Source organism: Sciurus carolinensis, chromosome 12, assembly GCF_902686445.1.
Source record: "Sciurus carolinensis chromosome 12, mSciCar1.2, whole genome shotgun sequence".
NCBI lineage: Eukaryota > Metazoa > Chordata > Mammalia > Rodentia > Sciuridae > Sciurus > Sciurus carolinensis.
Genome location: NC_062224.1, coordinates 85,510,509 through 85,577,243, shown reverse-complemented (window position 1 = coordinate 85,577,243; position 66,735 = coordinate 85,510,509). Strand labels below are relative to the sequence as shown.

The window sequence follows — 66,735 nt, the reverse complement described above, 5'->3', positions numbered from 1 at the left end:
TAGACCACTTGGAAGACAGAACCTCAGACAATGAAGACAAAATATTTAATCTTGAAAATAAAGTTGCCCAAACAGAGAAGATGGTAAGAAATCATGAACAGAATCTCCAAGAACTTTGGGACATCATGAAAAGACCAAATTTAAGAATTATTGGGATTGAGGAAGGCACAGAGATACAAACCAAAGGAATGAAGTTTCAGTCAAAATACATGATGGGGGTTGGTAGCTCACTGGTAGAGCACTTGTCTAGCACATGTGAGGGCCTGAGTTCAAGCCCCAGGACTGCAAAAACTAACAAAGGGAAAAAATGTGGTGGAATGGAAGAGGGATAGTAAGGATCCAGAGTCAATTAACTAAGGCTTAGGTGGCTCTCAACAGGACTGGATTTCCCCAGGAACATCACATCTTCTGGAATACAGGGTGGTAGTATAGTAGAGCAGACAAGACCTCAGGCTCTGGAGTCAAATTACGTGGGTTCAAATCTGAGATGTGTAATGCTGAAGCTCAAGAAATGGAAAATGAGACTATTAAAAGTATTTACCTAATACTATCTCACAGAGTTACAGAGATATAATTAAATAAGATAATACATACAAAGTATTAAGAGTAACAGCATCAGGCACAAAGTAAGCACTCAACAATTTCTGCTATATAGTTCTTTTGTACATACACATATATTTATATATAAGGATCTAAGATACACAGATAGATAGATGTGTGCTGACGTAAATAGCTAACGCAGGGGCCAGAGTATGTGAGACCACAAAAGGGAAATTTTCACACTGGTTCTCTTTCTCTCTTTTTTTTTTTTTTTTTTTTTTGGTACTGGTGATTGAACCCAGCACATCCCCAGAATTTTTTATTCTTTGAGACAGGGTCTTACTAAGTTACTGAGGGCCTTGCTAAATTGCTGAGGCTGGCCTTGAACTTGTGATCTTCCTGCTTCAGCCTCCAGAGTTGCTGGGATTATAGGCATGTGCCACCACACCTGGGGACACTGGTTCTCTTTCGGGGGTTGTAAGAAGTTTCTTTAGAAGAAAGCAGCAGGCATTGTCTCTGGAAGCAAGCCACTGGCCTGGTCTAACACTTTGGATATGAGCAGAAATGGTCAGAGAAGAACTCTGAGATAACACAAGCCCAACTAAAGTCCTCCTGAAAGGAGAACCAGGAGAGGAAAAATGGCTGAAAAGAGACAAGAGATTGCTACTTCCCACTCTCACCTGGGCCGAGATAAAACCTCTCTGTTCACCAAATTGGCCCCAGTCACAAACTGGAACCCCAAACCCAAGAACTGGCTGAGTCTTAGGCCTCATTTATCTGTGCCAAGCTAGCTTCTTGGTGACTTGGACCAGGCAGGACTGGGGATGGGGCACATACATGGCCTATGATATAGATGGAACTCTTTAGGTCACAGTAGCTGCTGGCTCAATAGAACTCAACCTATTGATGTTCAGGAACCTCTAAGTCAACACAAGTTCTGAGTGGTCAGGAGGTACAGATTCTGAAAATGCATTCCCACCAGTGTCTGATCACAAAGAATTCCAGCAAGAGTCCTATACTGAGCTAGAAAACTAACTTTCAACAAAACATACCCTGGTGTTTGGAATCATCAGCTCCAACTGCCCCCACGTTCATGGTGGGTTTTCTCTCAAGTACCTCTACTGCTTTCTTCCATCATTCCTTCTTATCACTAGTCCTTCAGTGAGAGCCACTGAAGTCTCTCAGACTTCTTTAAGACTCACTAGGTGGCGATTAGAATACCAAGATCTTTTATTTCAAAAGAGTTTTTCATTTAGCACCCTGGAACCAAATGCAAATGGGTATCTTTGAGGGAGAGGTGATATGTTCTTCCAACAAAGGCTATGTCCCAGGTTTTCCCTGGCCAAAAATAATCCTGTTATCTGTTGCAGTTAAAAGAGAACAAACCTGGGCTGGGGTCACGCTCAGTGGTAGAGCACTTGCCTATCATACTGGTGGTCCTGGTTTCAATCCCCAATGCTAGAAGAAAAAAAAATAAAGAAAGCAGAGAGGGGAAAGTCTATGACTGTTTACTGGTCACCTGAGGAGGGTCTCCTGGAACAGTAAATTCTGTAGAGTCAGAATGAAGTCAGCTGGGGAACCACAAGCTAGAATCTGGACTTCAGCTTTGTAAACTCTGACACTCAGCACCAGCACTGTGATGGTTAATCTTATGCCACAGGGTGTCCAGATTAAACATTGTTTGGGGGTATGTCTGTGAGGGTGTTTCCAAATACAAACAGCATTTGAATTGGTGGACTCTCAGTAAAGTAGACCATTCTTCCCAGTGTGACTGGGAAACATCCACTAACAGCCTAAATAGAATGAAAGATGGAGGAGGAAATCTCCCTTCTTTTCGTGCCTTACTGCTGAACTGTGACACCCATCTCATCTTCTCCTGCCTTCAAATTTGGATTTATACAATTGTCGTTCCTGGTTCTTGGGCCTTTGGCCTTGGGTGGAATACACTGCCAGCTTTCTAGAGTCTCTAGCTTGCAGAGGCAGATTGAGACTTCTCATATGCCATCATCACATGAGTCAGTTCCTCATTCTTTTTATCTATCTATCTATCATTGATTCTGTATCTCTGGAGAACCTGGGCTATTCCTTGTGACTGAGTCAAAAGAACCAAGCTCAAAAGAGGCAGATGTATAAACCAATATTAACTACCAGATAGAAAAGAATAGTTATAAGCATAGGCCATGGCATTCACTGCTATATGGAAATATATTCAGAAACCAATTAAGAATTAGAAGATTGCATAATGAATATGGAGTAAGAGCTTGGAACAGCTTGGGCTATTGAGACCAAGGAAGAGCAAAAAGCTCTGTCAACTGTGAATTAACACTACCTAATTGGTTGTGAACTATGAAGCTCTCAGCAACTACACATGGTTCCTTTAGGAAGCAAAGAAAAGATACTAGAGCTAAAAGATATTTCATCTAGTCTCCCCCACCCTACCCCCCCGGGCTGTGAGACCAGAAAAAATATCTTTGCCCCATGAAAGTGCCAATCTGTAGTTATTGAAATATTTATGTCTGGAGTGTTGACTAAACACTGGCTCTCTATTCCTTCTAGGCTCCATGTTGTCCCTCTCCCATATTCTCTCCAGCCTGTACAATGAATTAGATTTAAGTATTCTTAATTACAGTCACACATTCCAAACAGACCTCCTTTGGAATGTATTCATCCAAATCAGATGGCTAGTTTGAACTGTTCTTTTCACATATAAAACACTGCTAATCTTTAGTTCTATTAAGAGTTCAATCCATCTGCTCACATTATTTCCAAGCCTTTGGAGGGAACCTCACTTTTCACTGAAGTCTTCTATTTATTACACTGACTTTTCCATAAAACAAAAACATATGCATTTTAAAGTCAAAGTGCAGAATGAAGAGGAACTCCTTCCATGGTCATCACATGATTGGTTTTTGCTGACTGTTAGTTAAAACAATCTAATGGGTTCCCAGCATTTTAGTCTCTTTTTCTCATGGATAAAAATCCCTCACACCTTCTGGTGATTGTTAGTGGGGAGACTCAGCAGAGGCTCTGGAGTCAAGTCCCTCAAATCAAGCGTCCAGTTAGTCAAGACTTTCCAGCTGGCTGGAATTTCAATTTCAGAAACATCTATTGAGCATCTGTTACATTTCAGGCACTGTGATTGATTATAAGGCAGTGAGACAGCATCTCCCCTAAAGGAGTTATGTGTAGTTGCCAAGAGAGTCACAGTTCACAGTGAATTAGATAGCATTAATTCACAGTTTATAGCAAAAAATACTTAAAAAAAAAAAAAAAAAAAAAAAAAAAAAAAAGCTGGGTCTGGTGGCTGGTGCCTAGAATCCCAGCAACGCAAATGGGGAGGCTGAGGCAGGAGGACCACAAATAGGAGGTCAGTCTGGGCAACTTAGTGACACCCTGTATGAAAATAATTTTTTTTAAAGAGCCTGGGATGCAGTTTAGTAGTAAAATGCTTACCTAGCAAGTGCAACGCCTGAGTTCCAACCCCAGTACCTCAAAAAAGAAAAAGAAAAAGAAAAAAAAAAAAAGAAAAGAAAAGAAAGGAAACGTACAGTATTTATGAAGCTTGATGAACCCTTGCGGAGTAATATCAGGTTTACCTCAGGCCACGGAACCTTCAGTAACTGAGTAATTTGAACTCTGTCACTTGCCAGGTCCTTGCCTACACAACTCAGACCCACTGCCTTCGAGGACCTGGGCGGGGCTAGTCCCACTGAGCCAGGGTTGGGTCCCGCCCACGCACCGCCCCCATGATCCCCGACTGCCATTGGCTGCTAGGGGAAGCGGTGAACCAATCCTCATAGACCGTAACGCCCCCCTCTCGGGATCACTTCCGCCGCTGGGGTCAGTTTCCGCCCAGCTTGCCCGGCGTCGCCCGCGCGGCTGGAGTCAAGATGGAGGAGTATGCGAGAGAGCCTTGGTGAGCTGCTTCTGCTGTCTTTGCTTTTCTATTCCCCTTCTGCCTTCGGCCCTCGGCCCTCGGCCCTCGGTCTCCCCTGTTCAGTCTCCCCCGAGGTGCCAGCCGAACTCAGGCGCAGGCTTGTGGACGTGGGCTTGGTAACCGTATGCAGTGCGGACGTGAGCAGCCAGTTGACTTCTCCGTCCTGTAGTCCCCCACCCCAACACTCTAGTGACCTTGCGGTGGATGGTGAGGAGGTCGGTACAGGCTTGGGCATGATGGAGCCTTGGAACCGCCTCCCGAGGCAGGAAGTGTGGACTTTGTGCGGGGTCAGCAGTAATCCTCTATGCCCGCTGACCCACTGAGGTGACCTTGGACGCTTCCCTACACCTCGTTTTGCTCAGTGCCTGCATGGAAGAAAGGGAAAATAGGCTTCTGAGTGAGTGCCATTCTTTTTTTTTTTTTTTTTTCCTTCCAATTTTGGTACTGAGGATTGAAAACAGGGCGCTTTACCATTGATCTACACTCCAGCCCTTTTTATTTTTTATTTTGAGACAGAGTCTCACTAAGTTGTCCAGGGGCTCACTAAGTTGCCCAAGGCTGGCCTCGAAATTGGTGATCCTCCTGCCTCAGCGTCCGGAATCGCTGGAATTACTGGCATGCGCTACCACGCCCGCTGGGAGTGCCATTCTTGAGTCCTTATTTGTATCGTGACGTATCCACATGGTGAAGCATATCAAATGAGTGGAACATAGATTTCACCCACGGGGTCCTACTTAGAATTCTTTCTTGAGGAAGAAGGAAAGCAAAAAAATATCTGGAAAGTACAGAGAAAGAGATGGATGTGTTTTCTGAAAAGCCGTGAACAGAAGTTCTTTCATTCATTAACCTTTTATTGAGTGAAGGCTCTGTGCTTAGTGATTGGTTATGTTAAAAAAAAAAATAAAACAATGAATAAGTCAGGCACATAAATAGATCATTGTAAAACTGTGTAGTCCCTGCTAGTAGACTCAGGTTAAAGAGCTTAAAGATTTCGAGGTCGTAAGTGAAAAATCATATCTTGATATTTGAGTTGTCTGTGTGTATATATAAGAACAAGAACCAAAATATCCTCCAGTTGTGTAAGTGCCCAGGACTTTAAAATATTACCTTACTAACAATAACCCTGTTACCTTCTTTGTGCCCACTCGGCCAAGACATACAGCATACATATTTAAGCTCTGCTGGGCTCCTCACTTATCTCTTCAAAGACTGTTATCCCCCTTTCTGTATTGTGTTTGTATATGCAGGGCTTAGCATATTGTAAATTACTGTTGGATATGGTTGAGGGGGTAAAGTAATTTCCTTGAGTTAATCATCTTATAAAAATAATGATTTTCCAGGACTGTGGGTGTGACTTTGTGGTAGAGCACTTTCCTACCATGTACTATAGACCTGAAGTAACCTCTCAAGTTATCCAGTCTCAAAACTATTAGCATCTTTTTCCTCCCTTCACTGCCCCCCTTCCACATGTGCTGTATGTATTCTTTAAAATTTCTGCCGTTCTTTCAATTTCTGTTGTCAAGAATTTACCTGGTACCCTTAATGCCTTTTACAATAACTTCCTAATTGCTTTCCTTATCTCCAGCACTGTCTAATACAACATTTGGGCTTCATCATCCTAAATACTTACTTTTATCATAGTTGTCTTTTCAAAAATCTCTTAGGCTGTTAGTTGTGGTGGTGTTTGCCTGTAATCCCAGTGACTGGGGAGGAGGGTAAGTTTAAGGACAGCCTCAGCAATTTTTCTCAAAATTTAGAAAAATAAAAAGGACTGGGGATGTGACTAGGTGGTAAAGCACCCAAAATCAAAACAAAACCCTTATGGTAGTGGAAAGATATGGGGACTTTAGAGTACTGGATTTTGTATTTTAATTGACTTTACTAATTACTGCTTATATGATCTTAGACAAGTTAATCTCTGTATGAACCTCTTTTTCTTTTAATCTTTGAGATGCAGAGGAGACAGGAATATTCCTTTGCAAAGTTAAAATTTATGGATTCTGAAGGAAAAAGGAACTTAACTTTTTTGGAATTCATTGATTATATTTGCATTAGAGGGTGCCTAAACTATAGTTGATACTTTTAATCTTATTGTTACAGGTTTTCTCTTTTTTAAAATATTTTTTTAGTTGTCAACGGACCTTTCTTTTATTTGTTTATTTATATGTGGTGCTGAGAATCAAGCCCAGTGCCTCACACATGCTTGGCAAGTGCTCTACCACTGAGCTAGGATCCCAGCCCAATTACTGGTTGGTTCTCTCTTATCTGCATATATCTGACATTTATATTTTTGTGGAGTCTGGCATTATCCTTCTCTGCAGCCCATCACTTCCCTGTAGGAACATTTTTTATTTAGCCAGACTTTGTTCACAAACTGTTTCCATCTTGCCTTTGTTTCAGGTATTCGCTGGTAATAGTGTAACTGCTCTTTGATCTGAAGCCTGCTGTTCTTTATCCTTTTTTTTTTGTTTGTTTGTTTGTTTTTGTTTTGAGTACTGGGGATTGAACTCAGCAGCACTTTACCACTGAGCTGTATCCTTGGTCCTTTTTCAATTTTTATTTTGATATAGGTCTTGCTGACTTGCTTAGGGCCTCACTAAATTGCTGAGGCTGATCTCAAAGTTGACATCTTCCTGTCTCAGCATCCCAAATTGCTGGGATTATAGGTGTGTGCCACCACGCCTGGCTTTATCCATTTTTGCGGGGAAGGGGTACCGGGGATTGAACTCAGGGGCACTCCACCACTGAGCCACATCCCCTAGCCTGTTTTGTATTTTATTTAGAGACAGGATCTTACAGAGTTGCTTAGTGCCTCACTGTTGCTGAGGCTTTGAACTCACTATCCTGCTGTCTTAAGTCCTCTGAGCTGCTGGGATTACAGGCATGCGCCACTGTGCCTGACTTTTTATCCATTTCTTAATGCTGATTTATTTCAGCTTCAACTAATTGTAATATCACTTAGGGTAAAAAACAAATCTTGGACTTAGAAAATTAATTTAACTACTCACAGACTTCTATAAATCAGATTCCTAGAATAATAGCGCTGTTCTACTTATCAACCTCCAACCCAACAAGAATTGTATGAATTATAAGTTTAAAAGCAGGTAGCTTATTGTAGTGCTTTTCCCTTGAGACTAGATAAAAGAAAATGAATTTAACTACTCAAAGAATTTTATAATCCAGGTACTTAGAATAATAGTTCTATTCTTATCAAATTACTCAGATTTCATATTACATAAATTTAACCTCATTATTGGATATTATTCCAGTGTGTTAAAAGGATATGATGCAAACTAAAGTTTCAAAAGCTTACTTGGACTCCATAAACCTGGGGAGAATTACACACTTTTAAATTTTTGTCTTTGTAGTTATTGAATCTTCACTGAGTCTCAGCTTTGAAATTTACTGCACCTGGAGAACTTACCCTGATCTCTAAGAGACTGAATCAACATTGTTTATTACAGCATAATTTCCTGAGTATTTGTTTGTTTTTACACAGTTCCTGATTTATGATAGATTCAGTAATTGTTAAGTAAATGAATAAATTCCAGTTAAAAATGAGGAGTTAATGTCAGTTCTGTTTTTTCTAGCTTAGATGATTTGGCGTTAAATAGATATGGATATGATCAGTGTTCTTTATCTTTGTGTGTCTCTCTCTCTACACACACGCACACACATTATTATTATTTGTACTGGGGTTTGAACCCAGAGTGCTATACGACTATATCCCCAGCCCTTTTCTTATTTTTATTTTGGGATAGAATTGCTAAATTGCCCAGGCTGACCTTGAATTCGTGATTCTCCTGCCTCAGCCTCCTGAGTAGCTGAGATTACAGGTGTGGGCACCATGCCTAACTATATCTATATTTTATAGGCCACATATTTACTGATTGCAGTGGATCCTGAATTGGAATAAGGGAATTGTTTCCCTTATTGTGTTAGGAAAGAAAGTTTTATGGTTTATGTATGAGAAATAAGGTCATTTTTTTCCTCCTCTGTTCTTAGCCCCTGGCGAATTGTGGATGACTGTGGTGGGGCCTTTACCATGGGTACCATAGGTGGTGGTATCTTTCAAGCAATCAAAGGTTTTCGAAATTCTCCAGTGGTAAGTAGGTGATTGGTCTTATATATCATCACTGGAAACTGGAGTTTGATAATATGTCCCCAGATGTGTCTTACACATCTAATGTATTGTAATTGGATTGCTTCTTTTTGTTTTGTGGTAGGGAGTAAACCACAGACTACGAGGGAGTTTGACAGCTATTAGAACCAGGGCTCCACAGTTGGGAGGTAAGCAGAATTTTTCCATTTGCACTCTAGTTGTTTTTTTTTTTTTTCCCCCCTATTAATTCGAAGATGAACTATGTAGTTTTTTGTTTAGATTATACCAGTTAGTGATTTTAGTTTAACATCTTATTACAAAGTAGAATATGTGTAAGTTCTTGATTTATGGTTGGGAAAGTTAATTGAATTGTTACATACATTTGGAAATCTTGTCTCTGTCCTTCAGATGTTGTGATTTTTTTTTTTTTTTTTTTCCCTTTCCCTGCTCCAGAAAAAAAGAGTTGTGTTTAAAGTTCAGGGTTGACAAGTCAGTGATGAGTTTCTGGGGATGTAAAGTTGAAGAGAATATAATCTGAAGGATAAGGATTTTATAAGAGAGAAACTGATCAAGCTGGTTATGCCAAACACATTTACTCATTGTGTAGAGATTGGTGCACAATTTTAAAAGATTGCATGCATTGCATTTATAAATCTTGGTTATTTAGAAGCTGAGGAAGAGAGATAACAAAAAAAATGTGGAAATATATAGTCAGGTGGAGACAACTGACTGTTTTCATAAGACATGAGAAAACTTTTTACTTGTCATTCCTTAGAAATGAAAATTGTAATGCAGGTCTGGTGGCACACACTTGTAATCTTAGCAACTTGGGAGGCTGAGGCAGGAGGATCTCAAGTTTGAGCCCAAACTCAGAAACTGAGTGAGACCCTCAGCAACTTAGTGAGACCTTGTCTCAAAAAGGGCTGACAATGTAGCTCAGTGGAAGAGCACCCCTGGTTTTAATCTCCAATATCAGGAAAAAGAAAAAAAAGAAAAATTTGGGGCTGAGGATGTAGCTTAGTGGTAGAGTGGCAAGTCATCCCTTTCCTAGTATGTATGAGGCCCTAGGTTCATAATCCACAGTACCACCAAGAAGAAAAGATAAGTATTCTGTTGTTCAGTGTCCGTACATATTTGAGTGTGAGATTTTTGGGAATATGGTAAATGTTATTTAAAATTAACAATTTAAGGTTTAAAAATAAATTTTTATTAGTATTTGTTTGTTTTGATGATGAAATAGGTAGCTTTGCAGTTTGGGGAGGCCTGTTTTCCATGATTGACTGTAGTATGGTTCAAGTCAGAGGAAAAGAAGATCCCTGGAACTCCATCACTAGTGGTGCCTTAACAGGAGCCATACTGGCAGCAAGAAGTAAGCAATTGTTAGAGATAGACTTTTGGGATGCTCTCTTCTGTCTTAATTTAGTGACATCTGTAAGATATAAAACTGAACATTGCTTAATTTGATGTAGCATGAATATATATGGTCATTTAAAAAAAAAAAAAGAAGAAGAAGTGTAAGGGTATGTATTTGGAATGTTTGAGGCAAGAACATGGAGTTCTAACCCATGTATGAGAGTGGTTAAGAGCACTACAGGTCCTGTTCAGGCCATTTATTACCTTTGTGACCAGGCAGTATGCCAAACTTTTTGTGCCATGATTTCATCATTACTCTAGAATTAATAATAGTACCTGCCACATTGAATTGTTAGGAATAAAGAGCTTAAAACCATCTCCTGTATCTTTGAGACAGAGAGCAAACCAGAATTCTTTTAGACTTAGTAGTTTAGACCAGGGGTTTATAGACTTTTTTTGTAAAAGGCCAGGTAATAATTATTTTAACTTTGTGGACTTTGTGATCCTTGCCATGATGAATTAGCTCTGCTCTCATAGTGTGAAAGCATCCACAGACAATAAATAATGAAAGAAGATGACTGTGTTCTAATACAACCTATTTTCAAAAGCATGCAGTGGCCTGGATTTGACCTGTGGGCCATAGTTTGCTTACTGTGGGTCATGGAAAATGAGAGTTTGGGAATGGGAAGAGCCAGCCACATGGATAGCACTTTCTTTTAAAGTAATGTCTTTGTATTAACATCTTCAGACGGACCAGTGGCCATGGTTGGGTCGGCTGCAATGGGTGGCATTCTCCTAGCTTTAATTGAAGGAGCTGGTATCTTGTTGACAAGATTTGCCTCAACGCAGTTTCCCAATGGTGAGTCTTCTTTCTACTTAATACCATAGCTTTTGGAATGGTTTCCTAATGTTAAGAAAGAATATTTTTGTCTACTAAAATGGATAGTTTGATTTCTGTGTTAGGTGTTAACATGCTGTAGTTCATGAAGACTATGATAATAGGCTCAATTTCTAGTTGAAAAAGTGAACATGAACATAATCCATGTTTAGTGATGCTTAGTTAACCACAGTAACAAAAATGCTTTGGTTACTTAATTTGCTGTTGCTCTTTCTTTGTGGCTCTAGATTTATCAGTGTTCATTTGCTTATTCTAAGAAATTTCTCGTTATTTTAACTGGGCCCAGTGGTTCATGCCTGTAATCCCAGCTATTTGGGAGGCTGAGGCAAGAGGATCACAAGTTCAAGGCCAGCCTCAGCAATTTATTGGGATCCTGTCTCAAAAAAGTAAAAAAAAAAAAAAAAGGTCTATCCCCAGTACTGCAAAAAACCCAAACAAACAAACAAATTTTAAAAGTGCTGGGAATATAGCTTAGTGGTAAAGTATCCCTGGGTTCAATCCCTAGTACCACACACAAAAAAAGGAAGTCAGTCCTTACCTACCTTCAAAGACATATTCTCATGGGGTAACACATTAACAACCAATGAGATTATTTCAAATAATATTGCTTGTTTTGAAGAAAATAAAATGTAAAGTGATAGAAGGTGGCTTATGTTTGGGAGGGTCACTTTAGGATCGTAAGGAAAGTCTCTTTGAGAAGTTGGTTGTGTAATTTGTTGCTAATTGTACATGGTCATGCAATATTAACTCAGCCATTAACTTATACAGTTTATTATAACTGTTCAAAACTTCAGTGTCAAAATGGAAATATTCTTTGATAGGAAGGAAGCAGAGATATGAAGATTATAGTAGTAAAAACTTGACCTGGCTTTTGGGGAAGAAAATAGGCAGAAGAGTGAGACATGGTGAAAATTATTTTTGGAGCTTGGAAAAGAATCAGCATAGAGTTAGGAATAAATCATACCTCCCAATTTGATTTGATTTCCCTGAAGCACTAAGGGAGAGATTTAATATCTTTTTGGCACAGTTTTTGAGAGCACAGCTCATTAGTTGCCAATGTGATGATCTAGATGACCCTCTCACTTTGTTTCTGTTTTTTGGTCATTAATTTTGAGTTAACAGTCTTTTTTTTTTTTTTTGAGTTAACAGTGTTATTATGATGGCATGTTCTAAGTTTGCTTTTTAGTTTGTTTTGTTCACTTTTGTGTAAATGATTTCACATGAAACATCAGAAGAATTTGATATTTTCAGAAATTCAGAAATGGATATAAAAAAAACTTCAATAGTTATGTTATCTTTTTTTTTTTTTTTTTTTTTTCCAGTGCTGGGGATTTGAACCCAGGGCCTTGTGCTTGCAAGGCAAACACTCTACCAACTGAGCTATATCCCCAGCCCATGTTATCGTATAGATAGAAATTAGCCTTGGTTACTTTGCTTTAAGCTTTTTTCCTTAGCGGGAATCTCCTTTTCAGTAATCAAAACTAAGCATTTATATAGAAGCAACCAAAAAGTGGCTCATTTTATTTTTAGACAAGAGATATGTTTTAAAAATGTTGTTTTTAGGGGGAAGCTTTGAAAAGTTAATCATGTTTTTCCAGTTAACTTACACATCTCAGTAACTTGGAAGGCTGAAGCAGGAAGATTGCAAGTTTAAGGCCAGCCTGGGCAACTTTGCAAGACCCTGTCTCAAAGTAAAATTTAAAAAGGTGGGGGACTGAGGTTGTAGCTCAGTGTAGAGCACTTGCCTAGCAGGTACAAAGCCCTAGGTGTTCAGTCCACAACACTGCAAAAAAACCAAAACAAAACAAAAACCGTACATAAAAAAGTTCTTAAAATAATGAAAAAAGATTAGCTATATTTATATCTAAATATCAGTGATTATTTTATGTTTGATTTGTCTTTTCCACCCAGTGTCTGCTCAGGTTTTCTGATATGAACAGATATTGCTTGTATAATGAAATAAAAATGTATCATTGAAGTTAGAAGTACTTAGAAAGCTTCAGGGAATTTTACTGCTGAATTTTACCATCTTACCTCTTTTCCCCGTCCCCGCTCCCCAGATATGTTCTTGCCTGCTTCAGTTTTCCTAAAGAAAAAAAGATTGTTTATTCCCCTACAAGTCTTTTAAGAATCACATTTTTCTTAGTTCCCAGGCCCCCTCATCCTTGGAAAACTAAAACTAAGACTTAGTTCTATAGCAAGCTACGGGGTATCTTACCATTTTACTCATTCCCTACTTATTTTGTTATATAAATTGGATTACTGAGTTATTTTAAAATATGGCTAAAGTACTTAAACTTGGTGAAAATAATTTTGAGTATATTTGTGCATGGTATTAGGGGTTGAACCTAGGGTTGCTTTACCACTGAGCTACATCTCTAGCCCTTTTTATTTTTTCTTTTGAGATAGGGTCTTGCTAAGTTGCCCAGATTGATATTGAACTTGTGATCTTCCTGCCTTGGCCTCCTGAATCTCTGAGGTTACAGGCATAGGTCACCACGCCCAGTTTGTAATAATAATTTTAAATAGCTACTAAAAAGTGTGTGAAGAGGTGGGAGGGATTTTTCCAATCTTGATATATGTCAGCTTGTTACAACATTTGCTTTAAAAACTGGAGTATTGCTTTTTGCTATAATGAATCCATCTGACTTTCCTGGCATAACATTTGAGAGCTGTTCCATTCTGGAAAACATGGAAGCCAGTCTGTTATGTTACAACAGATTTGAAGGTTTGCCAGATCTCTTGTGGGAAACAGGCAGATCTACAAAAAAATTCATATTATAGCTCTAGTGTAGCGCATAATTTTTTAGTTGATTGGTTTATTTTATACAGACTTATTCTTTTTAATTATATAATATCCAGATTACTTAAAAATCATTTTTATTTCTTAATTGCAGGTCCTCAGTTTGCTGAAGACCCCTCCCAGTTGCCTTCCACCCAGTTACCATCCTCACCTTTTGGAGACTATCGACAATATCAGTAGAACTTTTTTCCCAGGATTTCTTTAACAGAATGGGCTGTAGTTCAAGAAAGATTTCAGAAGATCAAGTTGCAGTCTGTTTTTACAACCATAGGTGAAACAACTGTGGCCAAATAGGCTATGAAGAGACATTTAGCACTTTTTTCTATTTAAAGGAACATGGAGGGGGGGAATAAAAGATGTATTCACACTTGGATTGCATTTGTGATCAAAATAAATGTCTAATACCTTAAAAGAAAATATAATAAGTGCTTAGAAGATGAAGGACCAAAGGGCAAATAACAGTGAAACGTGACCATCATTTCCTTGGGGACTTCTCTGCCCGGTTTTATGTGTTCTATTATTCAAACAATAAAAAAACTCCTGGAACTTACTCTTTCTTTTTAAGATAAGTTATAGAGTACTACCTTTTCATACTGAGCATTTCAAATAATGCATGTTTTATACTAGTCCCTCATCTCACTTGAAGTGAATAATGTATAAGAAGAATTATGCAGAGTCAACATGAATCATTTCACAGTGAAATGCTTTATGGATTTGAAGGATATGGTAACTATCTTTTACTTTGAAAGTAAACTATGCTGTCTTGTTTTTGAGGATGGTGGGTACAAGACTGTTAACTTTAGGGCTACTGCGTCTTGATTCCTGATCATCAGAAACCTCACCAGAAACAACTTGCTTTCAATATGCCCAATTCTGTATGAGAAGAATTCATGCAGGGAAAAGTTTGGTGTTGTGTGCTTGAAAATAAAATATATGCTGTTTTTAATGTGTTCCAAGTCCCCTGAAGCTGATCTCCATGTGAGGGGTGTGTTGTGGAGTCTGGTTGGGCCTGGAAATTGAATGAGGGTTTCATAACAGGCTATTTTGCTGTTTTTATTGGAAGTGGCATGTGGCTTTTAGAAGGCATGATGTTAGTAATTCCCCATCTGCCTATGTCAATATCTGCATGAAACAGAACAAATCCATGTGGGTACTGTGAACACACATTTCCTAGTAAGCTTTTAATTATGGTGTGATAATTTGGAGTTTTAAAAATTGTAAAATATACATAATATATTTATCAGGCTGGGGCTATATCTCAGTGGTAGAACAGTTACCTAAGTGCGCACAAGCCCCTGAGTTCAATTGCCAGCTTCTCAAAAAAAAAAAAAGCGGTAGACCTCTAACCTGTTAGGCACAAGGCCCTGGCTGGATTCTACACCTAGCACCAACATTTCCAAGTGTACAATTCAGTGGCATTTAAATATAGGCAGAGTGGTATTTAACCATCACTACTGTGTATACTCAAAGTGTTTTTATCACTAACAGACTGTAGCTATTATATAATAATTACCCATTCGCCCCTCTCTCCAGCCCTTAGTAACCATATTCTGCTTTGTCTGAATTTACCTTTTCAAGGTACCTTATTATAAGTGGAACCATAAAATATTTGTCCAGTGTCTTAGTTCACTTAGCATGTTTCAAAGTCTATTCATAATTGTAGCATATCAGAATTTTTATTGCTGAGTGCGGTGGTGCATACCTGTAATCCTAGTGACTTGGAAGACTGAGGCAGGAAAATCTCCAAGTACAAGGCCAGCCTCAGCGATTTAGCAAGATCCTGTCCCAAAATTAGAAAGGACTAGGGATGTAACTCAGTGGTGAAGCACCCCTGGGTTACATCCCCAGTACCAAAAAAAAAAAAAAAAATTAATTTTTATGAATGAAGGATATTCTATTGTATGCATGTACCACATGATGCTTATTCATTCATCTATGGATGATCACGAGCTGTTACCATCTTTTGGCTATGGTGAATTACACCACTATAAACGTTGGTGTACAGATGTCTTATTTGAGTCCCATATTTTCAGTTCTTTTGGATCTTTACCTAGGGAGTGAGATTGCTAGGTCATATGACAGTGCTATGTTTAACTTTGAGGAACTGCCAAACTGTTCTGCACAACGGCTGTACCATTTTATATTCCCAAGAGCGATGCATGAGGTTTCCAGTTTCTCTACATCCTTGCCAACACTTGTTCTTTTCTTTTGCGTGTGATGGTAGGGATCAAACCCAAGCTTCTTGTGTGCCAGGAAAGTGTATTACCACTGAGATACACCCCGGTCCCTCCCTCTTTCTTTCCTTTTTTAAAAATAGCCATCCTAGTGTATATGACATGGTATCTCATGGTTTTTATGCATTTCCCAAGAGACATGATACTGAGAACTGTCACGTGCTTATGGGCTTTTTTGTGCAATGCTAGGGATCAAATCTAAGGCCTCATGCCCCATCCCACGTATATCTTGTTTGGGGATAATTTGTTTTTAAGTGTATGCCTCTTCAACTTTTAGTCATAAATGTAAGGAGATGTAGTACCGGAAGAGCAGTTCAAACTGAGAACATTAAACTGCAGAGAAAACAAAAGTTTCCTAGATTCCTTATCTTTTAAATTGTGAAACAATTTGGAAAATTCCTTTCATATGAATTCTAATTCCTTGAGGCACGTTTATAAGTAATGCTGGTGTGATTTACTATTTTATTGGTTAACTGGTGTCTTCAGCCCAGCCTATCTAAGGCAATTCTTGATTACAGATGAATTTTCTTGAATTAGGGATGGGGTAGAAAGGAGGAAGATGGGAGAAGGTGGAAAGGACTTTACATTTTCTTTTACCACGTGCAGAACGGTCGGTGGGAACTCCTATGGAAATGTTTCCTGTTCTGTTTCCCAGGCTTCCTTTTTACCTACTGGGTGACCTCTCTCCTCTTTCTCCTGTGGTCAAGGAGAGGCTCCACATTAGAGCTCCCCAGAGGAAGTCAGGTGGCTTAGATTCTACTACATACCCCTTAAAAATACTGATGAAATATTTAGTAAATATTACAAAACTAAATGTGGTATAATAGAGTCTAGATAAGAGGTAAAATGTCAAAATTACGTTAAATGTTAAAGTAAATAATTGGAGAAACTAGTAGGTGGGAAGGAGGTTTTCCCTAGATCATTCCTCGCATACTGAAGATTTTCAATTTGGGGATTGTAATACTCATCAGAAAGATCTCATCTGTTTTTCCCTTTTTCTTAGTATCTGACTCATGTGAAATTAGCCTGTAATAGTGGATTTTTGAGCCAGAGTTTGGAAGAGTGGGTTCAACTGCACCTGTTTTTGGAAGTGCATCTGATTTCACATATGGAATATCCACCCATGATGAAAGTGTACTCATAGCTCCATCCTGTGGTGTGTTAGTTTTAGTTAAACCTCAGTGTCTAAATTCTATTAGGCCACAGGTCATCACACGACACACACTTGTTTTTGTAAATAACTTGTTGGAATACAGACACACCCACTCACATGCATACTGTCTTGCTGCTTTCTTACACCATAGCAGAGCCTTTGCCACAGAGATTCTATGCCCCCAACCAACACAGAAGTAGGATGGAATCTCAGTAGATAATGAAATTACATTTCCTGGTGTCAGGAACCACATTTTAAAATAGGCACTTGATAAATATTGACTGGATGAATAAATTATAGGCCCAAGTATCTACCCCATTCAGAAGTTTGAGGCTTTTTAAAGAAATGTATTGTGAGAGATTTTAGGCATTTAAGTGTAACAAAAACATACTAAATGTCTCATGTGCCTTCCACACTGCAGGGGAAGTAAACATTCCTCCTACAATTGAAGTTTCTTGTGCATAGCTCCCTGATTTTATTCACCTACCACCCATAAGAGTTAACTATTATACTGAGTTTAATGTTTATCATTCTCATATGTTGCTTTATAGTTTGATTTTTTCAATTTTTTTCCTCTCTCCCTTTTTTCTTTCTCCCTCCCCACCCCTCTCCTCATTCCTTTCTCTTCCCTTCCCTTCCCTTCATTTTCCTCTCTGTCTTTTCTTTCTTGTCCTGGGAATCCAACCCAGGGCCTCTCATGTGCTAGGTAACTGCACTACTACTGAGTTACACCCTCAGCCCAATTGTTTCATTTTGAGATAAATTTAGACTTGCAGAAAAATTATAAAAATGGAGTTCTAGTACACTTTTCACTCAGCTCCCATGCATGTTAATATTTTACATATCCATAAAATAATTATCAAACTGTTGGGCATGGAGGTGTGTGTTCATAATGCCAGCAACTTGGGAGGCTGAGGCAGGAAAATTGCAAGTTTGAGGCCAGCCTCAGCAATGTTGGGAGACCCTGTCTCAAAATAAAAAATAAAAAGGGCTGGGGATGTGGCTCAGTGATTATCCCAAAAAAAAAAAAAAGAAAAAAAAAATCAAATCTAAGACATTCATGGCGGATACATTAACTAAACTAAACTAAACTACAGAATTTATTTGGATCTCCAAGTTTTTCCCATAATATTCTTTTTCTGTTTTAGGATCAAATACAGGATTCCAAATTCCTTAGTTTCTAATCGGACAGTTTCTCAGGTTTTTTTTTTTTTTTTAATCTTTTATGACCTTGATACTTGTATGTGTGTGTTAGTGGGGTTGGAACCCAGGTCTCAAGGCAAGTGCTCAACCACTAAGTTACACCCCCAGCCCTACCTTGATGCTTTTTAAGAACAGTGGTCTGTTATTTTGAGGTACTCCTCAGTTTGAGTTTGCTTTGTTCTCATAATTGAGGTCATTCAAGAAGAGACTATATGTTCTTCTCAACACATCACAGCAAGGGATGGGGGGTATCTATATTTATATTTATTTTAACTTTGATCAATCAATTACAGTAGCATCTTCTGGCTTTTTCCAGTAATGGTACAATTACTACTTTCCCTATGTAATTAATAAGTAGTTTGGGTGAAATACTGCAAATATCCTTTGTTATTTTAGGGGGGAGGGGGTGCTGGGATACATCCCCAGTCATTTTTATTTTGAGACAGGGTCACTCTAAATTGCCCAGTCTGGCATCAAATTTGCAATCCTTCTGCCTCAGCCTCCTGAGTCACTGGGATTACAGCCGTGTGCCACAGTGTCTGACTCAAATATCCTGTTTTTGCTTAAATTTTGCCCATTAATTTTGGCATGTGGTGTTCTAATTGTGATTTTCTATTTATCTCATTCCTACTACATTTACTAATTGAAATTCAGCTACTGGAAAGAATTGTCTCTTCTAATTTATTTATTTCCTTATTTTTATCAGTATGGATTTATGGGTTTTCATTTAATTTGGAGGCTGTAATCTAATACTGTCATTATTTATTTGCTCAGGTTTTTCTAACTCCCATTGGGAGCTCCTTCTGGTTGACCCTTACCCTTTCAACATTGTTCATTGATTTTGGTTTTTAGATTTTAGCACTTCTAGACTTTCTAGATCACAAAATGTTGTAGGCCCAATTTGTATTTCCCTGTCCAAGTCTTGGAATCTGTCTCTGCAAGATTATTGAAGAATGGTACTTAGATAACCAAAATCTGGATGCTAGGTGGGTTCATTGCTACTGGGATGTCACTGCTTTACTTCCTTTCAGTACATAAAGCTAGGAAATACACATAGTATCTAACCCATGCACATATACATTTACATTTATTTCTGCATCTATTCATGTTTTTTTTTTTTTTTTCTTTTTTTTCTTTTTAAATTTTTTCTTTGAGTCAGGGTCTCACCATGTTGCCTGGGCTGGCCTCAAACTCCTGGTTTCAAGTGATCCTCTTGCCTCAGCCTGCCAAGTAGCTGGAACTGCAGCACACACCACAGGGCCAGGCTCTATTCGTGTGTTTATAAAAGGAAAACAATGGTTCCTCCAACTCCAATCCAGCACCACAAGATTCAATCTGGCCACCTCCCTTTTCTTATTTGTCAAAGCATGAAACCTTACTCCCATTATCTACAATAATTCGTTATTTTATTCAATCTTAGTTATTTGTAAATTAATTTTGAAATTACTAAACCATACCTGTATGAGAAATAAATTTGCCAATTACAGTACATATTTTTGTTTTGTGGTTTTGGGGGTGTCAAACCCAAGGCCTTACTGGTGCTAGCCAAGCCCTGTGCCATCAAGTACCACCCCAGCCCCAGAGAGTTTTCTTTTTTTAAGTCTTTCAGTATCTAATTGAAACACTTCCCAACCTACTTAGAATTACTCCTTTCTTCCCCCAATCTTGAGGGTAAGTTTTGTGATTCATTTGTAATACAGTTGTATTCATTTCCCCCAGTTTTCATTCCAATTTTCTCTCCATGTTCTGGCTAATATTTTTAAAATCACAATCAGTAAAATTTCCTCATTGTAGAGTAAGGTTTTACAAACGTTGACAATGCATAGAGATGGGTATCTACCACTAGTTTGATAGAGAATAGTTGCATTCCTCCAAAATTTCCTCATGTATCCCCTTTACAGTCAACCTCTCCCTTTAGCCCCTTAACCCTTTGCAACTGCTGATATGCTTTCCAAGTTTATCTTTTCAGTAATGTCATACAAAGTGAATTCACTATACTAATTAGAATTCTTTCATGATGTGTGAATAAATAGTTTGTTCCTTTCAATTACTGAGTAGTATTCCATCATACAAATGTACCATTGTTTTTCATCCATTCACCAGACATTGGAGTCGTGTCCAATTTTTGGCAATTGTGAATAAGTGGCTATAAACAGTCACTTACTGATTTTTTTGTGAACATCTTTACATTTCTCTTGGGTAAGTATCTAGGGTTGCTGAGTTATAAGGTAAGTATATATCTAATTTTATAAGAAACTGCCCAATAATTTTCCAAACTGACTCTATCATTTTGCATTTCCATTAGCAATGTTTGAGAGTTCTGGCTGTTCTGTATCCTCATCAGCACTTGGTAGTGCCAATTTTTTTTTTAATCAGTTCTAGTAGATACATAGGGTCATCTCCTTATGGTTTTAATTTGCATTTCTCTAATGACTAATGTTGAACATCTTTTCACATTTTTTTGCCATCTGTTTATCTTTTTTGAAATGTCTGTTCAAATCCATCACCTATTTTCATTATTTCTTTTTATTATCATTTAGTGTTGAGAATTCTTTGAATATTGTGAATATAAATGTTTCTTTTTGAGGGGCAGGTACAAAGAATTGAACCCAGGGGTGCTTAACCACTGAGCAACAACCCAGTCCTTTTTTTTTTTTTTTCTTTTCACAGTGCTGTGGATCAAACCCAGGGACTCACAAATGCTAGGAAAACATTTTACCATTGAATCACCCATAGCCCAATTTATTTTTAGACACTGATTTTGGTGAAATCAATTAGTAGTTGTAGTAGCTTTTTTTTGATTCTTTGAGATTTTCTAGGTTCTTTGAGATTATTTATGCATAATAACCATATTGTCTGGAATGGAAAGTTTTTTTTTTAATGTCTAGTGTATGTCTTTTATTTATTTTTCTTGCCTCGTGGTCCTGAACATCAAGTATATTATTAATAGGTATGACCTCTCCTAGCTTTATTTCCTATATTGAGTATTCAGTCCTTACTTTTAAGGCTATTTATAGATTTTTTGTAGATTCTCTTAAGGCTAAGGAAGTTTCCTTCTATTTCTAATTTGCTGAGGGATTTTATTTATTTATTTATTTTTTGCAGTGCTGGGGATTTGAACCCAGGGCCTTGTGCTTGTGAGGCAAGCACTCTACCAACTGAGCTATATCCCCAGCCCTGCTGAGGGATTTTAACGAGTTGATTGTTTTGGTCATGAATGGGTTTTCTCAAATACTTTTTGTGCATCTATTGAGAATAGTTGAGATTAGTGCATTGTTTTTCTTTTTTCTTTCTTTTTTTTATCTGCAGAGCTGGGGATGAAATTTCAGGGCCTTATACATGCTAAGCAAGTGGAGCTGAGCTACATACCAGCCCTTGGTTTTTCTTCTTAAATTTGTTAACATGGTAAATTACATGACTGATTTTCAAATGCTGAACCAGGTTTGAATTCCCCAATAAGCCCCTCTAAGTAATGATGTATTATATTTTATATTTATTTTTGGATTTGATTTGTTGATATTTTGGTGATGATTTTTACAGTCATATTCAAGAAGGAGATTGTTGGGGGCTGTACCAGCCAGAACGGCGCCTGATCACATTGGCGGTGGGGAGGTTAATTGACATAAGCACACTCAGGTGATTTATCACTGGCTGTATTCAGTTAAGTCCATGCGCACAATGCGTGCACAGGTGTTCCCGAGCATGCCTGCTTGGGCCTGCTCATTTTAACCCTTGCCATGATAGGGCAGCTGGCTCCTCGCCTGATTGCAACTGGTGTGGCCCCACCCTCCATCTCCTGGAGGGAATATAAGCGGGCAGTGGGCAGGGGCTCAAGAGTAAGAGCAGCAGCTAGCAGAAAGAAGCGGAGTAGAAGCCATTAGCAGAAAGGAAGAAGAAGAAGCAGCAAGCAGATAGAAAGCACCTCTGAAAAGAAGCACCTCAGATAGATAGACGCACCTTTAAGAAGAAGCAGCAGGACTAAGAAGAAATAGATCTCTGATAAGCGTAGAAACCTCTTTCTCTAAAACTTTTTCTCTAAGCAAAGTTTCTCTTCCTCTAAGCAATTCTCTTCCTCTAAGCAAAGTCTCTCTTCCTGATAAGCAAAGTTTCTCTTCCTCTAAGCAAAGCCTATCTTTCTCTCAAAGTCTCTCTTCCTCTATATATTAGTGAATATAGGAAAAATAGTTTATTTCCAGGCCCCTCCAATAAATACCTGCGCAATTGTTGCCGCAGGCGGCGACAGGAGATTGGTTGTAGTTTTTAATGATACCTTTGGCTAGTTTAGGTATTAGAATAATACTGACATTAAAATGAATTTCCACCTCTTCTATTTTCCAGAATAGATTGTATGTAATTGGTATTTCTTCCTTAAATGTTTGATAGACTTCATCAAAGAAATCATGTAGGCATCATTATTCATCAATGAAATCATCATCAGAGCTGGGCATGGTGGCACATGCCTGTTATCCCAGTGATTCAAGAGGATGGCAGTTTGAGGTCAGCCTGGGCAATTTATCAAGACCCTGTTTCAAAATAAACAATAAAAAGGGCTGGGTATCCCATTCCTCGGCCTATACCCAAAGGACTTAAAATCAGCATACTACAGAGATACAGCCACATCAATGTTCATAGCTGCTCAATTCACAATAGCCAGATTGTGGAACCAACCTAGATACCCTTCAATTGATGAATGGATAAAGAAACTGTGGTATATATATACAATAGAATATTACTCAGCTATAAAGAATAATAAAATTATGGCATTTGCAGGCAAATGGATGAAATTGGAGAATATCATGTTAAGTGAGATAAGCCAATCTCAAAAATCCAAAAGACGAATGAGCTCACTGATAAGTGGATGATGACACGTAATGGGGGGTGGGAGTGGGGCAAGAAAGGAGGAAGGAGGGACTGTATAGAGGGAAAAGAGAGGTGGGAGGGGTAGGGGGGAAGGAAAAAAATAACGGAATGAATCAAACATCATTACTCTATGTAAATGTATTAATATGCAAATGATATGCTGCTACTCCATGTACAAACAGAAACAAAATATATCCCATTTGTTTACAACAAAAATAAATTAAAAAATAAATAAATAAAAAAGTTAATTAAAAAAAAAAAAAAGGGGCTGGGAATGTAGCTCAGTGGTAAAGTGCCCCTGGGTTCAAACCCCAGTACCTTGGGGAGGGGGAAAATCTTCACTGAATAGTTTTTAAGTACAAACTCAATTTCTTTCTTTTTAAAAATATTTTTAGATGTTGAGAGACCTTTATTTTATTCATTTATTTATATGTGGTGCTGAAAATCGAACCCAGTACCTCATGCATGCTAGGCAAACACCCTACCACTGAGCTACAATCGCAGCTCCAAACTCAATTTCTTTAATTGATGTAGGACTTTTAACTATCAATTTCTAATTGAGTGAGTTTTGGTTTGAGGATTTGGTCCATTCTGTGTAAGTTGTCAAATTTATGAACAGAATTATCTGTCATTTTCCTTTTGGGTATCATTTTTTAAAAAATTCATATTTATTGTAAATAAATGGGATACCTCTTGTTTCTCTGTTTGTACATGAAATAGAGGCATACCGTTTTTGTAATCATACATTTACCTAGAGTAATAGTTTTTGATTCATTCTGTTATTTTTTTTTCTTCCCCCCCTACCCCTCCCACCCCTCTTATCCCTCTATACAGTCCCTCCTTCCTCCATTCTTGCTTGGGTATCATTTTAATATTTAGGTATCTTATCCTCTCTTGTTCCTGATATTGGTAATTTGTGTATTCTCTCTGTATATATTTTATTTTTTGGGATGGGATCTGTGTTGCTCAGGCTGGTCTCAAACTCATTGGCTCCAACAATCCTCTTGCCTCAGCCTCCCAAGTAGCTGGGATTACAGACATGTGACATCATGTCCAGCTTTAACTAGTTTCTTAAGAAGGAAGTTTATTGATTTAAATTTTTTTCTAATACAATCATTTATTGTTATAAATTTCCCCCCAAGCATTGTATTAGTTGTATTCCACAAATTTTTATGATTTAAAATTTTTGTTTTGTTTAATTCAAAATATCCTTTAAATGCATTGACCTATCCTATTTGGTCATGGATTGTTTTAAAATCTTCCAATGTATGAGAACTTTCCAGATCTCTATGTTTTTGTTCTAGCTTAATTCTGTCATGGTCTGAAAACACTTTGTATGATTCTAGTCTTTTAAATGTTAAATTTTTTTAATGGCCCAGAATATGGTATATTTGGTGAATGTTCAATAGTTCAATATGTGATTGAAAAGAATGGGTACTGAGGTTTTGTTGTTGTTGTTGTTGTTGTTTTTTGTTTTTTTGGCAGTACTGGGAATTGAACTCTGGGTTTTGGACATGCTTGGCAAGTACTTTACCACTGAAGCTACATCCCCAGCCCCTGTGTTGTTCTATAAATAATAATTAGGACTAGTTGGTTGATAGCATTGTTCGTGTCCATATATCCGTACTGATTTTCTGTCACTTGTTCTTTCAAATACTGCAAGGCAAGTGTTGAAATCTCTAACCGTAATTGTAGATTTGTCTATTTTTCCTTTCATTTATCACTTCTTGCCCCATGTGGTGCCTATGGTGTCTCCTTTCAGCAGAGAAGGCTTCCTGAATCTCTGCACTATGGTTGTTACCCTACCATCTCCAGGCCACATCTGAGACAAAACAAACACTGTGGGATCCATGCAAGGAAGAAGAAACAGAAGTGAGGTTCCTCATATTCCTAGTTTAAACTAAACGGAACTGGGTGTGGTGGTGCACACCTGTAAACTCAGAAGCTTGGGAGGCTGAGGCAGGATGACCTAAAGTTCAAAGTCAGCCTCAGCAACTTAGTGAGGCCCTAAGCAACTAGTGAGTCTCAAAATAAAAATGGCACCCCTGGGTTCAAATCCTGGTACAAAACACCAAAACCAAACCAAACCAAAACAACAAAACCAAATGGAGACGTATCATGACTCCAAAAATTTTTTACCCTATATTCAAGGATAAGATTCTTTTCCTCCAGCAATATTTACTGGAAAGATCAGGCTAAGTGTCACTCCCTGGGCTCCCAGAGAACACTTTCCTTCTCTGATCATATCACAGTACATGGAACTGTCATGACCCTCTCTTGTGCATGATCTGGGTTGTAAGTACCACAGGGATAGGTCTATCTCACAGTTGTATTCCTAGCATTCGGCATAGCTGCTGGTGTACAGTGGATACTTAGCAAAAATGTGCTACATGGAGAATGAGTAAATTCAAGGTAGGTGTATTGAATGCCTAACGGTAACAAGCACTGTGTTCAAAGACAGAAAAGCAGTTTCCCAAGGTTTTGGGAGAAAGAAAGGAAGGAAGGAAGGAAGGAAGCAAGGAAGCTGGCATTGAATTTATATGGACTTTTTAAAATTATCTACCTTAAGCACCATTTCATAGAATAAAATAAATTTCAACTCTATAAAACTAGAAAGCACATAAGATTATTTCCCTTTATGAAAAATTCCCTACATTGGTTTTTTTTTTTAATCTGTTTTTCTAGTTAATCAGTAGGACCACTGCAACCCACTGATATAGAAGAGAAACAAAGTGTAGAGATGTCACTTGTTCTATAAACTGTACCGTACAGTCGGAGTAATAAGTGACTTGATGGACAATCAAGCATCAAACTGAGTGGTGCTGGTTCCCGGTCCTTCGCACAACAATGGAAAGATAGGCATGCTCCATGTCTTGAGGGGCCAAGCCTGGTGTGAAATTCCTGGCAGCTGTATAGGAGTTTGCTGTTTTCCAAGTGTGTTAGATGCATTGCCTTATTGAATCTCACAACTACCTTGTGAAATAGAAAGCTATTATGATTCCTATTTTACGAATGATTTGTCTTTCGTGGACAATTTTCCCAGGGTGACACACAGTCCTAATAATTGACCTAGCAGAGAGCATGAGAGTGTGAACCAGACTTTAAACCCAGGGCTCTGTCCCCATATCCAGCTGTCTGCCAGAAAAAAGAGGAATTGGGAAATGTTATCAGAGAAGGGTGTCTCCCACGGCCATCTGCAACATTCCAGTGGGATAAACTGGTCCCACTACTCTCTTCCAGGGTGCTGAAGTATCTGCATGAAGCTGGAAGAGTGGGGCTCTAAAGAGCATGGGGAGGGCGTGGCCCAGCCTCTAAGTTTCGGATAGGGGCGTGGCCCTCCAGAACCCAGGAGGCGTGGTCGGAGCGGGGGCGTGGCCTGCGGCGGCGCGTCGCTCCGAGGCGTGGCTTCCCGTGACCCCCGCGGTGCCGGCCGGCTTTGCCCGCGGTTGAGCAACGGCGCTGCTGGGCTATGGCGAGCTTTGAGCCTCCGACCCGCGGCGCGGCTCGGCGGCCGCTGCACTCGGCCCAGGCGGTGGACGTGGCCTCGGCCTCCAGTTTCCGGGCCTTCGAGATACTACACTTACACTTGGACCTGCGGGTAGAGTTCGGGCCGCCGGGGCCGGGCCCGGGGAGCCGGGGGCTGAACGGCACCGCCGTCCTGGAGCTGCGCTGCCTGCTGCCGGAGGGCGCCACCGAGCTGCGGCTCGATTCGCACCCGTGCCTCGAGGTGACGGCGGCGACGCTGCGGCGAGAGCGGCCCGGCTCAGAGGAGCAGCCCGCGGAACCTGTGCCCTTCCACACGCTGCCCTTCTCTCATTACGGCCAAGCCCTGTGCGTGGACTTCCCGCAGCCCTGCCACGCCGCCGAGCGCTTCCAGGTGGTGCTCACCTACCGCGTCGGGGAGGGACCCGGGGTGAGTGCGCCCCCCCGGTGTCCGGCCCTGGTCCCTGACCTCGCCCAGTGTCTTCCTGCCGCCCTTCCGGCCTCAACCAAGCCTAGAGGCACTCACGGAAACCCCAGGGAGGGAAAAGGAAGAGATGCTCACAGCGCTTACTCGGGAGTGCCCCCAGTTCCCCTAGTGTCCCCGCAGTTCCCCTAGTGTCCCCGCAGTTCCCTCTCAACTCCCGGGACCCTGGTGTCCCTCCCCTGGACTCTGACCCGTGCAGCCACCTTGTGCTCCGCTTGACCTTTCCATCCTTCCTGCCTGTCCTCCCTGGCCCCTGTAGGAGCTTGTCTAGTTCACCCTACATTCCCTCTTAACACACACCCCATATCCAGTATTCCGTGTGCCTTTCTGGATAACGAACTATTCCTACGCCGAACTTAATGCTATCCTGGGACTTTTGGGTTTGGGTCCCTATTGTCAGCTACTTTATTTCTGCGTTATGGGGCCCTGGACAGGGCTAGTTAATTAGCCGGATGCTGACTCTGCCCATTATTTTGTGTGCCCTTCTAGTTCCACAGGCTGAAACAAGCCTGAAGCCCAGATAATTAGTTTTGTTTCATCCTATGTAGTTCTGGATTTGATTAACAGAGGACTGAGTAAGAGAACTGGGATTAGGATGTTCTAGGCTTTATAATAACTTGGCCTTCTCACTGTTGGTTGACTCGTAAATCTTAAATTTTTTGGAGCGAATATTGGAAATATGAGGATGGAAAGTTATGTGGTGTACATCTTTTATAGTCAGGCAGTCCTTGTGGAGAGGCCTTGGACTGTGGCTGCTAGTTGTTTTTCAGGGTGGGTTACAAGTTTTACAGTGGGCAATTGAAACTTGTTCATCTAGCTGGCAGTTCCCCTTTGCTCTTAGAACTGACCCAAAGAGCAGTTATGTTCTGTGGTTCACCATTGGAGGAAACAAATGAATCTTGTGATAGGACTTGTTTGAAAATGGAAGTCCAAAGCACACGATGCAAACTAGCCTGGAAGGAGAAAGAAAACCCCAGTGCCCTGTGGGGAAACCTAACATGTATTAGTGCTCCCTTACATCCTGGTTCTTGCTTTTTGGCAGGAAACTAAAAATTAAACAGAATGAATGAAAAAAGTTAAACCCTCCCTGAATTTGCCTACTAAAAGTGGCACTTCAACCAGAAGAATTGAATTTTCTTAAAGACATAATGGCAGTGGCCTGTGCTTTACAAGGAGCTGTCCTTTACACCTTGAATTTCTTCATTAATGGTACTTGTATGTATTCCTTCCCCTCTGATCCTCACTATCATTCTGATAAGGGTTCTCACCTTAATCACCCCAGCACCCTCTCCCCAACTTTAGATTTTCTATAGTGTATGTACTGCCAGTTTTTTTCATTACATTGTCTTCGCATTGTTAAAAAAAAAAATCTCAGCACAGTGGAACGTGCCTGTAATACCAGTGACTAGAGGGGCTGAGGCAAGAGGATTGCAAGTTTGAGGTCAGCCTGAGCAATATAGCAAGACACTGTCTGAAAATTAAAAAAAAAAAAAAAAAAAAAAAAATTAAAACCCTCAAAACTCAAGGAGTGATGAATAAGGAATTTTGGTGGAGGGGATGATGGCCAGTATTTATCTAGGTGTGCTCGGCACTAGTCTAATTGCTTCACAAAGTTAAGTGAGATGTCTTTAAAGCGCCCAATACAGTACCTGGTACATAGTGGGTACTCTTAGGAGTGTTTGCTTTTATTGCCAACTCACCTTTTAATTAGTAGACTTTATTTTAAAAAACAGCGTAACAGAAAAATTGAGCAGATAGTACAGAGTTCCCATATATACACAGTTTCCCCATTAGCATTTTACATTTGTATGACATATCTGATAAAATGAATGAGCCAAAAAAAAAAAAAAAATGAATGAGCCAATACTGGTGTTTTATTATTACCTATATTATTATTAATTATTATTAGCTATAGGTTTTTCAGATTTCCTTAGTTCTTTTTAAAAAAATTTTTAGATGTTGATAGACCTTTATTTTATTCATTTATTTATATGCAGTGCTGAGAATTGAACCCAGTGCCTCACATAGGCTAGGCAAGTGCTCTACCACTGAGCCACAACCCCAGCCCTCCTTAGTTCTTAATGTCTTTTTCTGTTCCAGGATCCCATCCAGAATACCACATATAGTTAGCTGGTGTGTAACCTTAGGTTCCTCTTGGGACTGGACAGTTTTTCAAACTTCCTTGTTTTTTATGACCTTGACAGTGTGGAGGAGTGTTGGTCAGATATATTGTATAGTGACCTTCCACTGAAATTTGTCTGATGTTTTTCTCATGATTAGACTAGGGTCATGGGTTTTTGAGCAGCAATTTACAGAGGTAACATGCTGTTTCATCACATCATATTGAGGTTGCATAGTATTGCCACGATTTCTGACTATTGATGTTGACCTTGGTTGTCTGACTGAAGTAGCGTATCTCGACTTTATTTACTACAAAGTTACCTCCCCACTTCCATACTATGCTGTATTTGTTGGAAGGAGACTAAATTTTTCACATTCACAGATAAAAACTCAAGTAAAGAAAAACCAACATCCCAATGTGGCTTTCTTTACTGCTAATTGCCAAAGCTTGCTCCAGCCATGCCCCACCGGGGCTGCTCATCTCCTTGAGACTCGTTTCTCCCTTTCCAGCCATCTCACTCCTGCTTGCCTTTGAATACCCAACCAAGGACGTTTTGTTTCACCTGTGAAACCTTCCTAGAATAATCTTAATTTGTTTCTAAATTCTAAATGGTATTTGATGCTGACACATTCTCTCCCACCCTCTCAGATATATCTGTTTTAAGTGACCTTTTACTTTGGGCAGAAATTAGGCTTATCATTTAGATTTGCCCTTGGTTTAAGGGCTAACAGAAAGCAAATCATGAGAGCTGGGCACAGTGGTTCAGGCCTGTAATCCCAGCTACTTGCAGGGGCTGAGGCAGGAGGATCACAAGTTTTGAGGCCTGCTTGGACAATGTAGCCAGATCCTGTCCCAAAATTTTAAAAAGGGGCTGAAGGTGTAGTTCAGTGGTAGAGTGCTTGTCTAGTGATAGTCACCGGGTGCTGTGGTGCACACACTTAGTCCTGGCACTTGGGAAGCTACGGAAGAAGAGTTGCTTGAGTCCAGCCTGGGGAGACAGCAAGATCTCATCTGGAAAAAAAAAAAAAAAAAAAAAAAAAAAAAATCATATAGCCAATGCGTACAATATAAAATGCATTTATTCTGAAAAAAACTTTAGCAATGGAGAGCACATATTAATCACTGCTTTTTGGTTCTGCTTTCCTGTGTCTTATCACAAGTCCCAATATAGTAGCTTCTGTGTTTGATATGAAAGCTACTACAGAGGAAGAAGACAGAATGTCAGGGTCTGCAACCATTGTGGGATTCCTGAGATGACCCATGGGATACAGTGGTGGCTCTGCCCTGTGAAGAGAACTTTCCAGTAAGAGCCCAATTGACTGGAATGTAGAAGGATTTTAAGAATTACCTGAGATTTTTTTTTTTTTTTGGAGGTACTGGAGATTGAACCCAGGGGTGAGCTACATCCCCTGGTACTTCCCAACCCCTGCTTTTTAAATTTTGAGACCAGTTCTCACTAAATTGTCCAGGCTGGTCTGGAACTTGCCAAGACTGACCTTGAATGTGCACTCTTCCTGCCTCAGCCTCCTGAATTGCTGGGAAGAATTCCTTGAGTTTTTCCCATGCCAGGCAGCTCCTTTCTCTGGCTGGACTAAGTTGCTGTGAGAGATGTCAGTTCCAAAATGCTTTTCTGTTCCTTTAGGTTTGCTGGTTGTCTCCTGAGCAGACAGCAGGAAAGAAGAAGCCTTTTGTCTACACGCAGGGTCAAGCTGTCCTAAATCGGGCCTTTTTCCCTTGCTTCGACACTCCTGCAGTGAAATGCAAATATTCAGCTCTTGTTGAGGTAAGGAGATAGGTTAGGTGCACCTGCCTGCCCTTGGGGATCAAGAATATAATTTTAGCCAGACATGGTGGTGTGCACCTGTAGTTCCAGCTACTTGGGAAGCTGAGGTAGGAGGATTGCTTGAAATCAGGAGTTTAAGTTTAAAGCAGAGACTGGCCTGGGCAACATAGTGAGATGTCTGTTAAAAAAAAAAAAAAAATTTATATATATATATATATATATATATATATATATATATATATATATATATGTATGTATATGTCTATCTCCAATCTGTCAGGTCACATTTTAGTTGACAAACTATTATCCATCCATTTACTCTGAATAACCCTTCTACCTACAACAGTTTTATATATCTTTCTAAATCCCATAAGTTTAGCACAGGTTTACTTTCTTGAAACCTTTGCATTCTCTAAAATGGATTCTGGGTTGTTATCATCACCATGCAGGTCTCTTGACGCACTGTTCTTTAAGGAAATCAAAAGGAGACCCTGTCTGGGTTGGCCTTCCTAAGATTTTTCTGTTGCCAGGTCCCAGATGGCTTCACAGCTGTGATGAGTGCAAGTACCTGGGAGAAGAGAGGGCCAAATAAGTTCTTCTTCCAGATGTGTCAGCCTGTCCCCTCCTATCTGATAGCTTTGGCCATTGGAGATCTGGTTTCGGCTGAAGTTGGACCCAGGTAGGCGACAAAGACCCTGCAGGCAAGGTTGGTTTGATCTCAGAGTCAAGGAGGACTAGTGGACCACTGGGGTGGTTCTCGTGACAGCATGGGATCCTGTATCTGCATCTAGAACCCTCTGCAGTGGAAAAGCAGAGTAAGCTGGGGGAGGCACTCCTTTTCTCTCCTCTGTCCCCCCACTATCTTCTCCAACCTCCCTTTCTTCAGTTCTAAACCTGCTTTCTGGAATGAGATCACAGTTTTGCTTAGCAGTAGCTGCTGTCCTGGGCTGCCTTGTAGAGTGATGTTGGAACTTAAGTGGCAATTTTAGAAGATTGATCTTTAATAGTATCTTTAAGTTCTAAATGTCCTCTGGCAACTGTGTTCACTATTTTTTGGCAGTACTTGGAAATGGCCCTCTACCACAGATCTACATCCCCAGCCCTTTTTATTTATTTTTTATTTTTAGACCAGTTCTCACTAAGTTGCCCATGCTGGTCTCTAACTTGTGATCTTCCTGTCTCAGCTTCCTGAGTCACTGGGACTATAGATCTATGTCACAGGACCAGCTACCTCAGTAATTTTTTTTTTTTTTTTTGGTACCAGGGATTGAATCCAGGGGCACTCAACCTCTAAGCCACATTCCTAGCCCTTTTTTATTTTTTATTTTGAGGCAGAGTCTTGCTAAATTGCTGAGGATCTCACTAAGTTACTGAGGCTGGCTTTTGGCTTTGAACTTGTGATCTCCCGCCTCAGCCTCCGGAGCCACTGGGATTACAGTCTGTGCCCTGCTACTGTAGTAATTAAAAAAAAAAAAAAAAAAAAAAAAAAAAAAAAAATCTTCGTACCAAATTTTTCTTTAACACTTAATTTCTGAAAATATACAATTTTGATTTCATCATTTCCTACTAGAAAGGGAGGGGTCTCCATCTGCTGCAGATGCATGTATCTAAACTTAGGGTGACACAATGCCTATCTGAAATTAGGCAGATTTAATAGAAACAGAGATTTTGTAAGGTTTCCTGAAACAAGAAATTTTACCAGGACTGTGGGTTTTTCCTGGATGTCATATTATCTACCACTACAGCTCACTTCTGCTGTGAAGGGATCAAAGATTGAACCGCCACGCTGAGGCCCTTTTTCTGGCTTTGCTGCTGCTTTTTATCTCTGGCCCTGGTCTCAGTTCCTAGAGGTGGTGATATCCTCAACAAGATTCATTACAAGCCTCAGACTTCGTAACTGGGCTTGGTAGCACTGCTGGGATCATGAATCTTAGTTACTGGTATCGGATAGAATAATAGATAGGATTCCATTGGTATCTTCTTCCAGCAAACACACTCAAAGCAATGCCAGTCTTAAAAGACAAGGTCTTATCCTCTTCCTAATAGGCGGCCATAGATAACCTAAGGGATAAAAAGAAAAGATAACCCAAGGATGTCATCTGTGTATAGACAAGGAAATAAGTAAAGGAATGTCATTTGGAGAATGTGTTTACCCTTACTAAGGTTCTACTAGTAAAAGCATGACTTTAAAAAAAAATTTTTGGTTGGTACTATAGATTGAACATTCCCCAAGAGTGTTCTACAGAGTTGCTAAATTGCTAAGACTGACTTTAAACTCATGATCCTCTTACCTCAGCCTCCTGAGTAACTGGGATTATAGGCTTGTGCCACCGTGCCTACCTGGGTATGACCTGCTAATGGGCAATGAGAGAATAACACAAATTCTAAACATACGGAATGATTATTTTTTGTTTTATTTTTTGAGCACTTTTTAAGAAAATGACAGCACAGTTTATCAGACTAGGTGACAAAATCCATTTAACTTCTGGTGGTGACTTTTTCCTTCCCTTCTCAGATAGATGGTCCCTGCCTCCTGGGTCTCATATTAAGGTCTCATGTAGTATATTAAATGGTATGGTCTGGTAAAATGTGCCACCTGTCCCCAGTCTTGTTAACCTTGGGAAGAGAGTCCTGGGCAGAAAAGGCCCTTTGGTATATGACCTCTTCTAGTCCTCACCCAGATTCTACAAGGATGGTATTATTGTGTCTGTTTTATAGATAGGCAACCGAGGCTCCAGTATACTGACTTGTACAGGAACCCTGAATTCTGGGGTTAGCTTCTCCTTGGATTCAGTAAATGGTCTTGGACTGACAATCACCTCCCTGCTCAGCCTTGGCTTTCTGTCGACTGAATCTTCTTGGTTTTTTATTGATATTTCCTTCTTTTCACCTTTGTTTTCCTATTTTTTAATTATGAAAAAATTATATGTATAGAAAATTGAAAGGTGGAGACATTGAATATCAATCTGTATGCTCACTCGTTTTGTCATATCAGTTTTATTTATGTGTGGGTTTGTTTTCATTGTAGACCATTTAAAGGTAAGTAAGTCAGAGTGCCTCTGTTAAGAGTAAAGCCATTCTTCCTTAATTGTGAGGAATAAATGCATAGTACCATTATCACATCTAAGACAATTAGCAATTTTACATTATCGTTCATAGGTTTGTCTATTAAGGTTTCTTTCATTTCCAAAGATACTATTAGAATTCTTTCTTAGCTGGTTGGTTCTGTGGTGGTACACTCCTATAATCCCAGCCACTCTGGAGGCAGAGGCAGGAGGATTGCAGTTGGAGGCCAGCCTCAGCAGTTTAGCAAGACCCTTTCTCAAAATTAAAAAATAAAAAGGTCTGGGGATATAACTCCATGGTGGAGTGCCCCTGGGTTCAATCCCCAATAGCACAAAAACAAACGACACACACATAGTAACCGTTTCTTCATCTGTCCTGTAAATAGGAAGAAGGAAACTAACATTTATATGTCACTGTATGAAGACCTTTTGTATGCTTTGCTTTTTTTTTTTCCATACTGGGTGTTGAACCTGGGGCACTCTTAATACCAAACTATACTTCCAGTCCTTTTTATTAATTTTTTATTTTGAGATAGGGTCTTGTCAAGTTGCCCTGGCTGGCCTTGAACTACTGATTCTCCTCCTCAGCCTTCTGAGTAGCTGGGATTACAGGCCACTGTGCCCAGCTTGTATGCCATCTTAGTTAGTCTTCATCACTTATTGATGAACAAGGAAACTGAGGCTCAGGGAGTTTAAATCACTTTTGCAAGACTGCACTCGGTGTTGAAGCCATAGACTTTGGCACTGTGGGTTTAGATCCTGTTACCTCAAGGCAGCAGATGCAGGTGATCTGATCTTGCATCTCCTGTCTCTAGCTGACCACACTGTCACATTTATTTGGCTCAAACATGGACTAAGGCCAGTTTTTCACAAGTGCTTTCAGGCTTGGGTCTCTGTAGAAGTTTCCACACCCTCTGCTTTGTCTTTGCTCTTACCTTTAGGAGCCGGGTTTGGGCAGAACCCTGCCTGATTGAAGCTGCCAAGGAGGAGTACAATGGGGTGATAGAAGAATTCTTGGCCACAGGAGAGAAGCTTTTCGGGCCCTACGTTTGGGGAAGGTATGGTGTTGCACTGAACAATGTGCTTTCCATTCTGCCTTCTGGGACTACTTCCCTTCTGTCTGTCTCCTGGAGTAAGGTTTCCTTGATCTCAGAAGCAAAGGAGAGGAGGAAGAGGAGAAGGAGGTGAGCCAGGCTCCTGGTAGTTGCTGAGGAAGGGACTCCAGGAGGGAGGGTTCTTTAGATGATAAAAATCTGCTGCGACGTTAGAGATGGGAAGAACAGCCAGGGCCTTTGTTGACAAGCCTCTCCTCTGGTGGGAAGTTATCCACTCTCCATTTGGTTCTTTTATGTCTTTAGACTTTAGGCTTCTTAGATATACGTGGGTCTTTGTGATCCCAAGTTGGCCCCCTGTGAGCTACATGTAACAGGGCCAGGAGTATGCTCATCCATGCTTGAGAGAAGAGAAACTGGAGCACCAGGAAGGGAAGGCTGAGGACAGGGCAGCCCAGCCTCTGGAGAAGGCTGAGGAGCTGGGCTTCGTTTCCCCCTGAGGTTACACTCCTGCCTGTTTAGTGACTGCAGCCCTTAGGGCTTGCAGTGGGATGGGAAGTGAGGTCTGCTGCAGGGAGCCAGGGCCTCTCTGTGACCTTCCAGTTTTTTTGGCAGGTATGACTTGCTCTTCATGCCACCATCCTTTCCATTTGGAGGAATGGAGAACCCTTGTCTGACCTTCGTCACTCCCTGCCTGCTAGCAGGGGACCGCTCCTTGGCTGATGTCATCATTCATGAGATCTCCCACAGTTGGTTTGGGAACCTGGTCACTAATGCCAACTGGGGGGAGTTCTGGCTCAACGAAGGCTTCACCATGTATGCCCAGAGGAGGATCTCCACCATCCTGTTTGGTAAGGTGCAGCCTCCCAGGCAGCCTGCTCCCATTCCTCACCGAGGCCAGCGCTCTCTCCTTTGGGGGTTTAGGATACAGGTGGGCGTGAAGAGAGGAGGGCATAGTGCAGAAAACTCAGGTGAAAGTGATACAGGGCTAATAGACAAATGTTGCTTTTAAGTAGGTAATTCCTGCTCCACTGTCTGCCACCAGAGACAGGGGAAGCCATGGTTTGTACTGACCCAATGGACTAACAGGTGGACTCACAGTGAAAGTGCCCCCATCTAAGCTGCAGCCACACGCCATGCTCACTCCTCCCTGAGCCAGGCAACCCCTGTGGGACAGTTGCCCAGGGTTGTTCATCCAGGTGGCTGGCTAATTTTGAGTGACTCATAAAATCATTGTCATCTTTATCTTCTCTTAATCACCTCTATGCCAACTTTGTCCTAAGTGCCTCATAAAAAATAATTTGCCAGCTGTGGTGATGTATACCTATAATCCTAGCTGTTCAGAAGACTGAGGCTGGAGGTTTACAAGTTCAAAGCCAGCCTGGGCAACTTTGACTCAGTCTCACAATAAAAAATGAAAAGGGCTGAGGATGTAGGTCAGTGGTAGAGTGCCCCTGGGTTCAGTCCTCGGTAACCGGGGTGGGGGTGGGGTGGGGAAGGAAACGATAATTTGCGTTGTGTAGGGAGCACACCTATAATCTCAGTGACTTAGGAGACTGAGACAAGCAGAACACAAGTTTGAGGTTAGCCTGGGCAACTTAGCAAGATTTTGTCTCAAAAAGAAAATCTATTTGGTATACATAGAAAAGCACAAAAAGGAAGAGAAAATTATAATCACATTATTCATTCATAATGAGTGTATATTCTTTTAAATTGCTTTTATATGTATATGTATTATATGTGTCTATGAATTATCAAACTATCCAAGGTTTTATGACTGTCTTGCTTTTTGAACTTTTAAGTTTAAAAGAATCTTAAAAACTTATTAAGTCATCAAATTTTATCTGAGGGCCTAGAGATAAAGCTTAGAAGTAGAGTACTTGCCTAGCATGCAGAAGTCCTGTGTGTATGTGTTTACTTGTGTGTATGATATATACATATGTATATATACACATATGCTATATACATATATATGACATATACACACACAGCTGTATAGTATGGATGTTTCATGATGTATCAATCTCCAGTTGTTAGATGGGTTATTCTCAATTATCTATTGACGTTTTTATAAATATATATGCTTTTGGTGGTGCTAGGGATCAAACCCAGGGCCTTGGGCATGGTTGGCAAGTGCTGGTACTTGCCCGCCACTGAAATATTCTGGCAAATGTATTTACCTAGAAATGTTAATGCATATCTGATATAACTTCAATAAGGATAAATTCATAGAAATGTATTTCTGGATCTGAACTCTGTGTGCCGGGGGCAGGGTGTTGGGGCTTGAACCCAAGGTCTGCTGTTTGCTAAGCAAGCACTCTAGCCCTGAGCTACATCCCTGCCCTTTTTTATTTTTGATTTGAGGCAGGGTCTTGCTAAATTGCCCAGGCTGGCCTTGAGCTTGGAATGCGGCCTCAGCCGCTTGAGGGGCTGGGATTACATGCAGATGTGTACCACCAGGCACCACTTGGTTTCGAATGTTTTAGAGCATTTTTAGTACATATTGTCCCTAACCTCCCAGAAAGTAAGTATAGATTTATACTTTGATTCAGAGTAAATAGAGCAAAATCCTGTTTGTGAATGTCTTAATCAGTCTCTAGGAATCCCAAAGGAAATGTTATTTTCCCATTGTTCAGAGGCAGAGACTGAGGCCGAGAGGCTTTGAGTCAGAATACCTAGTAGATGGTAGAACTGACTGGTGGGGAAACTCAGTCCCCTTCCCCTCCACCATTCCTTCAGTAGTTTTGTGTTTTCGTTTGTTTTTTCTGGTACTAGGGATTGAACCCAGGGCCATACACAGGGTTCACTTGAATGTAGGCAGGCGTTCTTCCACTGAGCTACATCCCAACCCTTTTAATTTTGTTTCGAGTCAGGATCTTAGCTAAACTTCTGAGGTCAGCCTTGGACTTACAATTTTCCAGCCTCAGCTTCCCACGTAGTTGGCATTACAGGTGTGCACACTGTACCAGGCTTCCTCAGTTATTTTTAAAACCATAAGGAGAGGTAGAGATCTTTAAAAGATTTCTTCTCCCTTTGGTGGTACTGGGATTGAATCCAGGGGCACTCTACTTCTGAGCCACACCCCCAGTCCTTTTTATTTTTTATTTTGATAAAATTAGCAGGGTCTTGCTAATTTGTGGAGACTGAGCTCCAGCTTGCCATCATCCTGCCTCAGCCTCCTGTGTCATTAGGATTGTTTTGCTTTGTGTTTGTGGGACTGGGGATCAATCCCATGCCATTGCACATGCTGTGGGCGAGTTCTACCACTGAGCTACATTCCCAGCCCGGAGATCTTTAAAAATCTTGTGACTATTTCTCTTCAATAGAAAGAGTTAAATGAAAAACATATTAAAGATCCAGTTGTTATCTAAAAATAAAAATAGACTGATAGGGGAAAGATAACTGTCAGGGAGAAGGTGTGGTTCTTCTAGTCCTGGGAGAAACCTACAACCTAATTAGCCCTGTCCTTATAGCCTAGAGCAACAGGGAGCTCAGAGCTGAGTCACGTTCTCTGTCACCGACCCTATTTCCCCTCTTTCCTGGGAAGGGGGTGATATTAAGTTTTGCGCCACAAGGGGGCAGCACAGTGTCTTCTCTCAGAAAAATACACTTGTAAGTGGTGACCAACTCTTGGTTTTTATGGTTTGTGTCAATCCCAGGGGCTGCTTATACTTGTTTGGAAGCCGCTACTGGGCGGGCTCTGCTGCGGCAGCACATGGACATCACCGGAGAGGAAAACCCGCTCAACAAGCTACGAGTGAAGATTGAACCAGGTCTGGGAGGCTGCTCAGCCTTCCCCTCTCTCCTAATTTGCACTGGAACCTCAAGCTAGTCTGAATTTCGTGTTGATCATTGCACACTTAGAATAGCTTCTTTGGCCCTCAGAGCTCTTTCTAGCCATCCCTGGCCTCCAGACCAACAACCCAGCCATTTCAGACAGATAGGAGTTCAGGCCAGCTCTGTACAGTTCAGAGGTCCATATCATTTCATTAGTACTTTCTCATTCTTTTTATTTTTTGAGATAGGATCTTGATAAGTTCCCTAGGGCCTTACTAAGCTACTGAGACTGGTCTGGAATTTTTGATCCTCCTGCCTCAGACTCTTCAGCCTCTGGGATTACGGGTGTGCACCACCACGCCCATCAGGCCTGTGAATTCTATAGAACACAGCCTTTTTTTTTTTTTTTTTTTTTTTTAAATAAACAGAGGATAGGACTGAGCATTAGACAGGTTCAGTGACTTGTCCAAGGTCACGAACCTGACCAATTCTAGGTTCAGAGCTTTTTAACTACCTTTTTTTTTTTTTTTTACATTCCATGGGTGACTAATGTAAAACCATTTTGTGCAACTGAAGCTCATGCTCATGCTCCTTGGTGCCTCTGACTATGGAAATGGACTTCTTGTACATTGGTAATTAGTTTTAGTCTAGAGCAGTTGTGAAAACAACATGCTCTGGGAGGGGAGATTGAGTAGGTAGGAGGTGACCAATAGGACTGGGAAAGGCTGAGCTCCATGTTCCATCCTAGGAGTTGATGGTCCCTGCCAAGCAGCACAGATCTCAGGAACAGGCAGCATGTCAGTTCTGGATGGCTGGTTTCTTTGTCCTCTTCTTAGCTCCACGGTTACTGACCCTCTTAAGATCTTCTTTGAAGTGCTTTGGGAGAGGCCAGAATGGATCTGGAGACCTTGGCCTTCCTGTCCCTGGGGAAGCTGGTTTGATCTCTTCCAACATTAGTCTTTGAATCTGGATCTAGAGAAGAACACTGAGGGTGGTGGGTTACAGATGCTCAAATCCTGTCTGCTTTCCCCTCTGCCAGGTGTTGACCCAGACGATACCTACAATGAGACGCCCTACGAGAAAGGTTTCTGCTTTGTCTCATACCTGGCCCACTTGGTGGGGGATCAGGATCAGTTTGACAAGTTTCTCAAGGTATAGTCAACTCTCAGTGAGGGGAGAAGGACGAGGAGCAGACAGAGCAGCTGGGCAGAGTGCAAGGGTAGAGGCAGGGGGCATAAGAGGTAAGGGGTTGGAGAGGGCTCAGGAAATGGAAGTCTGCTCCCCAAGCCATCCAGAGAGGCTAAAAGGCACCTCCCTTCCCACAGGCCTATGTGGATGAGTTTAAATTCCAAAGTATCTTAGCCGATGACTTTCTGGAATTCTACCTGGAGTATTTCCCTGAGCTGAAGAAAAAGAGAGTGGATTCCATCCCAGGTAAGTGGAGGAACTGTCCCACAGGCTTCTAGGAGATGATGGAGAGTTATATGTAGTTTATATTTGGAAAGACCAAGGTGGCTGGGAAGACCACTGAGTCAAAGTTATCTTTCTCCTTTGGGGATCAAGCCCAGGTCCCAGGCTCTGTTCCACAGAAGGGTCTTCTCTTGGGTATAAGGCTGTAGCTCAGTGGTAGAGCATATGCCTCATGTGTGCCAGGCCCTGGGCTCAGCACCAGCAGCGACTACAAAAAGATTTCTCTCGATTCCACTTGGCCTTGTTTTCTCCTGTTTTGCTTCTCTACTCTCCCCTCTGTGTCTTGTTTCCTCACACCTGAACACACATGATCGTTCCCTTAACCCAGAGAGCTGCTGTTGCTGCCACTGCCCGTACTGTCACTCACAGGGCAGGACTGGGGCAGCAGCCCCTGCCTTAACTTCATGGTGTGGCCTTCTGAGCAAAGGAAAATACCAGCAGCTGTCCTGCTGTCTGCTTGAGAGGTTCTGCCTCCTCAGAGAGGAGAGAATGTCCTGTCATGAGTGAGACAGTTCATTAGACACACCCCCGAGTCATGCTGTGAGCTCTGAGTCACTCTCCTGGGTCTGGTAACATCATCCTCCAGTGACAGCTGGATTGGTCAGGCCCTGGGTAGTGCCTTCTCTCTAGTCAGAGGTCTGCATTTGAAGGTCATGAGATTCTGTAGCTATCAATAAGTGACAATTCCTGAGTGCTTACTATGCACCAGGCAGTGTGCTAAGCTTTTAATGTGTATTTGCTCATTTAATCTTCACAGCTATCAAATAAGGTAGGGCCTGTCACCACCATTTTACAGATAAAACTGAGGCGCCAAGACATGAAGTAATGTGCCTGTGACCTCCCAGCTAGTTAATGGAAGAACTGGGACAGTGACCCAGGGAGCCCCGTTTTGGAACCCTGATTCCAAAAGCACAGTGCTTTTGCAGTGATCAGGAGGAGAATGTGAACTTGAACACAGTTAGGAACGCATCTGTCAACTGGACTCTGACAACACAAGATTAATTATAGAGCACAACAACAACAACAAAAACCACCTTCACTGCTGGGCCTGGTGGTACACGCCTCTAATCCCAGCCACACAGTAGGCTGAGGCTGGAAGAATTTCAAGTTCAAAGTCAGCCTCAGCAACTTAGTAAGACCCTGTCCCAAAATAAAAGACAGGATGGAGATGAGCTCAGTGGTAGAGTACCCCTGTGCTCAGTCCCCCAGTACTGAAAAGCAAAAAGCACAGAGGCTTTCACAGTAGAATTAGTCACAGTCCCATCTCACTATGGTAGATCTTGCTGGACAAATTGTTGTATGGGAAAGTGACATTAAGTACTGAAGAAGGAGTTTGGGTTGGAGAGGTAGGGGCTCGAGATCTCTAGGAGTTGCTTGGACAAGTTGACCTTGACTTGGCCAGACTATTCTGAGAGCATCTTCTCTCCTTCTGATCAACAGGTTTTGAATTTGATCGATGGCTGAATATCCCTGGCTGGCCCCCCTACCTTCCTGATCTCTCCCCTGGGGACTCACTCATGCAGCCTGCTGAAGAGCTGGCCCAGCTGTGGGTGACTGAGGAGCTGGACATGCCAGCCATCGAGGCTGTGGCCATCTCTTCCTGGAAGACCTACCAGCTGATCTACTTCTTGGATAAGATCCTCCAGAAATCTCCTCTCCCTCCTGGTACGAAAAAGTGGGCTATTCCTTCAGTGTGCTGAATCAAGTCCCCTTGTGTATACAGCTGTATATCCGGTCCAGAAGGAAACTCAGGAACAATGGAGATCTTGGACCCAGGCGATGCCTAGTGCGGTAGGGAGGCAGGGACTTCACATTGAACCTGCCATGTAGTCCATGCAGGCTGGTCATTGGGAGTGAATACAGCCTGGCGTTCCTCAAGGCTTCAGGCTCTGCAGGCCACTCTTGTAGGCTCAGTGCCTGTGTAAAATGACTTAATCCTTAGAACTACTCTGTGACGGAGGAATTATGATCTTAATCCCCAGGCAACGGAATGAACTTGAGGCACACGTAGTTCCCATGACCAGTAAATGGACTGGAATTTGAACGTAGTCATCCGAAGCTTTTAACCATTAATGCTTGCTGCCCAATCAAAATAATATTCACCGCCGATTGTGGTGGCACACGCCTATAATCCTAGCAGCTTGGGAGACTGAGGCAGGAGGATCATGAGTTCAAAGCCAGCTTCAGCAATTTAGGGAGACCTAAGCAACTTAGTGAGACCCTGTCTCTAAATAGAAAAATAAAAAAGGGCTGGGGATGTGGCTCAGTGGTAAAGCGCCCCTGGGTTCAATCCTTGGTCCAAAAAAAAAAAAAGAAAGAAAGAAAAAGTAATAATATTCACCAAGGGGTGAGAAAAAGCTAAAGCATAGGGGTGCACTCCTATAATCTCAGCTTCCCAGGAGGCTGAGGCAGGAGGACCACAAGCTCAGGGCCAGCCTCAGCAATTTATTGAGACCCTAATCCAAAGTAAAAAATAAAAAGGGCTTGGGGTGTAGCTCAGTGGTAAAATGTCCCTGGGTTCAGTCTCCAGTATTGGAGAGAAAAAAAAAAGGGGGGCGGGTAAAGTTCACATGAATTTATCAGGTTAATGGTAGGAAAAAAAGTGGGAAGTATATTTTAGGGTATGTACATATGTTTTAATCCATGAAGGAAAATAGAATGATTACAAGAAAAGAGCATGATCTGCACCCTTACTACCAGTTTGGGGTTAGCTGACTAGACATTAAGGGACATATGATAGAAGAGTCTTAGAAGTTCAGGTACTTGTGATAATAGAACACTACCTTTCTGAGCATAAGATGAACAGAATGATTGATAAAGTGGTTCACAGTGATTCACAACCTCTTTGAGGACCTCAGGACAGGCAAGCACTTGGTGTCCCTGAGAATGGGATTTCTTGGCTTCCCCTGCTGGTCATTAACAGTCCAATTCATTGGGTGTAGTGGCACATGCCTGCCCAGCAGCTCTGGTGGCTGAAGCAGGAGGATCGAGTTCAAAGCCAGCCTCAGCAACTCAGTGATGCACTAAGCAACTCAGTGAGACCGTGTCTTTAAATAAAATACAAAAAAAGGGTTGAGGATGTGGCTCAGTGGTTAAGTTCCCCTGAGTTCAATCCCCGGTACCAAAACAAAACAAAACAACAACCCATTTCTTTCTCTTTTCCAGGGAATGTGAAAAAACTTGGGGAGGCATATCCAAAGGTCTCAAATGCTCGGAATGCAGAGCTGCGACTACGATGGGGTCAAATTGTACTTAAGAATGACCATCAGGAGGATTTCTGGAAAGTGAAGGAGTTCCTACAGAGCCAGGTGTGTGATCCCCACCTCCCTGTTCCCCACAGGATGTGGACTACCCGCCATAGTTGAAGTCACCCTGTGGGCAGAGTGTCTTTAGAGTCTCATGGTCTGAGCTCCAGAGGGCCCTACTCCTCATCATTTAGGAGTGTGGCTCTGAGGCATTGTCCTGGGGAAAGAGGAAGCCTGCAGGCTTAGGGAATTTTTTGCAGATAATCTGGTGAGGCCTGAGGGATAAAAACTAGTCATCTAACCCTAACCCAGAACTAGTAGGGAGGGTAACACATAGCATGGGTTCTGGGGAGAATGGGAGAGGGCTAGAGGACAAGCAAGATGAGCAAAGGCTAGATTATATAGATCCCCGCTTCCCGGGAAAGCTCCAGGACTTGGGAATGGAGTGAGAGGGTTCTCCATTGGCTCGTGAGAGTTGCCTAGTTGGGTGAGGGTGCGGGCTCTCAGCATGAACTGAATGTCGTCCGATTCCAGAGCAGGGAAGAGTGGGCTGGATACAGAGCCACGCCCAGCTTCTCTCATCTGCATGAAACAGGAGCAGCATGTCTGTTGGAGGTGTTCTGAGCCCTCTGACCGCTTCTCCAAGCCTCTGGAGTTTAGGAACTTGTGAGGTAGCTGTCTTACAGTTCTGCGGATTTGACTTGTGGGTTTTGTTTTGCTTGACTGCAGTTGACCTTATGTGGTCCTGAGTTTTATGTGCTGCAGCCTTTTATGTCCGTCACTGCCTTGGTAGCTAACCAACTCCAGCTCTCCAAAAGCTGGCAGTCCCTTTGTGTTAACTCATCGCATTGGATGTAGAGGTCCCTGTGTTGTCCTGGCTTGGGATGCATGTTGAGATTTATCTCCATCGATCTTTGCCACCTAAGAAGATGCCAGAATCAGAGCACCTCTGACTAGGAAGCTCCTTATTTCAGCTCTCATCCCCACATCCCCCTTGGCACTGGACCATGATCCCCATTAGACTGCTTCCAGGGGAGGAGGGCTGGGCAGACACACCGAGCAAGCTGCTTAGAGCATGTGCATGTGTTTCTTGCAGGGGAAGCAGAAGTACACCCTTCCCCTGTACCACGCAATGATGAGTGGCAGCCAAGAGGCCCAGACCCTCGCCAAGGAGACTTTTGCATCCACTGCCTCCCAACTCCACAGCAATGTTGTCAACTACGTCCAGCAAATCCTGGAGCCCAAGGGCAGTTAGAGGTCATACATGTGGCCTCTGTCTCTTCAGACTGCCCAGGCTTTCAGAATAATTGTTTGTTCTCAAATTCTAGTTCTTCAGTCAACGTCCTGAAGTTTCTGTTCCCTCAGGATAGTCTGTTCTCTGACCTTAAATGTCTGTCACTCTTGGGCCTATGCTCTGACGGGTACTTCTCTGGCCCACAAGGTCCTGAGACCGGAGGTCCCTCCCACAGCTCCTCTCCATGCAGGCTGTGGCATTGTTGGGGGCAGTCGGTCTTTTCCCGCCTTCCCACTTTAAGTTTCAGGGAGAAGCAGAGAGGTTTTCTTTCCTTTTCTCTTTCTTTATTTTTTTAAATAAATGTTTTTAAGCAAAAAGTAGGTAAGTTGGAGTTAATTTCTTCTACCAGGTGTACCTTCTGTGTGTGAGTGTTAAGAGAACATCGCTGGGGTGACCCAGGGGATGACATCGTTTCCCTGTCTTTAGGGAACTGCCAGGCTGAGGAGTGGGGGCCTCACAGATGCCAGTGAAAAAATAAATGGCCACACGGCAGGGCTGTTGCAGGGACAGCCTGCGGATGCACAGCCACGGGAGCTAAACTGAAGGCCCCAGCTGCAGCCACAGCGCCATGCTTCCCCACCCCACCCCACCCCCACCCCGGCACACACGCACGCACACGTTCGATCTAGGGTTCTCTCTCTCTCCTTTCCTTCCATCCCTGGGGCTTTGCCGGGCCTCACCTGCTGTGCTCCTAGGTAACTATTTTAATGGTGTGCTGACAGGTAGAACGTGTTCAAAGCTTGACACTTGGGCTGGGGATGGTCAAGCGCTTGCCTAGCGTGTGCAGAGCCCTGGGTTCCATCCCCAGCACTGCAAAAACAAAACTGGGCACTCAATTCTGGTTTCCTGGCTTCATTGTGGGGATCTAAGCAGCTAGTAACTTGGGTTTTTGGGTGAGATGAGGGGAGGGTTGAAAGAAAAATTATATTTAAACTATCTTAACTACAAGGACCCCTGAACCCGTATCCATCTGTGGTTCTGTCCTTGACTTAGGATATTGATGTGGCCTTCCCTGTGCAGGGTTGGGAAAGAGGACTTCAGTCCATCTGTTCTGGGTCTGAGGGAAAGCAGGGGACGAGCGTAACCGGATGGTCAGCAGGAGAGCGCCTCCTCCCCATGGCACTGGAAGCCTCCCCACAAGAGAAGGGGACTGTGATCACAGAATGACTTGGAAGGCCCAGGATTGGGGCAGCTGCCCGGAGCACTGACCCCCGCACCAGCAGTACTGGGATTGAACCCAGGGCCGTGTGCATGCGAGGCAAGCACTCCACCACTGAGCTCCAGCCTCAGTCCTTGTGTGTTGGCACTGTGATAGCAAACTACTTCTCAAGCTTTCAGGATGCCCCTGGCAATCTGTTATAGGCAAGGACTATTTTAGGGCTTGTCCAGATGCTTCCTCGCATCCCTACCTTAGTGTCTAGCATATCAGCTGAGCCCAGTCGCCCTCTGTCCTTGTTCTTGTATCAAAACCCTGCAGTGGGGCTGGGGTCGGGGCTCAGTGGTAGAGTGCTTACCGCACGCATGTGAGGCACTGGGTTCAATCCTCAGCCCCACCTAAGAATAAATAAATAAAATGAAGGCATTGTGACCATCTACAACTAAAAAATATTTTTTAAAAAGACAACGACCTTGTAGTATTGACGAGCCCAATAAGGATGAAGGGTCACTGGAAGCAGAGGCTGGATGTGCTGCCTCTGCAGCTCCTCCGGCCACTTGCTGTCTGAGTCCTCCTGTGTCACAGCACAGGCTTCCGGGCTGTGTATCCTGCTGCACTCACTCCCCACCTTTGCTCCCCAGCAGCTGTGCTGAGTGTGCCTGTCCTTTAAAGGCTGGGGGCTATGGGCTTGCCATCCTCCCGTCCTGAAGGTGAGGCAGTGCCACTGTGGTATTTGGAAGGCCCCTTGCTTCCTGCTCCATGGCTGGTCTGACCACAGTCCTCGAACCTCCTCAGCCGTCCAAGGCACTGACCCCAAGTCCAAGTACGCCACTTCTCTACCTCATTTGGTTATTGAAGGCATTAATAGTTGGAGAGGCGCGAGCATGAGGATTTCCTTAGCTCCATTTCTTCTGGGGAGAAGCCTCATGAAGGCAGGGTTGCTGGTAACCTTCTCCCTATGCTCTGTGCCGCCTCTTCTCCCTGCCTCTGGAGCTCCGGCCAGGTGCTCTCCAGGGCAGGAGCACGTGAGCAGCCCTGGGGCTGTGGCTGGTTCTCCCACATTCCAGGGTGAGTGACTGGATAGAGGGTGTGCCCGCCTTGGGCTCCTTGGGGGTGGCCCCCTGAAGGGCTGGAAAAGATCCTGCCCAGAGCCCCTGGCTCTCCTGCCACCCCTGGCCCAGTGAAGGGGACCCTGGACATTAATAGCCCTCTCTCCTAGGCACCCGGTATTTTCAGAGACAAGAAAGAGGAAAAGCAAATCCTCCCGCTCTCAAGTCAGAGAGGGGTACCTGGAGGTGGTCACCTTCTGTTAAAGTGACCTGTGGAACCCCTGCCCCAGGGTTGTGTTGTCAATAAAGGGAATGGGAAGGAGAGAGACACCCTGTATCTCAGATGCTTGAACAAGTTCGAGGCTGGAGGTATAGGGTGGTAGGGAGCTTGCCAGGCCCTGGGTTCCAGGCCCAGCACCACACAAAACAAAGCTGGAAGAGACCTTTAGGATTATTTACTCCAACCCGCCTCCTTTTTTTTGCATGGTATTTGGGATTGAATCTAGGGGTGCTCTACCACTGAGCTACATTCCCAACCCCTTCCCTGCTTTTTGAGACCATGGTCTTGCTAAGTTGCCCAGCTTGGCCTCAAACTTATAACCCTCCTGCCTCAGCCTCCTGAGTCACTGGGATTCCAGGAATGTGCCACCTCGCTTGGCCAAACAGTATGTTTAAATAAGGAGAAATCGATGTGCAGAATCCCTGTGCCTTGCCCAAGATCTCTTGTAGACTCTAGAACATCCATCTCCCACCTCCTCACCATCCTGTTACTTCTGCTCAGGGTCTCCAGGGGTCTGTGGGACACAGTCTCTTGTATTTGGAACTCAGTTCATAGAAGCACAGACATGTGGGACTCTCTGCCACAGGGGAGGCCAGGGTTCCACCCAAGACTGAGGGGGAGGACTGCAGCCAGAGGCTCAGGGTATAGGGAACTGGTGCCTTTCCAGCCCCACCACTTACCTAACTCATTGGCCTGGGCAAGCCATTCCACCCCTGCAATTTTCTCACCTATAAAATGAAGGTAACTAGCCAGGTGCAGTAGTGTTGCACCTAAAACCTCAGCTACTTGGGAGGCTGAGGGGGAAGATTGCAAGTTCAAGGCCAGCTTGGACAATTTAGTGAGACTCAAAAAACTGGGGATGTAACTCAGTGGTAGAGCAGTTGCTTAGCATGCACAAGACCCTGCACTGCAAAACCAAACAACAATCCCAGCACTGCAAAACCAACCAACAAAAGATGCACATTGCTTACTGGAATTTTTGTGTGAAGATTTTTATGTTAAAAGTTCTTGGTAAGCTGGGCACAGTGGCACATACCTATAATCCCAGCCTCTCTGAAGGTTAGGCAGGAGGATCACAAGTTTGAGGCCAGCCTCTGCAACTTAGTGGGACCCTGACTCAAAATAAAAAATAAAAAGTACTGGAGAGCTGGGTGTGGTGGTAATCTCAGTGATCTCTGGGAGGCTGAGATGGGAGGATGAAAAGTTTGAGGCCGGCCTCAGCAATTTAGTAAGGCCCTAAGCAACTTAGTGAGACCCTGTCTCAAAATAAAAAAATGAAAGGGGCTGGGGATGTAGCTCAGTGGTACGGTGCCCTGGGTTCAATCCCCAGTACTGCTAAAACAAACAAAGAGCTTGATAAATAGGAAACTAATGCCACAGGATTCCCTTCTTCCAATGACATGACCCAGGGGGTCAGGCTTCTGACCAGTAGAGGGCAGCAGACAGGTACTGGTAAACTGGGAGGGCTCCTAAATTAGGCATCAAGAGGAAGGTTTTTTGCTTGTTTGTTTTGTGGTGGTACTGGGGATTGAACCCAGGGGTGCTCTACCACTGAATTACATCCCCTGGCCCTTTAACTTTTTGAGATAAATTGTTGAGGCTGGCCTCAAACTTGTAATCCTCCTGCTTCAGCCTCCTGAGTAGGTGGGATTACAGGCATTAGCCACCATGTCCAGCTGAAGGAGGAACTTTTAAGTACAGCCAGATCTCACCATAAGTGGCTCCAGAAACCTTGATGCTTGGGTGGGGTCTAGGCAGGCAAAGAATGAAGCGGATGCATGAATGGACTCCTGGGCGGGCTGGGGACCCTGGAGCCTGGGGCTACGCCACTTGGACAGGCCACACCCATTAGCCCATGATTACTGCCGTGCATGGAGCCTTGGAGAGTCATCTCGCTCTTCAAATCCTAGGTGTTGTGGAGAAAATCCCTAAACCTCAATAACTGCTCTCCTACTAGGCTCCTTTGTCCCCAGTTCTCCAGACAGTTAGGGGCAGGGCCAGGGTTCAGTCAGGGGTTCTGGTTTCCCCTCCCTAGCCCATCCCTGGCCTGGCCCCCATGAGGAATTTCCTGAGCCAGAGGGTGGCCAGAAGCACAAATGCCCACCCCAGCAGTGTTCCCGCCACCTGCCCAGGTCAGTGCCCTGGGCCCAACCCCAGAGGGTGCAGGATGACAGACTCTGACAATCATTAAACCAGCCGGGCCTGATTTCCCAGCACCGCCTGCTAGGATCCGGGCCAAGTGGCAAAGAATATGCAAATCACCTGGGCCCAGGAGCCCAGTCTGAGGGCCAGGAAATCCCCTCCATCCAATGAGCCACCAGCTCAGGTTACCGCCGGGACACACTCCGAAGACCTGGGCGTGGGGAGGAGCTCCGGCCGCTCTATATAGGACGGGTGGGGGAGCGCAGTGGCCAGACTCCTCACTGCTACCTGGCGGAGCTGTTGGCCGCCTGGATTTCTCTCCACCTGTGACCTCCGAAGCCTGCCTGCCTGCCGCCCCGCACCCCGCCACTCGGTAGGCCTCCCACCTGCCATGCTCCCTGGCCTTGTGAAACTGGGGACAATCGAGTGGATTTGCAGTTCTGAACCTGCTCCCTCTAGTCTGCAATTTCCCAGCAGGAGCATAGGGCAGTAGGGGCGTCCTGGGACTCAAGGTGTCCTGTCTGTAGGAGGGACAAGGACTTGGCAGCTCCGGCTTAAGGGCTCTGGGCGATTTGAGCAGGGAGCCCCAGCAGGAAGGTCTAGTGGCCCCACTTTGTTCTGAATCTAGAAGCCCTTTTTGAAGAGAGGGTGTATGCAGATGCTGACCGTGCTGCCCCTTGGGTCACTCCAGCCCAGGCTTGGCCAGAACAGAGTAGCCAGCGGTGTAAGGGGAGGAGCCTGCTGCCTTCACCAACCTTGTCCCCTCTCCCCAGGTAGCCTCATGGCTGCAACCTGTGAGATTAGCAACGTCTTTAGCAACTACTTCAGTGCTATGTACAGCTCGGAGGACCCCACCCTGGCCTCTGTTCCCCCCGCTGCCACCTTTGGGGCTGATGACTTGGTGCTGACCCTGAGCAACCCACAGATGTCGCTGGAGGGAACAGGTGTGTGACGTGGGATGGGGTACCTTCAGGGACGGAGGGAGGCACGGTCTCTGAGAGCCTGTTTGGTAACTGGGGGAACAGGCAGGGAGAGGGTCTTCAAGTGAATTCCAGGACTAGGGGCTGAGGTGGCGGGAGTCGCAGGAACTGTGGCGGGCCGGGCCGAGTGAGGAACCGGGAGCAGGTGTTGTGAGGGCCACATTCTCCCCGGTTCCTGGGAGGGCTTTCTGAGAAATGAGGTGGGAGCGCACACCGGATCCCAGAGGGCTGGGCATGGTGGCACACGCCTTAGTCCCAGCAACTTGGGCGGCTGAGGTAGGAGGGCCACAAGTTCGAAGCCAGCCTCAGCGACTGAGGCCCTAAGCAACTTAGTGAGACCCTGTCTCAAAATAAAAAAAAAAAAGTCGGGGGAAGCTGAGGATGTGGTTCAGTGGTTAAGGGCCCCTGGGTTCAATGTCTGATACCAAAAGAAGGATCCCAAAGGGGCACCAGAAACGGGGCTGTGCTGACCCAGTTACTGTGCTGGGCCCTTTGCAGAGAAGGCCAGCTGGTTGGGGGAGCAGCCCCAGTTCTGGTCGAAGGCCCAGGTCCTGGACTGGATCAGCTACCAAGTGGAGAAGAACAAATACGACGCCAGCTCCATTGACTTCTCACGGTGTGACATGGACGGGGCCACCCTCTGCAACTGTGCCCTTGAGGAGCTGCGGCTGGTCTTTGGGCCTCTGGGGGACCACCTCCATGCCCAGCTGCGGGACCTCAGTGAGTCCAGGCCACTGGTGCCATGGGGGGTCTCGGAGTGGAGGAGAGGGTGGGCCTGGAGCCCTGGGCCAGGGCAGGGTGCAGCCTGAGAGGGCCCCTGAGGGAGGGGCGGGGGAACGTGACCCCTCCTTCCTTCTTATCAGCTTCCAGCTCGACCGACGAACTCAGCTGGATCATAGAGCTGCTGGAGAAGGATGGCATGGCTTTCCAGGAGACCCTAGGAGACCCAGGCCCCTTTGGTGAGACTCAGTTTCTCCCCCTCCCCAGCTCTGCCTGTCCGTCCCATCCCTGGCCCTACCTAGAGTGCTAGAAATCGCCCCTCCCCAGACTTCCTCCTTCCCCAACTAGAAAAATCCCAGCAGCTGATCAGCAGGTCCTGGGGAGCCTTACCTGTGCTTGCCTGGTCCCCTGAGCCCTCTGCTGCCTCCTCTTCCTCCCAGACCAGGGAAGCCCTTTCACCCAGGAGCTGCTGGAAGACTGCCACCAGGCCAGCCCCTTCTACGCAGGCAGCTATGGTGCAGGAGCCCCTTCCCCGGGCAGCTCTGACGTCTCCACCGCAGGTGAGTCCTCCGTGCCCTGCTCTGTCTGGGTCCCAGCACTGGAATCCAGGCCTTTGGCCGGGCAGCATGTCCTCAGAACCTGGGCCCTGGGTGGCAGCCGGTAGGCTGGCCAGGGCACTCACTCCATCCCGCCCCCCAGGGACCGGTACTTCCCAGAGCCCCCACTCCTCAGACTCCGGTGGAAGTGACGTGGACCTAGACCCCACTGACAGCAAGCTCTTCCCCAGAGGTGAGTGCGGGAGGCGCCCGGGCCCCACCCTCCTCCCTGCTCCTGCAGGGTTTCCTGGATAGGGGCTGCTGGCCGTAATGAACACCCTCTCGACCTTCCTCCCGCCCCCCCAGATGGCTTTCCTGACCATAAGAAGGGGGAAAGCAAGCACGCCAAGCGGAAACGGGGCCGCCCAAGGAAGCTGAGCAAGGAGTACTGGGAGTGCCTGGAGGGCAAGAAGAGTAAGCACGGTGGGTGAACCGCGCAGCCTGGGCCCCCGCTGGGCTCCCTCTGGCCGCCCACGGCCTCCCCCTTCACTGCTTCTGGCTGCCCTGCTGGGGAGGAGGGCCGCATGGCATCGGTCCACACTTGACTGCAGAGACCAGCACGTGCCCTGGAGGGGAGGGGAGCCTGAGGCTGCAGGGCATAGTGTTCAGGTCTCCAGGCCACCCGCTCCACTTCCGCCTGCTCTTGGCCACTGTCTGCTGGGATACCCTGGGTGGTGTGTGAGGTGGCTGGTGGGTGCCAGGGGTCCCCGAGAGCGGCCCTGGGTTGAGACACTAGACACCAGCCTGCTGAGGGTGGCGGGGAAGGGGCTTCGGCCTTGTGTGCTCCAGCTGCTCTGAGCCTCTGGAGGTCGCCCTGAAGGCCTTTCTCGCCTTTCCCTGTCCCTCCCACACGCACACATGCACAAATGCACATACACCCTGCCCCGGTTTCTTCTTGTCCTCAGGGGTTGTTTTTCCAGGAAGCTGCCCCCTGTTCCCCCAGCCTGGGGCTAGTTCCCTGTCGCATACTCAGCAAGCTCTCACCACTTGGTGTGTTTGCTTCCTCTGTAGTCCCCACCCACCTGTGAGCCCCTGCCGGCCATAGTGGTCCTTGTCACCATCTGTGCCAGCCAGACATTTGATCGATATTGTCACGAGTGAAACGTCTGCGCTGTGCAAGAAGTGTCCCGTCTTCCTGGCGCACCTTGTCCGGGGGGACATGAGGAGGCTAGCGGCCGCTACAACACACACTCCAAGGGCGCTGTAGAGGGTTTCTGGAAGGTTTTGCTCCCTGCTCTGGCCACTAGTCAGCAGGTGCAGGGCTGGGGTTAGCGTCAGCTGGTCTGGGGAGAGGGGCCGCCCTGGACCACTGACTGAAGGGATATGGCCTTGTAGCCCCCAGAGGCACCCACCTGTGGGAGTTTATCCGGGACATCCTCATCCACCCGGAGCTCAACGAAGGCCTCATGAAATGGGAGAACCGGCATGAAGGTGTCTTCAAGTTCCTGCGCTCTGAGGCTGTGGCCCAGCTCTGGGGCCAAAAGAAAAAAAACAGCAACATGACCTACGAGAAGCTGAGCCGGGCCATGAGGTGAGACTCTCAGGAGAGCCGTGGACTCAGGGCTGGGCTGGGCATCCAGGGACTTGCCGATCTGGCCAGCTGTTTGGGTACCCCGCCCCCGTGACCCCTGGGCTCCTGTGGAGTGAGGGTGGTGACCATGCCCACTGCCCGGGTAGGTCAAATGGTGGCGTGGAGGCAGTGTTAGCCTGGCATGGCACAGGCGCAGTGGACTCAGCTAACATCCTGTGTTATCTGCAAGGTGGTCCAAAGAAAGGCACCTGGAGGGCGCTGGAAGGACCATGGCTGTGCCTGGGCCCGGGCTCTGCTTGCTTGTCTCTGGTCCTCAGTTTCCTCCTATTGCCGCAGGATGGCCTCGCTCATATCTAGGGTCCCTTCCAGCCCTCCATCCGTGTGCCTTCATGAAAAGGCCCGGAACGTAGCCATAAGACACAAACAGGCAAGTGCAGAAGCAGGTGCCCTGGCCACATCGACAGGCCGGTGTGTCCACAGCCAATGGGAAGAGAAGTGTGGGTCAGGCTTAGGTGGGTCTGACTGCAGACCAGAGGGGACAGGTCAACCAAAACTCGGGCCAGATGGGAGGCAGCTGCAGTGCAGGCCACGTCTCCCGCCTGTGCACCTCTGACCACCTTACTCCTGGCCCAGGTACTACTACAAGCGCGAGATCCTGGAACGGGTAGATGGCCGCCGACTGGTCTACAAGTTCGGCAAAAACTCCAGTGGCTGGAAGGAAGAAGAGGTGGTCCAGAGTCGGAACTGAGGATCTGAACTAGACCCGGACCAAACTCAGTGACTCGGACTGGAGGCCTGCAGCCCTCCCAGAGGCCAGGCAGGTGTGGAAGTTCCTCCACTTGGATGTGTTCCCTGCAGAGCTGTGGAGAAGCCGAAGTCTGGTGTGGCCTTGTCCTGGAGCAGAGCCTGCAGCCTCTCCTCTGCCCTCCTTTTGGAATATAAGCCCTGGGGTTTGAAGCGACTTGCTCGCTGACTCTACAGCTGCTGGTTGGCTCCTTCCAATCCAAACGCTGCTGCTGATGACATCTCCCCTTGGCAGATGCTTGGACTCAGCCACGGAGACTTTTGGGAGCACCAGGACAGTGGGGACAGGGCAGTGTCCCAGCCTCTCCTTTCTGGACTGGCTTCCACCTCCCTGTTCAGTGCTTGGGTTCCACGGCGGGGGTCAGAGCATCCCTAATTTATGTGTTATAAATACGTCAGATGTACATAGAGATCTATTTTTTTGTAAAGCATTCCCCTCCCCCCTCCTCTCTCCCTGAGACTGTGGCCAGATTTGTCACCCTACCTGGCCAGTGAGAGGAGGGCTGCTGCCAGACCCCTCAAGATTGGGCTCCTGGCTCCTTTCTTCTGTGAATGGAGGCCGAGACCTCCAATAAAGTGCCTTCTGTGCTTTTTCTAACCTTTGTCTCTGCCATCCGTGTACTGAAATTTAGGGATTAGATAAAGCCTGGGGCTGGGAGAGGGGAGAAGGAAGGGGTCTACGGGACTGAGGGTGAAGGCAGAGGCAAGCGTGGGCTGGGAAGCAGGTCAGTAGGGCTTGTAGGACCTTGACTGGGGGCAAAGAGGACAGGCGAGGTGGTTTACAACAGGGAAAGTGTGCAAGATGTCACCCAAGCAAGGACGTGAGCTTCGGAAGCTGGGGACTGGGGCCGTCATGCCACCACCCCTCATGTGCTCGGTGACCTTGGCCACATCTATTCTCTGGGGCTGCTTCCTCCTGTAGGACAGGGATTTGAACCTGATGTTCTCCAAGAAGCCTCGAATTGCATGTCCAGCCTTGTGGAATAAAGAGGTGCTTTTGCGTTCCAGCCAAGTTGACTGCAAGTTGAATATCTGTAACATGAATCCCAGCTTTTGCGTCTGGTATGAAATCAGAGTTATGATCTTGTAAAGGAAAAAAAGCAAAGCAAAATGGAGAGGAGTGCTTGATGAGAAAGAATAGGGGAAGGAACTGAGATTTGTTGACAGCGTGACTTCTGCCAGGCACTGAGCTAAAGTCACTCTGCATCTTCTCCCAAGAAGAGAGACTTGTGATTCCCATTTCACAGATGCAGAGCGTGAGGTTTGGTGATGTACCTTGGTTCTGTCCTTTAGCCTCCCCTAGGGAGCTTCTCCAACCTCACTAACTTCCAATTCAATCCTCAGCAGATTCCAAAACTGCATCACTGTTTCCACAGTGATGATGTATCTGGATTGATTGATTGATTATTGATTTATGGTACTAGAGATTGAACCTAGGGGCACTGTACCACTGAATACATCCCCAGTCCTTTATTTATTTTCAGACAGAGTCTTGATAAATTGCCCAGGCTGGCCTCAAAATGGAGATTCTCCTGCCTCAGGCTCCTGAGTCCCTGGGATTATAGGCGTGTGCCACCTTGCCTGGCATGTATCTAGTTTTAGAGAGAACATTTCATTGATGGGACTTTCCAGAGGGTTACTTATGAAAAATAGCTTCCAGGTGGAAAGTTCCTTAAGTTTGAGGCTTGGGATTCCATAGGGCATAGGAATAACCTACTCCCTAAATTCGAAATACTGCTCAGTTGTCTTGGAAATAGCAGATTACTCGCTGAAGGGATGCTGATGAAGAAGAGCTCTCAGACGGTGGGTATGTGTAGAGATGGAGCTTGCGCTGTGGTGGAAAGGAGAGTGGGGCGCTTGGAGACAATAGTGAAGTTAGCCAAAGAGAGAGGTGGGCAAGGGCTCAGGTTTAGGCAGGCCTGGCTCCCAGGCTGAGAAGGCCTCTTAGCTGGGGGAACTTTGGTAACCATTCAGCATGATAAGGATTTCATGTCTTGAGAATTCATAGGCAGCATCCGCTGTGCTATGTGCTCTACCACATTATCTCCAGAATCCTTTTGAGTTTGAGAGAGGTGACCCAATATTGCCTAAGGTCACCCAGACAAAAGTGGGAATGGTCTTTGGCAGTCCAAGAAACACTCGCTAAGCCGTCCTTGGTCCTCCATTTCTTCAGGTCCCATAGGAGATCCCAGCAGTGAGATTCAACCAGAGGGCACATGTGGGGCTGGAGGGCTGAGCATATGGCGCCGAGCGCCTTCCAGCTCTGCAGAAGGGCTGGGGAGCAGCTGCTGGCCCACGCTGCGTGCTGACCTTTGTCCTGCTGTTTTCAGTTACGAGGCGCTTTCTTCATCGCATTATCTCACTGGATCCACCCCACAGCCTCTGAGGAGACTGGGCGTCCCATTTCTCTGATGAAGCCAGAGCCTGGCCCAAGGTCACTGGCCAGGGGAGAGTAGGGACCAGAACCCAGTATGCCTGCCCGTGCCTGGGGCAGAGCCTGGACCCGGGACACATTTCTTACCCACGATACCTTTCTCCTCCACAGGGCTCTCTACCCTCCCACCCCCTCGGAACGCCGCAGAGTCCTCACACAGATCTAGGCCAGCCATTCTTGGCCCCCTCTCCAGTGCCCTCTCTGCCAGGAGCCAGTCCTCCTTACCTAACTGAGGGCCTTGGAATGGACTCGCACTCAGTGGTGGCCCTGTCTCTTGCCCACCTGCCTTGGGTCCCCTCGGGTGTGTCCTGGACTGGGGGTGGGGCTGGGCTGTTTATATCCTGCCTTGAGCTGCTGGTCACCTCTTATCAACTTCTCTGGGGTTGGGTGTGTTGCTAGGCAGGTCAGAGGGAGGTCACCCCTCCTGTTTGGGTGTGCCTGGAGGGGGCAGGGCCCAGGCCCAGTGGGGCTGAGTTTGCTGCCCTGGGCCTCCCTGGGGTTGGTTCCCGGAATCCCACATAGCCCCACCCCTCCCACCACTTGGGGGAAACCTAGCTTTTGAGCCAGCCGTCCAGTGGAGTAGGGGCAGAACTGGAATTTTTATAAAGGGGCTTGTGTCTGTCTGCCCGTTCGCTGTGGTTATCTGTTTACACATCTCATTCCCTTACTGGGTCCTGAGTGCCTTTGGGCAAGTGCTGGGCTTACTCAACCCCGCGCCTTGCACAGCGCCTGGTGCACAGAAGGTACTCCATAAATATTTGTTAAACTGCTCTGTGACTCTCCCTGCCCTGACCACCCCTTCCACACACCAGGACATAGGCACTCACACACCACACTCACACACACTTGCACACATAACACACTCATACACACATCACACATCCCTGCCCATAATGCACTCACACACTTGGAACACACTCATACGCACATATGCTTATGTGTGTCACTCATAATCACTCCACACTCACATACTAACACACACACCAGTCTCACACAACTACATCGCTCACAACCAGACTCGACCCCGGCTGCGATCAGCCTTTTGTTTATACTGTCTATGTCCTCCCTGGAGTAGGGGCAACTGGCCTCTTCCTTGAGGCCATTTCCTGGCCTCCGCTCTGCCCTTCCTCCACCAGGTGGGTTCAGTCCTTCCCTCTAGTCGGAACCAGCTACAGAATTTGCAGGACCCAGCACAAAGAGGAAACTTTGGCCCTTGTTTAAAAGTTATTTACAATTTCAAAACGGCCACAGCAGAGCATTAAGCTCAAGTTTGAGACTCTGTACCCTGAGTGCAGGGCCCTGCACAGCACACCGGCTATGTGTCCGGCGGACTGTTGGTCACTCACCATGCCCTGTACTACAGATATGTCAGCAATGAACACCAAACAGTGAGGAAGTTGCTGACATTTTAAAATTGGAAACAATATTTGTAAAAAAAGCCCAAATTTGTGATTCTCTTTAAAACTGGGGAGACCTGGCCATGGTGCGCTGGTTTGTCTGCTGGACCATTTCTGCAGAAGGAGAATCGGGCTGAGCCTGGTGCACTGGTGGCACCTGTAGTCCCAGCTACTTGGGAGGCTGAGGCGGGAGGATGACTTGAGCCTGATGTTGGGCAACACAGTGAGCTCCCGTCTCAAAAAAAAAAAAAAAAAAAAGGTGGAGGGGCTGGGGATATAGCTCAGTTGGTAGAGCACAAGGCCCTGGGTTCAATCCCCAGCACCACAAAAAAAAAAAAAAAAAAAAAAAAAAAGGTGGGAACATGCTGCCTGCTATGTGTCTTGAGTTTACCACCATTGCCACCACACAACACCTGTGCGGCCCTTGGGGCGTGCCTGCCTCCCACCGCGACTCCATTCTGGGAGAATGTTTGTTACCCTCTCTACCTGGCAAAATGATGGCTTGTTGAAGATGTTAATAAATAGATGAATGATGGGGTCGGGAAGAGGGGACAGTGATGCTCATGAGCCGGAAGCCCAGCCGGCCCCTTCCGCTCTGGAGGTTTGTAATGGGGGTCAGAGACCTCTATATTTGCCGGGAAGTGTTACTTACGTTTTAACACCTGCGAGACCATTTGGAGCTCAGTTCAGTGCATGGTATATTATGACCCTCATGAACACTGGAGGTCATCATGCAGATGACCTTCTGGGCTGGGCAAGGCTGCCTAAGGGGAGTGCCCAAAGATGCCACCACGGCCCAGCAGTCCTTCCTCTCTCTGTACCTCTCTCCCTGCTGACTGAGGAGAATCAGCAGAACCTCACGTGTACACAATAGCTCTTCAGATATTTTTTCCCCTACCGCATCTCTGGTCAGGAAAAGCAAACAACTTATGTGAGTCCCACATCATAACCGTTAACCAATGGTTTGTAGAACAGAGCACTAGATCTAGAACAACCCTAATCTTGTAGTTGAGGAATATGAGTCTTGGTAAAGGAAGATGATTCATTCAAAGTCACACAGAATGCTGATACAGAGCCTGGGCTTAATATTGACAGCTGGTCCCTTATTGAGCACCTATGAGGTAATAGGCTCTGTGTCAAGTTACTGCCATTTATTTATTAATTTTGTGGCACTCAGGATTGAACCTAGAAGTACTCTAGCACTAAGCTACACTCCCCACTCCTTTTTTATTTTTTATTTTGACACAGAGTCTAAGTTACCCAGGCTGGCCTTGAACTTGCCATCCTTTTGCCTCAGCCACCTGAGTCACTTGAATTACAAGTGTGCACCACTGTGCCTGGCTAAGTTATTGCCTTTCACAGAGGCAACTCCTAAAACCTCCGAACAAGTCTACAAGTTCCAGGCAAGTGCCTCATTTTACAGATGAGGAAACTGAGGCTTTAGAGAGCTTAAGAAATAGCTCAGGTTTTCAGAGCTAGAAAGTTTAGAAAATCAGTACTTGAACCTGGCTTCCCTGTTCCCTCAAGCCCACAATTGACTCTACTTTGATAGGTGCAAAACAGACCACTTGTCTTACTGCTGTACTGGCCCCTGAAATTCTACCAGCAGATGTGCAGTTTGTGAAGGGCCCTATCTTATTTTGGCGGTGCTGAGGATTGAACCCAGGGCCTTGCACACGCTAGGAAAAGGCTCTGCCACTGAGGTATTTTATTCCCCCAGCACTTTTTATTTTATTTTGTTTTATTTGATAACAGGGTCTTGCTAAGTTTGACCCTCCTGCGCCAGCCTCTGGAGTCGCGGGATTATAGGCGTGCACCAGCTCTCCAGCTGAGAAAAGTGCCCTATTGACATAAAGACACACCTGGGATTGGGGTGGATTCAATTAGTGTTGCTTTCCAGGGACTCCTTGACCCTGTGGGAAGGTTGAGGACTAACTTTCCAGATCATGAGACCCTCAAGGTGTCCACCCCTTGGGAACGGCCTCCTCATCCCTGCCCCATAACACTCCTCCTCCTCCTTCTCCAGCTACGTGCAGGGTTGGGCTGGGGCTGAAGCAGCAGCAGCAGCAGCAGCAATTAGCCCAGCTCAGCCGCCCGTTACTGGAAACTGCATGTCAACTCTGGAGCTGATCCAGGAAGCCACGCCCAGTGTCCCGCATGACTCAGTCTCACCTGCCCACCTCCACACCTGCCAGCCTCAGTGACCCAGGCCACAGGGCCAAGGGGAAAGTCCCAGCACCCTTTGGGCCATCCTCATCCACTCCATGTGTTTGCAAGGCAAGCTGGGATTTTGAGTCCTTGGATCTCAAGCTCCGTTCCCTGGCTGACTGCTAGCCTAGAAAGATGGTTCCAGAGCAGGTGCTGAAGTTGGAAAATGAATCTCTGTGTTAAGTGCAGATGAGGCAGGCACTCTCTCCCTTGTGGTCATTAGAAGTGCAAGCAGCCTAAGACCTTGGGAAGTACTACGTTTCATATACCAAACCTGTCAAGAATAAAACGAATTCCCTCTAGCAAGGTGCTGTTGTGCACACCTGCAATCCCAGAGACTCAGGAGGCTGAGGCAGGAAGATGGAGGGTTGGAGGCTGGCCTGCACAACAGTAAAATCCTGCCTCCAAATAAAAAATAAAGAAGACTGGAGATGTAGTTCAGTGGTCAAGTGTTCCTGGCTTCAATCCCAGTATTGGAAAGAAGAAAGAGAGGAAGGAAGGAAGGAAGGAAAGAAAGAAGAAAAGAAAGAAAGAAGGAAACAAGGAAGGAAGGAAGGAAGGAAGGAAGGAAGGAAGGAAGGAAGAAATTTAAGAAGAGCAAGGGATGTAACTTAATGATACAGTACTTGCCTAGTATGCCTGAGACCCTGGGTTCCATTCCCCAGAACTGATGAGAAAAAATAAATAAAAGAGAGAGAGAAAGAAATCATTCTGTCTCTGACAGAAAAAAAAAAAAAAAAAAAAAAAAAAAAAAAACACTTCCAGAGACATTTTTGCACAGTGGGATGGAATCCAGGGTCTTCTGCATGCTCAGCAAGTGTTCGGTCACTAACTCCATCCCTAGCCCCTTTGTTTATTTATTTTAGTTGATTGGGGGGGGCACTGGGGATTGAACCCAGGGGCACTCTATCACTGAGCTACATTCCCAGCCTTTTATTATTTTTATTTTGAGATAGGCTGTTACTAAGTTGCCTAGGATGGCCTTGAACTTGTGATCCTCCTGCCTCAGTCTCCCAAGTTGCTGAGATTACAGGCACGTGCCACCTTGCCCAGCAAAATTCTTCTTTTCAGTTTGATAAGAAACTTTTGGCTCTGAGAGATTAAGATGTCCAAAGATCCACAGCAAATTGTAGGGTTTTTTTGTTTGTTTGTTTGTTTTAATGTCTTTAGTTGTAGATGGACACAATACCTTTGTTTTATTTATATGTGGTGCTGAGGATTGAACCCAGTGCCTCACAAGTGCTAGGCAAGCACTCTACCACTGAGTCACAGCCCTGGCCCTATAAGGTTTTTAAATTCTTTCCTTAGCTGTATCAAGTGTGATGATGAGGTCATTGAAGATATTCTTTATCTCTGTTATCATATATATATATACACATACACACACACACACACACACACACACACACATACATATATTTTGTTTCTAGAATCCCCATTTGAATCTTCGAGCTTTCATCTCTGTGCTGAAATTCTGTTTCTCCTGTGGTCTTCCTCTAACATGGGGTCATCTATGACTCTGTTTATTGGTCATTTCATTTTTTCCTCTCATACAATGGGCCTCTGTCTACTTGCAAGCAAGGACAGGTTTCCTCTATAGTCTGTTCATCTTATAATATAACTTTGAAAGGAAGATTCATATTTCTTGAGTTGTTTTCAAACCCTGAATTTCTTCTAAATCTATAATGAAGCAAACACAAGATTCACACTTCTTATTAAACCTATTTTTCTTATTTAAGGTTTTTTCCAGATCCTGAATTTATTCTAAATCTATGATTACCCAACCACAGGATTGGGGACATTTCTTCTGAGGACAGACCCATTTGCTGAGGAGAAAGTCCAATTCCAACTGGGGGAAATTTACCCAAGTCCCAACCTTTACAGTTTAACATTACACTTATCACCTAGAAAAACAAATCCAAGTACCCATCTGAGTTGAAGGAAGTTATTTATGATTTTTAAAAAAATGGAACTATAATGTAAAATCCCAAAGAAATCAGATGGTGCTCCATAAGACATTTTTATTTCTTTGTCTCAGGAGAATGGAGTTATATATATGGAGATTTCTCATTTTTTTCCTTCCACTTCTCTATGTCCAAAGTTGGAAGCAGATTATACCAGAGGGTCTATCCCATCTTCTCACTTTTAGTAAGATGTCCATTACACTCATGCTCCTTTTTTCCCAAGCCTTGGTCACATGGAAAAGTAAGTCTTACCTGCCATGAGACTCCAGAGAACAGGACGCATAAAACCGCCCTAAGCAGCCTCTCATCCCAGGGAGGTGAATAGGGCTCAATCACTGGACTCAAACTGGGTTGTTTGCTTTTACCATTCTTTCCACTAAATGTAAGCAGGTATTCTCAGGGTCAGCTGCTACACAATCAGGTCCTTCCGTAAAAGAATGAAAAAAAATTTTAAAGTAGCAAATGTCCCAAGACTTTTGAGAAAGTCAACAAGTTTCCTTTTCCAGGCAGAAAATTCCTCCTTTCAACCACAAATGTGAATTTACACAGGTAAAAAATGTGTATTTGCACGAAACTCTGAAGGTTTATTCAGATACAAAATCAATCTTGATAGTTGTCTTTACGTTTCCTTATCATATCAAAGAGTTAACTGCAAAACTGGGCCTTTGTTTCTGTCCAGTAAATCTATGTCACAAGATGAACCAGGGTTTAGAGATGTATGTAAGTAACTTTTTAACATCTCTTTCTTTTCAAAGTCCAACAAATACTTGGAACTTACTGCTGCAGTCTTAAATGTGCTTACCATAATAGGGACTGAAACTGGAAGACATGTTTTTAAACCCTGGAGTCATCTGTCCTTGCCATTTATTTAGTCTTCTCATTTAGAAAAAAGGCAAAGAATTCACAAATACCACAACCTAAGCACCTGTTTCAAATTAAACCTCAGCCTTCGGGTTGCAAAGTGATTTCTTGATAATTAAAGCAAATTGCATCAGAAGACTCCTGTCAGTTTCTTTTTCCTTCCTGGAGAAGTCAGCAGGATAACCACATCTTAGGGGCTTCTCTGTGTTGAATCCGAAAGGTGGAACAAAAGAAAAACCGTCTCCTATTCCAAACCATAGAGGTAAGTGTAGGAAGGTACCCACACGTCAACAGGGAGAGTGGCATAACAGAAGCTGCAGGACGACCCCCTCTAGAAGACAAAGCCAGGAAAATGTTCTTCCTATGTGATAAGGATCCTCTCATGGTCCAGCAGATGCAATCGGCATCCCGGGGCCTGCCTACCCCAGGCCCAGAGGCCAGACTGCCGGATGACCGAAGCCCCCCTCAGTCCACCATCTTCGCTTCTTTCATTTCTTGACAGTGGGTAATGTTTTTACTTTTTCTTCAATTATTTTTTTATAAGTCTCATAATTCTTTTTATTAAATGCTGGGCATCTTAAGTGGGCTTGGTGGTACACACCTGTAATCCCATGGACTTGGGAGGCTGAGGGAGGAGGATCACAAGTTCAAGGCCAGCTTCAGCAACTTAGAGAGACCCTGTGTCACAAAAGAAAAGAAATGGAAAGATCTGGGGATGTTGAAGTAGAATGCCCTGGGTCCAATCCCCAGTACCAGCAAAAAGAAAAGAAAAGAAAAGAAATGCTGGTCATCTTAGGTAGAAAAGTAGAGACTGAGATGAGTTGAGATGAGTAGTACTTGTGGTTAGAAATGGGTATGCCTCTTTTGCTCTTTTGCTTGGCTGTGTGTGTGTGTGTGTGTGTGGGGTGTGGAGGAGGGTGGCGTCAGCCGGGTCAGGAGTTTTCCTGGGCTTGGGCTTTGCTGTTGCTATGGTTGGTTACCTTCCATGTACCTTGGGCTTCAGATCGCTCTAGCATTACCTTCTGCTTGGTCCTGGGTTTTTCCAATGTGGTGGCTCTACCCTGAGCTTTTGACCTTCCCATGCGCCTGTGCCACAGAAAGTCCTTCTCCAGGCCTTCCACACTCAGCTGGGTAGGATGCTAGTAGCATCCTTGATCTCTACCATCAGAGTCCTAGGTATAACACAACTTTCTCCAATTATGACAGCCAAAAATATCTGTAGGCATCGTCAATGTCCTGGGAGCAAAACTCCCTGTCCGAGAACCAGGGCTGGAAGAGTATCCTGAATCCAGGACTTTCCTGGCCCTCCGGTCTTACCTCTCCCCTCCTGCAGGGATCTTCGTCTATTTCCTGGGGGTGGGGGGCGGAATTTGTTGCCCCCTCCACAGCAGCTTCAGGTCGTTAGCTCTTCCTCCTCCTCCTCTTCCTCCTCCTCCTCCTCTTCCTCTGTTTCTCCTTTTCCTTCTCCTGGGAGAAGGGTCCCGGTGGGGCTTCCTGCTTTCCCTTAGCAGCATCCACCACTCCTCCAGGGGGCACCACCCAGGGAGGCTCTCTCCAGCCTCCTAATCTTCCTCCTGAGCCCCCTAAGAGGTCTGTGGGGGAAGAGTCCACAAGTCAATCCTGGCACTCTTGAGAGTCAGCTTCTGGGGACTCTTCTGCCAGGTTACCCCTCACTCAGCCTTTAGCAGTTTGTGAAAAATGGTAGCAAATGCTAGTCATGGAGGTGCACACCTGGAACCCCAGTGACTCAGGCGACTGAGGAAGGAGGATCACAAATTCAAGGTCAGTCTGGGCAACTTAGCAAGACTTTCTCTCAAAAATAAAATAAAAATTTTAAAAGGGGCTGGGGAGGTAGCACAGTGGTAGAGCACTTGCCTAGCATGTACAAAGCCCTGGGTTCAATCCCCAGCACCACCAAAGGAAAAAAAAATTGGCAAAATTCTTCCTTCCCATGCTGTTTTCCTTCCTTGCTCTGCCTTACAGGGCTGGGTCCCATCTCATCTGTGCTCAGAGGTGCCTTCCTTGAGATGAGTTCTAGGTTACCTGGTGGCACTATGACCCCATCTCTCTGACAGGGTCAAGAAGAGTTGTGATTTTGTAGTTTATCTGACCTCTTCTTGCTATTAGGTTGAGAGCAGATCCTTTTCCAGCTTTCTGTAGGCTACGTGGAAACACAACCTCCTTTCCTTCTTGATCTATGTGGAGGATTACGGTCTGTCATATGCTGTGCATGTTGTTTCCTTTAGGGGGGTTCTGGACCCCTCTGATAGTATTAAAAGAATAAAAATCCTTCTTCCATCCTTATTTCAAAAGGCACATAATTTTGCTTATCAATACATTCTCCACTAATGCCCCCAAACATTTTTTTTCAGTGCTTCAGATAAATTAGCTCCCTACAGTTTACTAAAAATTAAAGAAATGTGCACCAAACACACATGGGATACTGGTTATCTCTACTCTACTGACAAAGTTGAAGAAAATGCTGGACGGCACAGGGGTTTGGCCTAGGAATGGGGGTAAAGGTAACCATTCTCCCAGGGTTTTCATAAGCAATTTACTAGAGCAGCCTCTTTGGAGGGCTCTAAAATTTAAAATGCACATTCTCTGCCAGGGATGCAGTAAAGTGGTAGGGTGCTTGCTAGCATTCTTGGTGCCTTGTTGACTCACAGCACAGCATTAAACAAGCGCATGGGCGTGCACACACACACACACACACACACACACACACACAACATGCACCGGGCGCGGTGGCTCATGCCTGTAATTCCAGCGGCTCAGGAGGTGAAGCAGGAGGATTGTGAGTTCAAAGTCAGTCTCGGCAACTTAGTGAGGCCTTAAGCAACTCAGCAAGACCCTGCCACTAAATAGAATATAAAAAAGGTCTGGGGATGTAGCTCAGTGGTTAAGTGCCCCTGGGTTCAATCCCCAATACCAAAAACGAAACAAAACAAAAACCATAAGAAGACATGCTATTTGATTTCTGGTGATTTAGCCTCCAGATATACTTTTATATTAATGCAAGGATAATCGTTGCAGCATTTTCTAGAAAGTAATAACATGCTGGAAACAAAAAAAAAATGTCATTTTACAGAGTGATTATTACACGTCATTAGTATTTTACAGGTGCAAACTCTGAATCTTCACGCTTTTTTTGCGAGACAGAGCTTCCTGTGTTGCCCAGGCTGGTCCTGAACTCCTGGTCTTGAACTATGCTCTTGCCTCTGCCTTCTGAGGAGCTGGAACTGCAGGTAGATGCCACTATGCCAAGTGTCACACCCATCTTTGCAGTAAGTTTAGATCATCCCCATTTTATTGATGAGAAAACCAAGGCACAAAGAATTTAGGTCAATTGCTCAAGATGTCACAAGTAGTAAATTGTGGAGCCAGTACTCAAAGCCAAGAGTCTGACTCCAGAGTTTAGTGCTTCAGTTGGGCCCCGTGTTTGAAGCTGCTGACTAACTTATAACTCATTGTGAAGAGTGAAGTGGTTCTGCATGAGTTTATGTGGACCAATCCCCTAAACCAATCCAAGCGGAGGAAGCAGAGGCAGAACAGCATGCATAGCTCACTGTGTGCGCGTATGGGAGGGAGAAAGAGGAGAGACAATTCTGGAAGCACACAAAAGAAATTGGTGACCTGCACCACTGAAATGGGTCCCATTCTGAAATGGGAATGGGAGTCAGAGTGCATGAGGAAACTTTTTTATAATATAATCTATGATGCTATTTAAAATTTTTTTTACCATATATTTTCTT

At 44.6% G+C, this 66,735-nt stretch overlaps 3 protein-coding genes across 6 annotated transcripts; all 3 read left to right on the top strand.

The window, feature by feature from the left end:
* Positions 1 to 4,366: 4,366 nt before the first annotated feature.
* Positions 4,367 to 14,583, top strand: Timm17a (translocase of inner mitochondrial membrane 17A). 2 transcript variants are annotated; one of them, XM_047521737.1, is made up of 6 exons: positions 4,367 to 4,456; positions 8,483 to 8,582; positions 8,704 to 8,767; positions 9,820 to 9,948; positions 10,681 to 10,791; positions 13,728 to 14,583. In XM_047521737.1, exons 1-6 carry the CDS (start codon positions 4,431 to 4,433, stop codon positions 13,811 to 13,813), a joined length of 516 nt encoding a protein of 171 aa, XP_047377693.1. In that variant the 5' UTR covers positions 4,367 to 4,430; the 3' UTR covers positions 13,814 to 14,583. The 2 variants fall into 2 exon arrangements, with proteins under 2 accessions (XP_047377693.1, XP_047377694.1); XM_047521738.1 differs by lacking the exon at positions 9,820 to 9,948.
* An 11,916-nt stretch (positions 14,584 to 26,499) lies between these two features.
* Positions 26,500 to 45,172, top strand: Rnpep (arginyl aminopeptidase). Of its 2 annotated transcripts, XM_047520617.1 has the most exons (12): positions 26,500 to 26,996; positions 30,815 to 30,955; positions 31,486 to 31,634; positions 34,962 to 35,078; positions 35,688 to 35,923; positions 38,732 to 38,845; positions 39,889 to 40,001; positions 40,175 to 40,283; positions 41,760 to 41,984; positions 43,485 to 43,627; positions 44,160 to 44,235; positions 44,661 to 44,794. In XM_047520617.1, exons 1-11 carry the CDS (start codon positions 26,553 to 26,555, stop codon positions 44,232 to 44,234), a joined length of 1,866 nt encoding a protein of 621 aa, XP_047376573.1. In that variant the 5' UTR covers positions 26,500 to 26,552; the 3' UTR covers position 44,235; positions 44,661 to 44,794. The 2 variants fall into 2 exon arrangements, with proteins under 2 accessions (XP_047376573.1, XP_047376572.1); XM_047520616.1 differs by lacking the exon at positions 44,160 to 44,235 and having other exon boundaries at positions 44,661 to 45,172.
* Positions 45,173 to 49,734: 4,562 nt separating this feature from the next.
* Positions 49,735 to 55,105, top strand: Elf3 (E74 like ETS transcription factor 3). 2 transcript variants are annotated; one of them, XM_047520852.1, is made up of 9 exons: positions 49,735 to 49,858; positions 50,259 to 50,429; positions 50,964 to 51,185; positions 51,329 to 51,424; positions 51,626 to 51,745; positions 51,885 to 51,974; positions 52,088 to 52,204; positions 53,117 to 53,312; positions 53,946 to 55,105. In XM_047520852.1, exons 2-9 carry the CDS (start codon positions 50,267 to 50,269, stop codon positions 54,058 to 54,060), a joined length of 1,119 nt encoding a protein of 372 aa, XP_047376808.1. In that variant the 5' UTR covers positions 49,735 to 49,858; positions 50,259 to 50,266; the 3' UTR covers positions 54,061 to 55,105. The 2 variants fall into 2 exon arrangements, with proteins under 2 accessions (XP_047376808.1, XP_047376809.1); XM_047520853.1 differs by having other exon boundaries at positions 49,771 to 49,858; positions 50,263 to 50,429.
* The last annotated feature ends 11,630 nt before the right edge of the window (positions 55,106 to 66,735 follow it).

What these genes read in the sequence shown, in the direction of transcription:
- Timm17a (XM_047521737.1), top strand. Translation starts at nt 4,431, where the DNA reads ATGGAGGAGTATGCGAGAGAGCCTTG. An exon ending in GTTTTCGAAATTCTCCAGTG is followed by an intron (nt 8,583 to 8,703) that starts GTAAGTAGGTGA and finishes GTTTTGTGGTAG; the next exon opens with GGAGTAAACCACAGACTACG. An exon ending in CAGGGCTCCACAGTTGGGAG is followed by an intron (nt 8,768 to 9,819) that starts GTAAGCAGAATT and finishes ATGATGAAATAG; the next exon opens with GTAGCTTTGCAGTTTGGGGA.
- Rnpep (XM_047520616.1), top strand. Translation starts at nt 26,553, where the DNA reads ATGGCGAGCTTTGAGCCTCCGACCCGCGGCGCGGCTCGGCGGCCGCTG. An exon ending in GCGTCGGGGAGGGACCCGGG is followed by an intron (nt 26,997 to 30,814) that starts GTGAGTGCGCCC and finishes CTGTTCCTTTAG; the next exon opens with GTTTGCTGGTTGTCTCCTGA. An exon ending in AGGAGTTCCTACAGAGCCAG is followed by an intron (nt 43,628 to 44,660) that starts GTGTGTGATCCC and finishes TGTTTCTTGCAG; the next exon opens with GGGAAGCAGAAGTACACCCT.
- Elf3 (XM_047520852.1), top strand. Translation starts at nt 50,267, where the DNA reads ATGGCTGCAACCTGTGAGATTAGCAACGTCTTTAGCAACTACTTCAGT. An exon ending in AGGAGACCCAGGCCCCTTTG is followed by an intron (nt 51,425 to 51,625) that starts GTGAGACTCAGT and finishes TCTTCCTCCCAG; the next exon opens with ACCAGGGAAGCCCTTTCACC. An exon ending in CTCTGACGTCTCCACCGCAG is followed by an intron (nt 51,746 to 51,884) that starts GTGAGTCCTCCG and finishes CCCGCCCCCCAG; the next exon opens with GGACCGGTACTTCCCAGAGC.